Source organism: Barbus barbus (assembly GCF_936440315.1).
Source record: "Barbus barbus genome assembly, chromosome: 2".
In the NCBI taxonomy this organism is placed as follows: domain Eukaryota; kingdom Metazoa; phylum Chordata; class Actinopteri; order Cypriniformes; family Cyprinidae; genus Barbus; species Barbus barbus.
The window spans coordinates 1,768,486-1,840,574 of NC_136730.1; positions in this window are offsets into that span (position 1 = coordinate 1,768,486).

Sequence of the window (72,089 nt, forward strand, 5' to 3'; positions counted from 1 at the left end):
GGATTTCAAGAAATATAATTACTTTGACCCGTGATAGGCGATGCTGAACGGCTAACATTCCAATGCCGACCGGTAGCATGATCATGTTGTCAGACTGATAAAAAGCTATTTATGTAATACACCACACCATAAAAGTATAAATAAATGCTTACCTGCTCAACAAAAAGTCAGCCATGTCAGCGTCGGTTTTAAGTCCAAGGTTTCTCTGAAGCTTCCTCCAACGGGCAATGGTGGACCCTATATTGATTCGGCTTTGAGTCCAGCGTTCTTCACATTTTTTTTTAATCTCTGCTCTTTCCTCAATTGACTTTCTCTTTCTTCCAACCTTGACTGTTGGGGCGAGCAGGGGCCGCTTGCTTACATTGGTCAATTTCTCTGCGGGTGTACACCCAATAGAGTGAATGGATTTTTTTCATTCTTTTTTCTCTTCATATTATTAGGATTGTATTGTAGAACCATAACCAGCATCTAAACGAGGTTATTAATAATGAACAATCTTTGAAATCGTAGACCATAGCTTTAATCAGGAGTTTATGGAAGCTTGCTTCTGGTTTTCTTTTTTCTTTTATTGTTTAAAGGTAATTGTGACCTTTTTTCTTAAAATTTGGACTGTGTTTTTCACAATTCTGAGAAAACCATCAGAATTGTGAGATGTTGCAAAATTGTGAGTTTACAGCTTGAAAAACTGAGAGATAAAAAGTTGCAGTTACCTTTTTTATTTTGTGGCATAAACAGAAAAAAAAAAAAAAAAAAAAAAAGAATTGCAAGATTTTAACTCAGAATTCAGCGAAACAAAGTCTAAATTAACAGATAAAATGTCACAATGTACTTTTTGGTGTCATTTCATTTTAAGAGCCCCATCATGTGGACATGAAATACTGATATATATATATATATATATATATATATATATATATATATATATATATACATATTTTTTTTAAAATTGGAACTCAGATTTCAAAAGAGAATTGTGAGATATAAGCTTGTAATTGCAAGTTTATATCTCACAATTCAGACTTTTCTCCTCAGAATTGTGAGAAACAAAGTGAATTGTGACATGTTCTCTAACAATCTTTATTACAACTTTGAAAAATAATTTTTACAGTGGTTATGTTTTGCAAATATGTTCAATGTTCTGACCACATCTGACTCCTTTCAGACATGAGCGGAAGTGAAAAGTTCAAGTACATCCAAATGAGCATGAAGTGGCGTGAAGCTCAGCTTTACTGCAGGACGCTCTACACAGATCTGGCCACCATTACAGACGACACAGAGAACACGGCCCTCACAAATATAATTCCTGCAAATAATGTCCTGGATGCCTGGATCGGCCTCTCCAAGAACCTGTGGCTGTGGTCCGACCAGACCAATGTTTCGTGGTCCTCTGTGACATGGGAGTCTGGACAGCCGGATAACGTGAATGGAAATGAAGAGTGTGCGAGTGCTGGGACTGAAGGACAGATGGCTGATGTCACATGCTCGTCTCTACTGCCTTTCTACTGCAAAACCCGTGAGCTCTGGTGTTTCTCCTCCACTGCACTCTTAAAGATAAAGCTTCCAGAGGGGGGTTATGTACCGAAGCCGTAGAAGAAATATTTTGGGTTCCCCAAAGAATCCTTAAGAGAACAGGACCATTGTTTTCTTAGTATGAAGAGCAATTAAACTCTAAAGAACTTTTTCCACTATAAAAGAGCCTTTTGTGGTTCTATGGATGTTAAAGGTTCTTCATGGAACCATCAACACGAATAAAGAAGCTTTATTTTTGAGAGTGAAGTCTGAGCAGATCAAATGCATTCAGCAGCCTAATAAATAATCTGCATTCTATATGATTTATGCGTAACACTTTACAATTAGTTGTCATTTATTAACATTGGTTAATGTTTTACACTATTTATTAATCTTCGTTAATGTTAGTTCTATTGTAAAGTGTTACCGATTTATTGATTCCAATTTAACACGTATGTGTTTGTTTCTCAAAGCTGACGTGAAAAAGCAGCTTGTGAGAGTGGCAGTGAAATCATCTGGATATCTGGACGAATCTGCAGTGATGAAGGCCATAGAAAAGAAGGTGACGCTGTGTGTCATTTTAATATCATTAATACGGATATAGAAGTATATTTACAACGCCTCCAGGCAGCTATTTCGAGTATCCAAGACCAAGTTCTATCTAAATGAATAGGAGAATCCTAAAATCTCAAAAACTGCCTGCTGAACTCACAATTAAATTACATATTTCAAATCAGCAACAAAAGTTGAAATGAACTGCTCCATGAATGTTGTTCCTTACACTCAAATAGGTTTATATAAATATACTGTATATATATATATGATACAACAGGGCTAAAGGCACACTTTAAAAAAATTGCTATTCACTGCGCATAAAATGTATAATTGCATAAAAATATATATGTTGTATTGAACATTAATGGAGCAACAGATTTTGTGTGAAAATAAATCATTCAAGTTGTTGATTTTGTTTAAAAATCTTATAAATGTATGAGGTGGCAAGAGGGGCCTTTTACCCCACACACGGTATTGATACAAATACTTCAGCTAAAATCTTTTTTTAATAAATACATTATTTATTAAAAAACTAAGCTAATACTTGTTCAAACCAATCACTTTAGCAAAGTTTGTACTATTTTCTGCTTATTTTGAAAAAATATGCTGTCATTAAAATATATTAATATTTAAAATATATTTTTAAAATACAGAAACAAAATAATTTTAATAAGTAAAGATTCTGAAATTATTGAAAGAGATCCAATAATAATTGAATATATATTTACAGTAGTAACAACAAATTATATTTTTATTACATGATTTGATTAATATCATGTTTTTAAATATGATGGTTTCATTTTAAACATGGTGATTATTTCTAATATGGACACCCAACATAATACATGATATTTACCATCTGAATCTAACCATGTCATGTCAACAAATGGAGAAGTCAGCCATCTATTAATTATCATGTTAGCAGTTGGCATGAAATCAAAATGGACTTTATTTACTTTACTAATGCACATTGCTAGTTTTGATGTTAACAATTAATCCGTGCAAGTTAATCCGCTGAAAAAAAATGTTTGTTTTGGTAATCTTTAATCTAAATCTGAAAATTTTGAAACATTTATTGAAATACTGAAATAAATTTCACCCAGACTTTAATTATTGTGCGCCTTTATCCCCAACAGCAGGGGCACATTTTACCCCAAATACCATACTTTTACATATTCTTTAATTATTTAAAAACTATTGCTTTAATTATCTTAAACAAAATAGAAAATCATAAAGAAGACCTTTGTCTCAAAATGTATGCATTAATTTTTGTGATTATCATTTGCTACTTACAGTGCCTTGCAAAAGTATTCACACCCATTAATTATTATTATTTTTTTTTTCATGTTTTATGTTGCTGCCTTATGTTTAACTGCTTTAAGTTACTTTTTTTCCCCCACATCGATCTACACTCGATACACCATAATGGTAAAGCAAAAAAAAACTGGTTTTTAACATCTTTGGAAATTTATAAAAAATAAAAAACTAAAATGATTCCATTGCATAAGTATTTATACCCTTATTTGGGACAGTTGGAATTTAGCACAGGAGCATTCATATTGCTTGTAGGTGTTACTAGACTTTGAGTGAAGGTAACCTGTGGCAAATTAAATTGAATGGGTATGGTTTGGAAAGGCACACACACCTTAATAAAAGGTCTAACAGCTGATAATGCATATCAGAGCAAAAAACAAGCCCTGGGGTCAAAAGAACAGTCTGTAGAGCTCAGAAACAGGTTTGCATCAAGCCACACATCTGGGGAAGAGTTCAGAAAAAAATCTGCTGCATTGAAGGTTTACAGAATAATGTAGTCTCTGTTACCCTTAATGGAAGAAGTTTGAAACAACCAAGACTCTTCCTAGAGCTGGCCAAACTGATCAACTGATGGAGAAGGGCTCTGGTTAGAGTGGTGACCAAGAAGCTGATGGTCACTCTAGTTGAGCTCCATGATCATATATGCAGATGGGAGAAATCTACAGAAGGACAAACATCACTGCAACACTCCACCGATCTGGGCTTTATGGCAATATGGCCAAACTCAATCCTCTCCTCAGTGAAGACACATGAAAACACACTTGGAAAAAGCACCTAAAGGACCCTCAGACTCCGAGAAACAAGATTCTCCGGTCTGATGAACCTCACTTCTAAGCATCATGTTTGAAGGAATCCAGGGATTGCTCATCACCTGCAGAGTACCATCCCAAAAGTAAAGTGTGCTGGTAGCAGATTCATGCTGTTGGGCTGTTTTTCAGCGGCAGTGACCAAGGGACTAGTCAGAGTAGAAGAAATAGCTCAATGCTCAATGCACCAAACTATTCAGATAGCCTTAATGAAAACCCAGTCCAGCGCATTCAGGACCTCAGACGGGCAAAAGGTTCACCTTCCAACAGGACAGTGACCCTAAGCACACAGCAAATGTGCATCTGCCCCCATCCAACCTGACGGAGCTTGAGAGGTGAAGAGGTGAGGAGAAGAATAGCAGATAATTGCCAAATGCTGATGAGCAAAGCTTGTCGCATCAAACAAAAAAGACTTGAGGCTGTAAAGGTGCTTCAGCTAAGTATTGAGTTAAGGGTATGAACACTTATGCAATGTACTTATTCCAGGTTTATTTTTAATAAATTTACGAAGTTGTGAAAATTCTGTCAGTATGGTGTATGGAGTGTAGATTGATGTGGGAAAAAAAGTAATTTAAAGCAGTTTAACAAGGCAGCAACAAAGTTTGAAAAAAAAATGAAGGGGTATGAATACTTTCGCAAGCCACTGTAAATTTACAACATAAAACAAATTCAATCACTGCACGCAATCGTGTCAAAAATCAGATTAATATACACGTGCATCTTGAAAATCTGATGTTTTGGAAAGTGCTAAGCCATGTTTTTGTGCCATCTAGTGGTTTAGATGAAAAAATATCAAAGGCGCCTTTTACCTGGGGCAGTCGTAGACTAATGGATAGAGAGTCAGACTTGTAACCTGAAGGTTGCGGGTTCAGGTCCGGCAGGGATTGTAGGCGGGGGGAGTGAATGTCCAGCGCTCTCTCCACCCTCAATACCACGACTGAGGTGAGACCCTTGAGCAAGGCACTGAACCCCCAACTGCTCCCCGGGCGCCACAGCATTGGCTGCCCACTGCTCCGGGTGTGTGTTCACAGTGTGTTTGTTCACTTCTCACTGCTGTGTGTGTGTGTGTGTGTGTGTGTGTGTGTGTGTGTGCGCGCAATTGGATGGGTTAAATGCAGAGCACAAATTCCAAGTATGGGACAATACTTGGCCACACGTCACATCCTTCCCTTTTCCTACCCCGGGGCGCCTTTTTTTTGTACCACATATATATATATATATATATATATATATATATATATATATATATATATATATATATATATATACTGACCACTATTGTTTTTGCCCCCATTTTTTATGAGCTGAACTCAAAGATCTAAGACTTTTTCTATGTACACAAAAGGTCTGTTTCTCTCAAATATTATTCACAAAGTTAGTGAGCACTTCTCCTTTGCCGAGATAATCCATCCACCTCACAGGTGTGGCATATCAAGATGCTGATTAGACAGCATGATTATTGAACAGGTCTGCTTTAGGCTGGCCACAATAAAAGGCCACTCTAAAATGTGCAGTTTTATCACACAGCACAATGCCACAGATGTCACAAGTTTTGAGGGAGCGTGTAATTGGCATGCTGACTGCAGGAATGTCCACCAGAGCTGTTGCACATGAATTGAATGTTCATTTCTCTACCATAAGCCGTCTCCAAAGGCATTTCAGAGAATTTGGCAGTACATCCAACCGGCCTCATAACCGCAGACCACGTGTAACCACACCAGCCCAGGACCTCCACATCCAGCATCTTCACCTCCAAGATCGTCTGAGACCAGCCACCCGGACAGCTGCTGCAACAATCAGTTTGTATAACCAACGAATTTCTGCACAAACTGTCAGAAACCGTCTCAGGGAAGCTTATCTGCATGCTCGTCGTCCTCATCGGGGTCTCGACCTGACTGTAGTTCGTCATTGTAACCGACTTGAGTGGGCAAATGCTCACATTTGATGGCGTCGGGCACTTTGGAGAGGTGTTCCCTTCACGGATGAATCCCGGTTTTCACTGTACAGGGCAGATGGCAGACAGTGTGTATGGTGTCGTGTGGGTGAGCGGTTTGCTGATGTCAACGTTGTGGATCGCGTGGCCCATGGTGGCGGTGGAGTTATGGTATGGGCAGGCGTATGTTATGGACAACGAACACAAGTGCATTTTATTGATGGCATTTTGAATGCACAGAGATCCTGAGGCCCATTGTTGTGCCATTCATCCACGACCATCCCCTCATGTTGCAGCATGATAATGTACGGCCCCATGTTGCAAGGATTTGTACACAATTCCTGGAAGCTGAAAACATCCCAGTTCTTGCCTGGCCAGCATACTCACCGGACATGTCACCCATTGAGCATGTTTGGGATGCTCTGGATCGGCGTATACGACAGCGTGTTCCAGTTCAAAGTCAAAAGTCAAAGTCAAAGTCTGCTTTATTGTCAATTCTTCCACATGTACGGCACATAAATACAGAGAATTGAAATTGCGTAACTCTCAGACCCTTGGAGCATACAATTAACATTAAACACTGACAGTAGACATAAAAATACAGATAAATAGAGTTTAAATATATGTACATACAAGCTATACAGATATACAAAAGAGGACATTGTAGAAAAAAAAGAGATAGATAAAATGGCATAAGGCACATGACACATACAGTGCAAACCAGTTAAATAAACAAAACTGTGCAGATATATGTTGGCTTATCTGAAGGACATCACTGGACCTTCTCATACAGCACCCGTACAATCAGTACTGGAGCTCCTCAGGGTTCTGTCATGACAACTCTCGGAGGGATTGGCATGGTAATGTACATGACAATGTCAATGTATTTGGTCTATGCGGAATAGATCTGCTATGCTGCTGCTGCTGCTGTGGCAGAGCAAGTACCAGGACTTGCTACTGCCAATACATTCACGACATGCTGATGTGAGCATGTAAGAAATACTGCTGCTGCAAATATAACATACATGAAATAACCCCACACAAATCACAGGGCACAGCCATATCACCCTGTAGCCCAAGACTGGTTGCCCACTGAAGCTAAGCAGGGTTGAGCCTGGTCAGTACCTGGATGGGAGACCTCCTGGGAAAACTAGGTTGCTGTTGGAAGAGGTGTTAGTGAGGCCAGCAGGGGGTGCTCACCCTGCGGTCTGTGTGGGTCCTAACGCCCCGGTATAGTGACGGGACACTATACTGTCAAAAAGCACCGTCTTTCGGATTAGACGTTAAACCGAGGTCCTGACTCTCTGTGGTCATTAAAAATCCCAGGATGTGTTTCGAAAAGAGTAGAGGTGTGACCTCGGCATCCTGGCCAAATTTCCCCATTGGCCTCTGACCATCATGGCCTCCTAATCATCCCCTTACACTGATTGGCTTCATCACTCTGTCTCCTCTCCACCAGTAGCTGGTGTGTGGTGGGTGTTCTGGCGCACTATGGCTGCCGTCGCATCATCCAGGTGGATGCTGCACACTGGTGGTGGACGAGGAGACACCACCCCTCACAATGTAGAGCGCTTTGAGTGCTTAGAAAAAAAAAAAGCAGAAAAGCGCTATATAAATGTAATTCATTATTATTATTATTATTATTATTATTATTACAGTGCTACTTGAAAGTTTGTGAACTTGCAGAATCTGTGAAAATGTGAGTAATTTTAACTAAATAAGAGAGATCATACACAGTGCATGTTATTTTTTATTTAGCACTGTCCTGATTAAGATATTTTAGATAAAAGATGATTGCATTTAGTCCACAAGAAAAAAAAATTGCTGAAATTATTAAAATAACCCCATTCTTAATACTGTGTGTGGTTACCTAGATGATCCACGACAAGTATTTTTGTTTTGTGATGGTTGTTCATGAGTCCCTTGTTTGTTCTGAACAGTTAAACTGAGAACTGTTCTTCAAACAAATCCTCCATATCCTGCAGATTCTTCAGTTTTCCAGCATCTTTTGCTTATTTGAACCCTTTCCAGCAGTGACTGTATGATTTTGAGATCCATCTTTTCACACTTAGGACAACTGAGGGACTCAAACACAACTATTACAAAAGGTTCAAACATTCACTGATGCTCCAGAAGGAAACACGATGCATTAAGAGCAGGGGGGGTGGGGTGAAAACTTTTAGAATTTGAAGATCAAGGTAAATTGTACTTAATTTGTCTTCCGGGAAACATGCAAGTATCTTCTGTTGCTTCTGAAGGGCAGTACTAATAGTGGGCAGTCGTGGCCTAATGGATAGAGAGTTAGACTTGTAACCTGAAGGTCGTGGGTTCGAGTCTCAGGTCCGGCAGGGATTGTAGGTGGGGGAGTGAATAACCAACACTCTCTCCACCCTCAATACCACGACTGAGGTGAGACCCTTGAGCAAGGCACTGAACCCCCAACTGCTCCCTGGGTGCCACAGCAATGGTTGCCCACTGCTCCGGGTGTATGTTCGCTACTGTGTGTACACTTGGATGGGTTAAATGCAGAGCACAAATTATGTGTATGGGTCACCATACTTGGCCAAACGTCCCTTAAATAAAAAAAAATATATATATATTTCTACAAAATAAAAATGTGGACATCTTCATTCTGTTCAAAAGTTTTCACCCACCAGCTATTAATGCATCATGTTTCTACAGGTCTGTATGTGTATTCAGAGCCAGTAAGCAACGTACTTTCATAATAATAAAATCTATATATACACACACAGTATATATAAATTCAGTTAATGTTTATTTAATTTTTTTTTTAGCTTTCATTAACTGACATCTGAATGTCAGAAGATTGGTCTCATTCACTAATCACCAATGAAATATTGTCTCCAGATGAATCAGATGCTCTCAGATCAGGGAATGAACACTGGATTCAACATAACATGGCAAATCCAACCTGATGGCAAGATCTTCCACCAGACAACCAACACAGAAAAGACGTCCACTGCATGTGAAGAGTTTGATCCAGTGAAACAACACTCTGAAATCAATAATAACTTATAAAAATAAACAGATGTTTATGAATCTTTGGAGGTATTTATGATAAATTTGTTTAACGTCATCATATTTATTTAACACAGTTTGTAGAGTGATATTGTTAACGATTCAATATTCACATATTGTTATAATGTATAATTCATTTAGAAAAAAAATAGTCCAATATTGTGTTCCTCTAGGTACTAAATAATTTAGTGTTTATTATTAACATTTGTATAAGAAATTATGATCCGCACTCACAAGAACAATCTTATTTTTTCGCTTTATTTAACGCACATCACCAACGTTTCGGCTTCCCTTATGAAAAATAAGTTTTCAAGTGTGCTATTAGTATATTCTTTTAAACTAAAAATAGGAAAGTATACTTTTAGTCGACTCTTTATGTACTTCTCAGAAATGGTCTTTCTGTACTTCTCCGAAATATACTTAAAATGACATTTAAGTATACTTGACTTATACTTTCTATATAAACTCACTGACTATATAAATTCAAAATATATTTTGTGCTCCTAGAATCTGTGTTTTCATTGTTGTATGGTAGGGGGCGCTAGTATAAATCTACTGTACAGAATTTCCAAAAAAACACAAGTGAAGAAGCAAAAGAAACAACAGATACTTCCAGGTGTAATCTAACACGATCATCAGACATAAAACATCATCAAAACCATGTAACATTATGGAATAAAATGTCGACCAATGAAGAGGTAATAACGACTGTCAAGCTTTGGGGTGTTGATCGACATCTACATTTTGATTATCATTCTGAATCTAATTCATAGTCTTTTTTCAGCTTTTTGTTCAAAATGTTGTTTATTTCTTTATGCTTTATGGAATTTACCCACATTCAAGTGTTTAAAAAAAGAATGCATGAAGCTAGAATAAAATGTTTTTGTTTACAAGCAAAATATCTTTTGATGTTTTGTATGTTCAGATATTCATATGACAAAATATATACAAATTAATACCTAAACAGGGACATAGTAGAATACTTAAAGTATGATGTAAAGTTCACTTAAAGAAAACTTACGAGCATACTTGCAGTATAATACTACTGAACTAGTAGTTTACTGAGACTATACTTCAAAGTGTACTAAAAATGCTACAAGTATTTAATTAGTAAACTATCAGTATATCTATAAGTTCACTTTTAGTATAGTTGCAGTACAAGCTAAAAACATTGATGTAAACTAGTTATGTACTCAAAGTTTACTACTGTCTGTTTAATACTTAAAGTATTCTTAAAAGTATACTTTTATATATTAGAAAGTGGGCCAATTTAGTCCCAAGGAGTATTGAAATAGTACACTTATGAGTATACTACTAGTACACTGATATCTGTATACTTACTACATAAAGTATACTTACTACATAAAATATACTTGAATTTTACTTAAGTATACGTAATAAAATAAACTTGAAGTATACTACTTTTTAGTAAGGGCTCCCTTCACCCACTTTTCAAATCACCAATTATGTTGACATCATCACTCATTAGCCAATGTTGAATCACCAGAATCATTAAAACATTTCCTTTTAAATACTAGACAATTTTCATGTATATATATATATATATATATATATACACAAAACATCACATCCACTAGTATATGACATTACACATCCGTGACTAAAGCAAGAATTATCTAGGATTATTAATTTATCACAAGCCTACAGTTTAAATAAACGATCATAATTAAAAACATCAGAAATGCATCGTCATAGGCAATCATTGTTTTCACACTGTAAATACTCCAGATTTAAAGATGAGTTCGACCAATTTTAGTACATTAAAGGAAAACAGAAAGTTCTAGATCTTCATTCATGCCATTTGGCGTCAGTGATATAAGTTCATGAATCCAAAAGGCTTCTCGTTTCAATAGTTCTTTATTTATATTACCTCCTCTACATGACAAAAAACCTCTTCTATTCCTATACATTCCAATTCCTTGATGTTGTGTCCCATTTCACTAAAATGTCTTGCTACTGAAGAGGTTATATCTTGTTGTCGTATACTCTATTTATGTTCATTAGTTTCAATTGACGCAATAATTTTCCCATAGATATCTTTTGACAGGGACATTTTAACATATAGATCACATTACGAGTTGAACAGGTAAGATGATGTAACATTTCTGTGTTACTGGACTCATAAACTCTTTACACTTCACCAAATTCCGTTTCTGCATGGGAAACAGCCTTGTATATATGCAGTCTTTTTTCTCCTTACTACATCTGAATTTACCATCATAACTGATAGGTTTCATGATCTTTTAAAAGTGAATAATGGGCGATATTTCAATTTATAATTTAAAGATTCATCAGATGATAATATGTGCCGATATTTATAAATGTTTGATTTTATTGTATTACTGTGCTCATTGTATGTCAATGAACAATTTACTGAAAAATGTCTTTGTTTTTTATTGGGTTTATTTATTTTCAAAATATCATGTCTATTCAATTTGTTAACCTTATCCAATGCATTATTTAACCAACTTTGTGGATACGAAATCGTTGAAATAGCAGTTTTACCTGTTCCTCGAATTTACATTCAGTACTACAGTTACATTTTAATCTATTGTTGGATTACAAATTTATAAAATGATAAATCTAGGTTCCAATGTAATAGTATATAAACTGAAACATTATAATAATAATAATAATAATGCATTTTATTTAATGGCGCCTTTCAAAACACCCAAGGTCACCTCACAAAATGAAAAATACAGATCACAGCATAAAACAAAAACACACAACAAACTCTGTACATATACAAGTAAAATGCAGTAGAGACTCAGTAATACAGATCATAAAAAAGCCTGTATAAAGAGATATGTTTTAAGACGTGTTTTAAAAGTCAGCAAGCAATTGCTATTGCGAATATCATTGGGAAGGGAATTCCATAGGCGGGGGGCAGCATAGCTAAAAGATCTGGCACCCATGGTAGTTAGTCGAATCCGAGGTACCACAAGAGAAATTGAAGATGAGGATCTAAGAGCACGTGAAGGGGTGTAGACATGAAGAAGTTGATTGAGGTATTGAGGTGCAAGATTATGAAGTGCCTTGTAAGTAAGTAGCAAGATCTTAAACTGTACTCGATACTTTACTGGAAGCCAGTGCAACTGCTGAAGAACTGGAGAAATGTGCTCATTAAAAGGTGTTCTAGAAAGAAGACGAGCTGCAGAGTTCTGAACCAACTGGAGCTTATGTAACAATTTAGCAGGAACACCAGTGAAAAGGGCATTGCAATAGTCTATACGTGAAGTAACTAACGCATTAACAAGAACTGCTGTATTATTGGTAGAAAGAAAGGGACGGAGACGGTTAATATTACGCAGGTGGAAGTATGCAGTCCGCGTGACACTATTAATTTGAGTTTCAAAGGATAGTGTGCTATCCATGACAACACCCAAACTTTTAACCTGTGAAGAAGGAAGTATTGTATTATTGTCAATGGACAAAGAAAAACAATTAGATTTAGACAAAACAGATCTAGTGCCAATAAGTAGGGCCTCAGTTTTGTTGCCATTTAGCTTCAAAAAATTAGCTGAAAGCCAATGTTTAATTTCAACTAAACAGCTAGATATAGATGGTGGTGGAAAAGAACCAGTGGGTTTGGCAGACAGGTAAAGTTGGGTGTCATCCGCATAACAATGAAAAAGAACACCATGTTTCCTCAAAATGTAACCAAGAGGAAGTATATAAATAATAAAAAGAAGCGGGCCCAAAACAGAACCCTGGGGAACCCCAGTGGTAACTGTTGATGTTCTTGATCTAAAATATTTTAATTGAATACACTGAGTACGTCCAGAAAGATACGACCTAAACCAAGACAGTGGAATACCAGTGATCCCAATAGAAACCAGTCTGTCGAGAAGTATCTCATGTGAGACAGTATCAAAAGCAGCAGTCAAATCAAGAAGGACAAGTATGGTTAAAAGCCCAGAGTCAGCTGCCAACAACAGATCATTAGTTATTCTAACAAGAGCAGTCTCAGTGCTATGGTGAGGACGAAAGCCAGATTGAAATTGTTCATACAGATTATTATTAGAGAGATGTTCTTGAATTTGAATTGCAACACACTTTTCTATTATCTTAGATATAAACGGTAAATTAGAAATTGGACGGAAATTATCAAAGTTTAACGGATCAGCCCCAGACTTCTTAAGTATAGGAGTAATAATAGCATATTTAAAGAATAACGGTACAGAACCAGAGACAAGTGAAGCATGGGCAATTTTAGTAATCAATGGCAACAAGGATTGCCATTGATTACTAAAAACATTACATTGAAACATTGTCTTTTACATTTTGAGGTAAAGATGATGACATTCTAAGAAGATCAAATCAGGCAGCCCAGGGGTCTGATACATTAACCTTTTGTCTTTATGTACTTCCTGACCATTTGACAGGGTCCCAAGTTAAAGGTGAATGCTAAAGCTCAGGCACAGCTGTGCCTTTGTCTCTGATAATGTGAAGGTATGGGCGATTCTGTCAGGCTGATTGGATTAGCACCTATGCATTTGAATAACACTGTTATGCTGATGAGGTCAGGGCTGGGGAAATTCTGGTAATGGGCTGATTCCTGTACTGCATTTGCATGCTTTGTTTAGATTGTCTCCACCTCTATGCATCCCTCCCCCTTGAAAGGTATAAACTCTACTGTGCTGAGCTACAGTCAGACTTGGACGACTGCAGCGACGCACAGCGAGTTCTCAATAATGAGTAACTGCTGCTTGAAAGATATCCCAACGTCTCCTGGTCTCTGCTTCGACGAGGAAAAACTTTCCTACATTATGTAACTGACTGATCAGTAAACTACGTTTTAAAGGAGCTGGATGATAACTGTCAATAGATAATATTGTGTTTTTATCCATTGGTTTTCAAAATACTGTTGCATGCGCAACTTTTTTCCATTGTAGACTTAATCGATTTAATTTTTGAATTAATGAATGACACAAATTAATCTAATTCCTGTTCAGAACCTGACCAAATCATAAAACAATCATCTATATATTGCATCCAAACTTTAATATTTGACTGAAATGGATAGTTATTGTAGACATGATCTTTTTCAAATTTACCCATAAATAAATTGCCATAATTTGGTGCTATTGCCAATCGCTGTACCTTGCACTTGCAAATACAAATCTCTCTCAAATAAAAAATAGTTCTCGGTTAAGACCATTGTAAGGTCCACTATGTATTGTGATGGTACTCTGCTGTCATCATCTTTATAGCAAAAAAAATAGCCCATCCAAACCTGTCTCATGAGGTATATTTGTGTAGAGTGAAGTGACATTGAGTGTTACATCATGTATGTGCACACCGTATGTGACATCATGGAAAAATATCCCCAGGTCTTTGGAAAACCCCAAAGCTGATGAAATAGTTATCCATGCAGGTTCAAATGACATCCCTAAACAGCAATCTGATGTTCTAAAACAGGATTTTCTTTCAATTCTACATCAGTCAAATTGCATATATCAGGCCCCATTCCCACAATCGGATGGGGATGTGGCCGCTTCAGTAGGCTGCTGGCACTTAATACTTGGCTGGCCTCTACATGTGCTGCTTGAGGCGTGCACTTAACGGACAACTTCAAATCACTACAGAGTGATTTGGGAGAGAAGGGCTTTTTTCAAAGCGGACGGGTTTCATACAAAAATCTTTGGGACTCGAATGCTCATTTCCAGTCTACAGCATTTCTCAACCACCTTTGACAGTCTTAAATCTGGCAGAACAAATGAATAGTATGCATGGGCTTTTAAACAGGCTACCTGGATCTTCTCCATCTCCCACCACACATACAGGGGTCCCTCAAAGTGTGACTGACATGTAGGTAACCGTGCTGCTTTTCAGAATATTCCTGTTATTTCCAATACTTGGTGCCATGGTCAAAAAAGACAAAAAAGGTTCTTAAATACAAGTAATCTAATCAGGATGAATTGTACAAATAATTATGTCACAGCACAGTCTCTTAAAGTTGCTATTCTAAGTGTAAGGTCATTAACAAATAAGTCTTTTGTAATTAGCCAAATTATTGAAAACCATAAGATAGACATCATCTTCTTGACAGAAACATGGCTTGATAGTAATCATAATTTTGTCCTAAATTAAACATCTCCACCAGGTTTTAGATATTTCAGTGTTCCTTGACTTAATAAGAAGGTTGGTGGGGCTGTCTGCTTGTTCCACAATACTTTGTGCTGTCAACATATTTATCTGGGAGACTTTGAAACATGAATACCTTGCAGTGCATCTGAAGAGTGAACAGTCTGTTATTTTATTAGTTCTATATCATCCTCCTAGATTGAACAAAGGCTTTCTTGATCATTTTGTTGAACTGCTTTCTAGGATTTTAACGGATTGTGAATATGTCTTAATCACTGGTGATTTTAATATTCATATGGCCTTACTCAGCATGTAACTGGCCCCACACACAAACATGGTCACACACTCAACCTGATAATCTCATGTGGCCTAACTGTCAGCCACCCTCATTGCCACCCCGATTGTTGATTTTGCCATATCTGACCATTATTGTGTTTTTTGTGAGATTTCAGTATGTACCAAAACTGTGAGTGATAAGAGAACTGTCTATAAGCGCTATCTCTATGCTGATTCTGCCAAGACCTTAAGCACTTATTCTGAGAATTGTAGTCTTGGGCTGTACAAACGTATTGACTCTGTTGCACCTTTAAAAACAAAGACTGTCTCTGGAACAACTAAAACTCCATGTCATCTCATTAGAAATAATGAGTTAGACTGGACAGACTGAACATTGTGTCGGTTTCATACGGATTACTTTATCACAGAACATTTGTTTTCGACAACACTTACTTCAGTTGAAAGCAGACACTTCAGGCTTTCTATAGAGATAACTATCATGTTTCTGTGTTGAGTATTTGCTGAGTTATACTTCATTTTAATGACGCGTTACTATAAACAGATCGCGGAGACGGAGAAGACAGAGAGTACACCCTGTTTGTTTTCTTTTTTCCCCAAAACCACAAAGTTTTGTTGTAATCGTGAGTGTACTCAAAAAAAAGTAGACACTTAACAGTTTCGATTGATGTATAACACTTATTTGTGTGACCAAAATCAACAGAGTATTTTTAGTGTCTTTTGCACTTATTTTAAAAAAAACGAGTTTGTATCGCCGGCGATACAGCCGACCCCAATGGGTTAAAAGATGGACTAATGAAACAGAGTGGGTTTTACAAGCCTGTTTCTCTCTCACTGATTGGAGTGTTTTCGAAGCTGCTGCAAACGATTTGGATGAGCTTACAGAGACTGTAACATCTTATATCAGTTTCTGTGAGGATATGTGCATTCCTACCAGGATTCATCTAACTTACAACAATGACAAACCGTGGTTCACTGCAAAACTCACACAGCTCCATCAGGCCAAAGAAGATGCTTACAGAAAGGGAGATATAGTCTTGTATAAACAGGCCAAATACACACTGGAAAAGGAGATCAGAGTAGCAAAGAAGAATTATTCTGGCAAGCTAAGAAACAAATTACCTTCCAGAGATTCTGCTTCAGTGTGGAAAGGTATGAAAGATATTACCAGTTACAAGACACCATCCCCCAGCACTCTGGAGAATCAAAAACTGGCAGACGATCTGAATGAGTTCTACTGCATGTTTGAAAAAACACCCCACACCAGCCCTGAACACCTCTCCACACAACTATTAACACCCCCAGCTACCCCCCTCTCCCCCACACCTGCAATTCAGATCAATGAAGATGACGTGCACCAGGTCTTCAGAAAGAACAAAAGAAGGAAAGCACCAGGCCCAGACGGTGTGCCTAAAAACCTGTGCTGACCAGCTGGCCCCCATCTTCACACAGATCTTCAACAGATCACTGGAGCTTTGCGAAGTCCCCTCATGCTTCAAACGCTCCACCATCATCCCCATCCCAAAGAAACCCAAAATTACTGGACTTAATGACTACAGAGCTGTGGCTTTAACGTTGGTGGCCATGAAATCATTTGAAAGACTGGTTTTGGCTTATCTGAAGGCCTCCACTGGACCCTTACTGGAACCCCTGCAGTTTGCCTACAGAGCAAACAGGTCTGTGGATGATGCAGTCAACATGGGACTGCACTTCATCCTGCAGCATCTGGACAGACCAGGGACTTATGTGAGGATCCTGTTTGTAGACTTCAGCTCCGCTTTTAACACCATCATCATGGACACCCTTCAGAATAAACTGACACAGCTCTCTGTCCTCACCTCCATCTGTCAGTGGATCACCAGCTTCCTGACAGACAGGCAGCATCTAGTGAGGCATGGAATTCTAATCCAGCACCCGCACCATCAGCACTGGAGCGCCTCAAGGCTGTGTTCTCTCCCCACTGATCTTCTCCCTCTACACGAATGACTGCACATCTAAAGACCCCTATGTCAAGCTCCTGAAGTTTACAGATGACACTACACTGATCGGCCTCATCCAGGACAGTGACAAGTCTGCTTACAGACAGGAGGTTAAAGAGCTGTCTTAACAACCTGGAGCTCAATACGCTCAAAACTGTGGAGATGATCGTGGACTTCAGGAGAACAGCACTGTGACTGCAGTGGAGTCATTCAGATTCCTGGGCACCACAGTTTATCAGGACCTGAAGTGGGACAATCACATTGAGTCCATTGTGAAAAAGGCCCAACAGAGGTTGTACTTCCTTCATCAGCTGAGGAAGTTCAACCTGCCACAGGAGCTGCTGAAACAGTTCTACTCCGCCATCATTGAATCCGTCCTCTTCACAACTGTCTGGTTCAGCTCAGCTGCAAAATCTGACCTCAGAAGACTACAGAGGGTAGTCCGGACTGCTGAGCGAATCATTGGTACAACCCTCCCCACTCTCCAAGAAATGTACTTATCCAGAGTGAGCAAAAGGGTTGGCAAAATCACACCCCTCACATCCAGCACACTCCCTCTTTGAACTGTTACTATCTGGTCAACGCTACAGAGCTCTGAGCACCAGAATGACCATACACGGGAACAGTTTCTTCCCTCACGCAATCCATCTCATGAACACTTTACATTAAATGTGGCCTAATGGATAGAGAGTTGAACTGGTAACCCGAATTTCATGGGTTCGAGTCTCAGGTCCGGCAGGGATTGTAGGTGGGGGGAGTGAATAACCAACACTCACTCCACCCTCAATACAAAGTCTGAATGGCAAGGCAAAGGGTAAATCCAGGAAACACGAGCAAGAATCAAAACACTAGAAAACACACAAGTGGGCTCCGTAGAGTAGCTATCGCTAGGAGAGTGATATACGCTATACAATACTCAGCAATGACAGAGAGGAAATCCAAGGCTTATAAAGCATGTGTGATTGTGTGATCAGCTGTGTAATCAGAGCAATGTGGGATTGGTGACAGCTGTGTGTCGTCAGTGCAATGGATGATGGGAATTGTAGTCCAATGGTGAAGTGCAACAGTGCTGTAGTGTAAGAGTACATGCGGTGAGTGGGTGACCTCTGGTGGTGAGTGAACGGAAGTTCATCGACCGGATTTGTGACAATCTTACTGGAGTATATTTATTTAACAAATTAGAAAGGTATATAGGGGCAGTTCCATGAAGACATTTAAAAAAGAATAAAAGGATCTTGAATTCAATTCTAAATGATACAGGCAGCCAGTGAAGGGATTTAAGTGTTGGAGTAATATGATTTCTAATTTTACCACAAGTTAACATTCGTGCAGATGCATTCTGAACTGTTAGTGTTTAACAGTTCTTAATACAGGTTTAGCAGATTTAAGTTTCTGTCTGTAATTCGATATGATATGAATAAATCCTAACGCTGCTCATGGGATAGAGTGATATGCATCTTTTATCGCTATGTAACAGTGATCCAATATATTACTGTCTCTGGTGGGACATGTGATGTGCTGTCTGCATTTTGGTAGTTAACGGGAGAGATTTGCTTTATTAAAGTCTCCGAGAATGATTTAAACAGAGTCCAGGTGTTTTTGTTCTGTGTCTGTGACCAGATCAGCGAGTTTCTGTAAAGCTGATCTTGCGTTCGCTTGTTGTGGAATGTAGACACTCACGAGAATGAACGAAAAAAATCTCCCGTGGCGAACAGAAAGGCTTGCAGTTAATGAAGAGTGTTTCTAGATCAGAACAGCACATCTTCTTTAACACAGTTACTTCTGTACACCACCTCTCATTGATGCAAAAGCACGTCCCGCCGCCACGCGATTTCCCCGTTGATTCTGCGTCGCGATCTGCTCTGATCAGCTGGAAGTTAGGCAGATGTAGCAAGCTGTCCGGTATGGCATCATTCAGCCAGGTTTCTGTGAAACACAAAGCAGAAGAGTTTGAAAAATCCCTGGTGGTGATGGCGCAGTGGATAAGACACATGCCTTTGGTGTGAGAGACCCGGGTTCGAATCCACTGTGAGACACCAATGTGTCCCTGAGCAAGACACTTAACCCCTAGTTGCTCCAGAGGCGTGCGACCTCTGACATTTAGCATCAGCTAAATGAATACATGTAATGTAAATGTAAATGTAATGTTTGACCGGGAGAGCAGGAGTTTTTCCATTTTGTTGGGTAGAGAGCGGAGCTTCGCTAGATGGAGGCTAGGCAATGCCGTTCTAAATCCGCGCTGACGAAGCTTCCCCTGTCTGCGCATCCTGAAGCGTTTGACCAGAGCTATGGCTCCGCCAACTACAATGTTCAGCAAAACGTCCGAATAATCAAGATCCAGTAAAATATTTTATGGTGTGGTCTGCCAAATAGGAATTCCTATTCCTATCTATAGGAATTGTTTACTTAATATAAAGTGTAACACTTTCTTTACCAAAAAGTGTTGTCATTCCTGTTACACATTTGTACTTTCATTACCAAATAGTGTTGTTACCAATGTCCTGTTACACATTTGTACTTTCATTACCGAAAAGTGTTGTTACCAATGTCCTGTTACACATTTGTACTTACACATACCATTTCAGTGGATTGTTACTTATGTGTAGTTACACAGACATTACAGCTGTAGATACTATGTGCCAATGTGTAATTACACTGTATTTATATACTATGTACACATCTAGTTAATATGCAAGTACACAGTACACATTAGGGCCACTTAATATAAAGTCGGACCGAAAAACCAAAGCATATATTTCTGATGTGCAGCAAAATATAATTGAGCTTCACAAATGAGTGAAGTGGCTTTAAGAAAAGCGATAGAGCAGTAAAAATTCCCATTTCCACCATCAGGGCAATAATAAAGAATTTCCAATCAACATAAAATGTTACAAAACTGCCTGGAAGAGCACGTGTGTCTACATCGTCCTAATGCATAGTGAGGAGGAGAGGTTGGGTGGTTAAAGACCCTCCAAGGACCACAGCTGGAGAATTGCAGAAAATAGCTGAGTCTCGGGGTCAGAAAACCTTAAACAAAATTGTCAAACAGCATCTACATCACCACATGTTGTTTGGGAGGGTTTCAAGATTCTCCTGGCTCATCCAAAAACAAAGTCCAGCATATTCAGTTATCAGACACAACTGGAACTTCAAATGGGACTGGCTTCCATGGTCAGATGAAACTAAAAAAATTGCTTTTTAGCAGCAAATTCTCAAGATGGGTTTGGTGAAATATGCTGCTGTATTTTTTATGTTGTGGGCCTATATTTCTGCTGGAGGTCCTGGACATCTTGTTTAGACACATTGCATCATGGATTCTATCAAATACCAACAGATAAAAAATCGATGAGTGACTGACTCTGTTAGAAATCTTATAATGGGCCATGTTTGGATCTTCCAACCGGACAATAATCCAAACACAAACCTCAAAAACAACACAAAAATGGGTCACCGGGAACAAAACCAAGCTTCTGCTATGGCCATTCCAGTCCTCTGAACCGGAACCCTGTAGAAAATGAGTGAGGTGAACTGAAGAGAAGAAGCACCATCATGGAGCTGGGAATCTAAAGGGCCTGGAGTGATTCTGGATGAAGGAATGGTCTCTGATCTTTTGTCAGGTGTTCTCTAACCTCATCAGGCATTATAGGAGAAAATTTAGAGCTGTTAAACTGGTAAATTGAGGTTTCAAAAAGCACCGAATAAAAGGCTGTCGTTAATTGTAGCCAATGTGTATTAGAGAAAAATATTTATTTCATAATGATATTTGCCCCCATTTTAAATTCTTATTATCCAATGAAAGGTTAGATTTTTGTGATTTTTTTTATTTTATTTTATAAAATATCAAAAGGAGTAACAATGCAGATTAATTTTCACAGCCTTCTTTGATCATATATACCAAGGGTGCCAATATTTCTGACCACAGCTGTATAACAATAACAACTTACATATTTGAGTCACATGTAAGCACAGCATTTTCCATTTACACTGATAATACCTAAATTCTACAACCTTAATAAAATCCCTTAATGATCACCAGGCTTTGTTTGTGTATCTCCAGTGCTACCATCAGTAAAGCAATAGTTCATCAAAAAATGAACATTTTCTGGAAATGTGCTCACTCTCAGGCCATCCAAGACGTAGTTGAGAGTTGTTTCTTCATCAGATTTGGAGAAATATAGAGCTGCATCAGTTGCTCGCCAAAGGATCAGAAAAGTGAATCACAATCTAATTCAGTATATTGCAATAGTCTTTTCACATCTACCCTTTAACTAAAGAGGATGAAATTACAGATTACACTTCAACCACAGTCGAGTCATTTAGGGTTACTTGCAAGAAAAATTTCCATCAGAATAGCAATTTCTAAATGGCTTCAGCTGACAGATGGTGTAGTTAGAACATCTGACTGACCATATTAACCAGTCAAATTAACCTTGATCACTTGGCAAAAACATTTTAAACCAGCCTAAAGAGGTTCATTGCTCTTCTAACCTGGACATGCAGGTCTGGTTTGATTGGTGTAGAGGGTTTTTTGTTCAGTCATTCCTCTTCTGGTAAATGTGTTTGGTTTAAATATTTTTGTCCAGGGGTCACCAAACTTGGTCTTGGAGGGCTGGTGTTCTGCAGAGTTTAGCTCCAACTTGCCTCAATACACCTGCCTGGACGTTTCAAGTATACCAAGTAAGACCTTGATTAGCTGGTTCAGGTGTGTTTGATTAGTGTTGGAGTTAAACTCTGCAGGACCAAGGACCCCATAGGACCAAGTTTGTTGTCATGGGTTGTCGAGGAATGAGGACAACAAATGAAGATTCATACTTCCAAATAGACTTTACTGAGAATACCAAGGCAATATAATACCAAATAATCACTGACCATGGAGAGAACAGAATGAGAATTATAAATACACACATGGTAAATGAGGGAACAGGAACAGCTGGACAAGGATGAACTAATCAGAAACCATGGTAACTAATGAGAGGTCATAACCTACATGATAGGAACAAAACAAGCTGCACACAATTGTAACATAAGGCTTGTTCGAGATGAACTACTCTAGCCTGCCACCGGCTGGCGAGAGTAGCCGCTTGCAGTCGGGGCGGAATTAAAAGTGGAGCCGTCAAGTCGGACACGTTCTGGTCCCGTTAGTGACGCTCACAGAGTGTTTGCATGCTCTTATCACAGATAAAGTGAATTAAAAGCAATATTTGTCAAATACACAGAAACGTGTTCATGAGCAACAGAAATACTTTTTATATGCTGCTTAATACAGCGCAATCTGTTCAAGAATAAAGTTCAGCATAAACAGGCTACTAAATACCAATAATGTGTGGGTGTATATGCTTTTATTAGTGTTTTTGATCAAAATGACTCAAGATAACAGATCGACTACACTAAAAAAGCTTTACTGTTATAAAACACAGATTGTGAGCTTTATTGGAAACTAATTGTTAGAATAAACACACCTCGAGCTTGTCATCACAGAATCTGACCAATCTCGCAGCCGATTTTGAGCAACTGCAGCGCCTGACCTCGGCGGCTGGTCTCAATTTGGTCTTGCGGTACTTTGATGGCACATGTGATCGTTAAGTGGCTGCAGCGCCGATCAAAGTCAGACAAATATTCTAACCAGAATGCATTGCTTTTGTCAGGCGGCAGTTGATCTTTGTGGCGCCGCATGAAGTCGAACAAGCCTATTCACTGCATGGTTCAAGTGACCCAATTCCGATCTTTTTCCTCCCATGTGGCACAGATCGGATGTGGCCCACGACCGTGTAAGCAGGAAAAAATCACATGGATTCCGATATTCTCAGATCGGTTTCAGGCCTCATTCATATGTGGCAATAAATCAGATATGAATCGGTTACGTGCATTTGCGCCTGCCGTGTATGTGGTCAGATCGGATATTCCCCTGAAAAGTGAGTGTTTTAAAACATTTCTCAGTACAGACATACCAGTAACAAATGAAATATCTCTAGTTGAGTAGCAGAGTATTAATGTTGTTAGTTTGTGTTAAATAAAAGGCAGTCTGACGCTGAAATGTTGCTTTTGAAATCATGCTGAGTGCTGGTTGCACAGACGAGTGCTTCAGTCCCGTTCATTCTATTGAAACCACAAAATAAAATGCACACAAACATGTCCCTGCCTTTGATATACAATCACTGATGAACGCATTCAGTTTCCATTACTAAAAAACAAAGACGATGTGACATGCTTAACAATATCTACCACCTGAGTATTATTCTACTCGCAAGCTCTCAGCGGAGCTGAAGATCATCACTGGCTCAACAAGATGATCAACAAGATTGATCAACAAGAATTTGTTCTAGGCTATATAATTATTTTATAGATGTAACTATTACAATAAAAACTTTCTATATGAATTCCATGTCAATAAATTAAACACAATGTGCTATTCAAATTGCACACATCAGATACAGGTCACTTTTCACAGAAATGTAAGCACGTCATCCAAAATAATTGCATATACAGTATATTACAAAATCGGAATTGGTCATCAAGACCTGCAGTGTAAATGCAGCCTTGGTGACCGCTGTTTCAGTGTGTTTAAACCTCACGCCCAATCATCTGCAAGCTCTCATTCAGATCCGCTTCCATCTCAACATCCAAGATATTTTTAACTTCAAACCAGTGAAAAAGTGCATCTCCTGTTGTCTCCCACATCAGAATCCAGTCACATATTTGTTTAGAGCTGTTTTGCCTTGTAAACGCTGCTTGATCTGCGCAGATTTCTCTCCTGATTCAGACCAGAACACTTTTTCACTGGAGGAAGCATTATTATGGATTATGGACTCATATTTATTTTGTCTTCTCCAGATGTTAACTGATGGACTGGAGTGGTGTGGATTATTGTGATGTTTTTATCAGCTGTTTGGACTCTCATTCTGACGGCACCCATTCACTGCAGAGCATCCATTGCTGAGACACTGATGCAGAGACACATTTATACAAACCTGATGAAGAAACACACTCATATCTTCATCTTGTACAGTATGAGGGTGAGAACATTTCCAGCAAATAATCATTTTTGTGTGAACAATTCCTTTACATTTTATTATAATTGTGTCTTATTTTGTGTGCCTATGCAGGACACTCTTTCAAAATATATATATATATATTTTTTTTTCCTGGTTAAATACAGGTTAATAAACATACATTTGTGTTAAAAAAAAAAAAAACAATGTCATGCTCTGTGATGCTATTTGAATGAAGAGCCTTAAAATGTAAATCAGTCTCAGCATCTTACGTACAGTACTAGACAAAAGATTTTGCATAACCTAATGTATAAAGAGCTGGGTATATAGTAAAAGACAAGCTTGTTGAGAGAAGACACTTGAATACTGTCGAGAGGATAAAGCTTCATTTGCTCCACATCAGGTAAATTGGTTTTTTTTGTGATTTCTATGGCTGTAAAAAAATCCACTTCAATTTTATAACATACTATACTTAAATATTTATATAATCAAATTGGTTGTACAACTGTTTTCTTCTAGTATTGAACTGACTTAAAAAATCAAGTCAGCTCTTATAACATGAATTTGAAATTTGGTTAAATTCATTTGATTAGTTAACGTAATGGAAACACATCTTGTCGTCATTTTTTACAGAGTACCTGACCATTAAAAATACTTGTGTTGCTAAAACTGGTGAAGCTATTCAAAATCATGTCATATTCTTGTCATTTGTTTCTTTCAGTGAACAAACCTGTGAAGATAACATGAACCAGAACAACATTCAACTCGTTGTTTTTTTCGGTGAGTGTTAGTGAAAGAAAGTGATGTCAGATCAGAAGTTTAGATCAACTTAACACTAATGATTTTCCTGCAGCAGGAATCCTGTCAAAGGCTTTAGGTGACCCGTACCGATTTGTCCTGATCGAAGAGCCAAAGACCTGGGCAGAAGCGCAATCGTACTGCAGAGAGACATACACGGATCTGGCAACAGTTCAGAGCGATGAAGACAGAGCCAAACTAAAGGAGGCAGCAAACACTGTGAACTTTACATCCGACGCCTGGATCGGCTTCTACTATGAGTACCTCACTTGGCATTGGTCATATCAACAGACGCCACTCAGCTATACGAAGTGGGAATCCTGGGAGCCAGACTTGAACCACAAACAAGAGGCCTGTGTGACTGTGAATAAATATGGACGATGGGGTGACAATTACTGTACTGATCTAAAATACTTCTTTTGCCTAACTGGTAAGAAATCACACAACACTTTTGTTCAGCTTTGATCTGGATCTTAAAGGGTTTAATGTTCATTGATCTCCTTGGTTTTCCATAATCACTGTAATGCTGACAGCCAGAACATTTTTTTTTCAAGCAATGTCTGACATGGAAAGTGATATTTATGATTGTGTATATTACTTTTCATTGCACTCAAAAAATCTTTAAAATGCACCCAGACTTGTGATCTCAGGCAGAAAATGGTTATGTAAACCAAGAGCAATGTGAATTACTGACTTTTGTATGTTCAAAAAAAAAATCAAATCTACTTTTGCTACATTTTGACTTCAGAAATGATCAACAGCCCCCCCCCCCCAATTTTTGTCACAATTCAGCAAAATAATAACTTAAAAATGGCTATTATAAACGATATGAAGATATGAAAAACTATACTTAATGCTATACTATACTGCTATAATTATATTTTTTTAAATGAATAAAATGTGAAAACAAAATATGAAAAAATCAACAAAATTGAAAATATTTACAAAAACTAGAATAGTATATCAGTGACACTAAATGAACACTCTACAAAACCTTTTCTAAGCCCTTTTTGTTTTAGTTAATGAGTTTGTTTTATATGAATAAACACTCTTGTAGTGAATCTTATAAATTAGTACAATTAATTTTGTAAGGCACTTCACATTTTCAAGCATGTTTCTCTGTCCTGACCACAAATCTCCTCCTTGCAGACAAACAGGACAAACTTCAGGACAAGTTTAAGTACACTGAAAAGAGCATGAACTGGCGTAATGCTCAAATCCACTGCAGATCACACGAAATAGACCTGGCCACCATTACAGACGACACAGAGAATGCGTTCTTCGCAAAAGTGCTTTCTGAAAAGCACGACTGGGATGCCTGGATCGGCCTGTCCAAGAACCTGACGCAGTGGCTGTGGTCAGACCAGACCGATGTGTCGTGGTCCTCTATAAAATGGAATCACAGTCAGCCCAATAACACAGCTGTTAAAGGCTGTGCGAGAGCTGATACTGAAGGACTGATGGATGCAGACACCTGCTCGGCTCCACTGCCTTTCTACTGCCGCGAAAACACAAAGATACAGAACGTGAGAGTCGCAGTCAAATCAGACGGACATCTGGACGAAACCGCAGTGATGGAGGCCATAGAGAAGAAGGTGAGATGATGACGCTGGATCATTCATATACTATTATAATTTTTGCTTTCTTATGTTTATAGATTCAGTTTTTATTTTTATTTTTATATAATAAATAGAAGTACTGCCTTAGAAACTAACTGAAATATGTTTTTTTATATAATGCATTTAATTTAATGCACTGCAATAAATAAATACATTTAAATAATAATAATAATAACAATAATACAATTTCTTCCTCAGTGTCCTCGTCTTGTTTTCCATTAAAAATATCTAAACATCCTTAAACCAGGATCCATTTACCTGGAAAACATGACTTACAATTTGAAGGCTTGTTTTCTGAAAAATGTACCAAAGAAAATATATATGCCTATGGACTCAAAGAAAAAGAAAAACAAACAAACAACAAAAAAAAAAACGTTTCACTTTGAGTTTTATTTTTCTGACCTCACTGGCAGATTTTTATTTTTATTTTTTTGCCTTGTATTATGCAAAAGCACATTAAATTTAGGCATGTTTTTTTCTGTTCTTGTGCGATTTAAATGCATCTTGATGTAACAATGTTCAGATTTTTGTTGTAAAAACAAGACAATAATACTGATGAACAAAAATATTTGTAATAGTTTTAGTTAACTGAAGTCTGAATGGTCGTTCACTAATCACTGATGTAATCTGGTCTCTAGATGAAGCAGATCTTGTTGGAAGATAACATATACAGCATAAGATGGAGCTTTCAAACGGATGGGAAGATCTTCCAGCAGCAGAACACACAAGAAGACAAAGACAACACACAAGAGACGCCAATAGCATGTGAGGATGTTGGTCCAATGTAATAACCTGTCCAAACATTTGTGAATCTTTACGGTACAGAAACTTATCATAAATCAGATGTTATCTTTAACACCATCACATAAGTAATAGAGTTAATGCACTGCTTCTGTTAATGATTCGATGCTTTAAATACTGTACAGACACTTATGAACATGAATCTGAAGATCCTATGTAAAAGTACAGTAAAAATGCTTTTCAAATGTTACTTTAGCATTTTTTCCAATGAAAATTGAGCTATATTTAGTGCTCATACATGCATTGATTTTAATCTATAAATCTATCATTTATTTATAAAATGAATAATACTCAAAATAATAATAATAATAATAATAATAATAGTCTAGTCTTGTGCTCCTCTAAGTATTTAGTGATTTTGAAATATGAACATATAAAAATAATAAACAGAGATAATGATTTAGATGGTAATGAACAGGATATCTACAATGCCTGTTTGTATCAGTGCATTGAACAAAAGCTTATTATTATTATTAATTATTATTATTTTTTATCCTCCAACTGCTTCTATGTTTAGAGATGTTTGTCAAACATTTAGGGAGTGATAAACACTAGGGTATCTTAGAAACTGATAAAATAATTATGGATATTAGATGAATTACTCATGATTTATTTCAGTTTGGCATTTGTTCATATATCAGAGAAAATGTGTCCTGTCAAACTCAAAGACTGCTTACATCTAATAAGTAAAACAATCTTTTATTGATCAGCAATAATATAATCTGCAATTTTTGCAATCTTTTAAAATTTGTTTTGAAATTTATTAATTTTATTTAGAAATGTATTTTATAGAGCCACGATGCGTTTTACTTTCTCATGTATTTATTTATTCTTAATTTATGATTTAATCATTTTATTGATCCATATAATCATTTAACCATTTATATACTCATTTCATTACCTGCGTTTACATGGACCCTAATAATACGATCATAATAGGACTAGAAGCACAATCAGAATAAAAAAAGTCACATGTAACCACATCATTTGGATTGAATTGGCCAGATCCGGTTCAAATTTTGATCGGATTGTAAGGGGTGGTTTATTTCTTTTGTAATCCAAGCGAGAGAACATGTAAAAACTAGAAAACACTGCGCATGTGCAGTGATTGTAAAAATAGCGTTATGGCGCACGGAACGAGCTGCTCTTCGGTGAATAAAGAGGTAAATGAGTGTCCGGTTATTCTAAAACGCTGCTTTCACTCAGCGTCTGTGAAGTAGAGAAGCACAACGTCCCACCAGTCCTTGTTTAAGACTCTCATCCACAGACGACTGGTTTTGGCCATGGGAAGGGTCACTTTTACTGCTTTCTAAAGTAAGCAGCACTGCACAATAATTAATGTGCTGATCGTCGCCTAATTTGGACCCGAAAGATAAATATCAAGTGTGCTTTTTAAAACCATGCCCGACAACAGTGGGAATCTCTGTATATTCATGCAGTGTGCGCATGTCAACAGATTGAATCGAATCAGAAGCTTGTGACATATAAACGCTCACATCAACCTGATCACTTTATTTAGCATTCTTGTAAACACTACGTTCAGATTCGTCAACCAGAATGAAATAATTCAGATGGAAGCAAAAAGTGTCCATGTAAACGTAGCTTTTGATTCATTCAAGGATTAGTCATTTATTTCATTCTTCTATTGTTGTGTAGTCTTATGATCGTGTGTGGTTTCATGGTATATTTGCCTTCATGACTAAGAGATCAGAGACTCTCTCCATTTCAAGGACGTTGTTGTGAAACAGTCATTTTCCATTTCTGTGGTTTGTGCTATAATAACATTTGTTAGATTTGTGCTGGTCACATGAAGTCTGAGCATTGAAACATATACAGTACTACTATATACTAAGACATACTGAGATTATTCAATAAACTATGCTCATTTTATCATCACTTTGTCTACTGCTTCTGCTCATCTCTGGCTTTCTCAATCAACTTTTTGGCTGATTGGTTACTGTTACGGTTTTTCTTTTTTTTCCCCCAATTGCTAACACGCATTGTTCAATACTGCAGCCACATTTCCAAAACTGTTCATACAGTCTGCATTACCAATATTAATCTTCACTCAGACTAACAAAACTCTTCATACAGGTCTCAAAATAAGCCTGTGTCATCATAACACTGGGAACAATTCTCATTAAAAAAAACATATATTTTATTCATAACACATTCATCTAAAACATACTAAAATCAGGGAGCATTACATAAACTATGAACTTTTATCTTTGAAGTTTGAATGATTTGTCACATAAGTATTTCATCATAGGATAAGAATAACATCTTTTCATTTTACTGTCTTACAACACAAAGAATGAAGGAGAAATCAGCATTTCTTTACATACCAAAAACAAAAACCCATCAACACTAAAATGTACACAAACAAAATTTACTTGTGGAAAAAACAACCACAAAATAAATATAAAAAGTTGAGAAAAATATTCATAAAACATTATAAATAAATAAATAATAATAATAATAATAAAAAATCATCATCAGTCTAGTATAATGAGGTGCTGTGTGTGCAGTAGTGTAGTCCCAGCTGCTGCAGGAGTCTTTCTGTTTGTATGTTCTCTCTGTGTTGATGTTGGATTCCTCTGGGGTTCTCCCACAATCCAGGGACATACAGGACCAGTCAACTGGAGACTGTAAGCAAGTGCGAATATGAATATGTGTGTTTGTCATCCCAGTGATGGACTGGCCATCTGTCCGGAGGGTTTTCCTGCCTATGACACAGGAAAGGCTCCAGCCTCATGACCCTACATAGGAAAAGCGCTAGGGAAAATGTATGGAACAGATGGATGGATGGATGTACTGTAAGGCCCTCTCTCTGCCACTCTTTTTCCCCCACCAATGTGTGTTCGTTGATCCATGTTTACAAACAAAATAATTTCAAAGCCATCCATTTATCAAAAAATAACCAAAAATAAACAAAGAAAGAAAGAAAGAAAGAAGACTAAAAATAGGACATCTGGTTTGCCTTTCAGAAGAAATTAAAATTTTTATTTGTCACATACATATACATACATAGTACGACATGTAGTGAAATGTATTGTACGACTGTCCAACAAATTGTCCAATAAAATTAAGAAAAACCTCAAGTTTACAAAAATACAAATAGAAAAAGTACAGTAAACATATATACAGAAATAAACTAGCAATACAATAAAATAACAAATAGATATGAGAATAAAAAATAGATATGAAGAATAAAAATAGAATATGATTCTATATAGATTCTATAAAAAGTGTATGTCAGTGATAAAGTGTCTGTGTGCTGTGCAGTGCAGTAAAGTGTATAAGTGAGTAAAAGGAATACTAAAGACAAAGACAAATGGTATGTAAGTCCCACTCATTTATCCTTACGTAACCTCCTACAAATTAGTGCAGATTGTATTTGAAAATGTGCAAAGTGGAAGTGTGGGGTGATGTGATTAGAGTGGAGAGTGGTTTAGACTCCGAATGGCCTGCAGGAAGAAGCTCCTCCTCATTCTCTCTGTGTTCGCCTTCATGGAGCGGAAGCGTCTCCCTGAACGCAGCAGAGAAAAGAGTCCATTGTTGGGATGGCTGAGGTCCTTCACTATCTTCCTGGCCACCGCTTGCTGTAGATCTCCTGCAGGTCAGGGAGCTCGGTGTGAATGGTACGTTCCGCTGAACGCACCACCCTCTGGAGGGCTCGTCTGTCCTGCATAGTGCAGTTCCCGAACCAGGAAGTGATGCTGCCCGTCAGGACGCTCTCGATGGTGCAGGTGTAAGAAGTCTTAAGCACCCGAGAGGGAAGTCTAAAGTCCTTTAAGCGTCTCAGATGGTACAGACGCTGCCTGGCCTTCTTCACCAGGGTGCTGGTATGACAGGACCAAGTCAAGTCCTGCGTGATGTGAACACCCAGGTATCTGAAGCTGTCCACTCTCTCCACTGGAGTCCCGTTGATCGTGATCGGCTGGTATGACCGCTCCTGGTTCGTACTGAAGTCCACTATCAGCTCCTTAGTTTTGCTGATGTTCAGGTGTAGACTATTCACCTGGCACCAACTCTCCAGGTTCTTAATCTCCTGTATGTAGGCCGTCTCGTCGTTGTCTGAGATCAGGCCCAACACAACAGTGTCATCAGCAAACTTGATGATGGTGGTGGAGTTGGAAGTGGCCACACAGTCATAAGTGTACAGTGAGTACAGCAGGGGGCTCAGAACACAACCTTGAGGGGCTCCAGTGCTTAGGGTGATGGAGGATGAGGTGTGTTTACCCATCCGTACGGCTTGCTGTCTGTCCTTCAGAAAGCTGGAGATCCATTGGCACAAGTATGTGCTGAGACCAAGGACCTCCAACTTGGAGGTGAGTGTGGAGGGAATTATGGTGTTAAACGCTGAACTGTAGTCCACAAACAGCATTTTTACATAATTCCCTTTTCTGCAGTCCAGGTGACTTGTTGTGGTGTGGAGGAGGTGTGAGATGGCATCCTCCGTGGAGCGGTTATGCCTGTATGCAAACTGTAGTGGATCCAGTGTGTCTGGTAGTGATGCAATGATGAAGTCTCTGACCAGTCTCTCAAAGCACTTCATCACCACTGATGTGAGGGCTACAGGGCGATAGTCGTTTAGGCAGGTGGGCTGCGGTTTCTTGGGGACAGGAACAATGGTGGACTGCTTAAAGCATGAGGGGACTATGGACTGTTCCAGGGAGAGGTTGAAGATCTCGGTGAACACCGGTGCTAGCTGGTCAGCGCAGGCCTTCAGAACCCGACCTGTGATGCCATCTGGTCCTGCTGCCTTCCTGATGTTCACTCTCCTGAATGCCCTCCTCACGTCATGCTCCGTGATGGTGAACACGTTGTCCTCACCGGCTTCCTCAGCGTGCATGCAGTTAGCACTGCTAGCGCCGCTAGCGTGATTAGCTGCAGCCTCGAATCGAGCATAAAAAGTGTTCAGCTCGTCAGCCAGAGAAGCGTCCGCATTCCCCGATCTGGAGCTTGGGGTTTTATAGTCCGTGATGGTTCTAAGTCCCTGCCACAGGCTCCTAGAGCCGCCATGTTGGAATTGCGACTCTAGTTTCCTCCCGTAGCGCTGCTTCGCCTCCTTCACCAATCTGCTCACGCTGTAAGATGCAGCCTTGTAGTCATTCCAAATGCGACTAAATTGCATTTAGTCGCATTTGGAATAATTATTATTCAATTTCATAATAAATATTATGCTAATATTTTATATTTCAATATAAATATAATTGTATATATAATATAATTGTCATCGTTCTGATTTGAATGTTTGTTAGCATTTGACAAATGTGCTGAACATGTATAGTGTTTTGCCAGTTGTGGAGTATGTATGACAAAAATGTTTGTGTATTTTGAAAAATGTGATCATTGCATGCATTTTGTCTGAAAGCAATGAAAAATGATTCACAGTAACAACTTATTTACATCAAGTATTATTGTGTAAGTGAAGCCTAAACTGAACCACATCCGGCACGAGAGCAGCTAGTTCAGCTACATACAGTAACAGATGGGTTTATCTGGTTCATTTAGACCAGGGGTGGGCAATTCATTTTCCCAAGGGGCCACATGAGAAACTTGGGCTGTTGCAGAGGGCCGTGAGACGTGTCTATGGGGAGGGGGTGGAGTCTTTTTTTGCCAGGAATATAGCCATTTCCGGAATCGTATGCCTGATGAAAAAATGTATTTAAAACACGTTCAGATTTTAGAAAATGCAGTTAATATTTGCATCATTAATTAATTCTCTTATCCACCAGCGACCCACCCGCAAATAATCAGAATGCATTTTTTTATTACTCGACCCGCGGATTATCCACAGCACCCCCGGATATAACCACCATCCGCACATCACTACTGCGCAGATATCAACAGCATCACTGGGTCGTAGGTTGCCAAGTTGAGGGGACAAATGGATTGAAATTGGTATGTGTCGACTGTGTGAGAAGTGTGCGTTTCATACAAGATATGACAACTGGACAACCTTGGAATATGTTGACATAATTATTCATATAATGAGGTTTGGGCCATACAAAGTACGCGAGTTTTACCGGAGGCAAACAGAGCAAACGTATAAAATACGCCCAGTGGCATTTTTTTTCATACAGAAAGATTAAAGATACGGGAGAAATACGGGAAAATGTTTAAAGGGGATGATAGCGGGATAGAATGGTAAAATACAGGAGGATCCCGGGAAAAACGGGAGAGTTGACAGGTAACCTATGCTCCAGAGTACTGGACACGCCGTTAGAGAGAAATGCAACCCTCATACAGATTACAATCAGGAAATATTTGTTTTTGAATTGGTTCATTTAAAAGTAGACATTTTAAACTTTCTATAGATATAGCGTATTTTACATGTCTGTGTTTTACATGTCCTGTATGCTACTGAGTTTCGGTTCATTTTTCTGATGCGCTCCAGCTTCAGAGACGGCAGAAAACATGTCCTGCTTTCATCATTTTACAAAAGCAACATTTTGTTGTTTCTATGAGTTTACAGAAATAAAATCAGTTTCAAACAGATTTTAAGTTGCTTCATTATCAGGAAACAAAGCTGTTGCCTTGAAAATAAAAGCAGTGCGGTTGTATTGCGTACACCTATTTTGCGACTGACTTTTAATTCACAAATGACCTCATGCCGGATGTGGCCCGGGGGCCATTCAATGCCCAGGTCTGATTTAGACCATTAAGCCTCTATAAAGCTCTAAATCTTAAACTTTTATGCCAATAGTGAATCATCTGCAGATTTGCATTAACCAAATTAGTTTAGTTGGCTTTTTATCATGCTCATCCATCTGTGAATCTGATCAGAGAGAATTTCCATGTCTTTAGCTTTTGCCTAATGGGCTTCAGATCAAGGAGATCCATCAATGTCATCAGGTAATGAAAGGCTTTGCATGAAGGCTGGGTTATTACAGAAGGATTCATGTGATATACACCCAAGAACAAATTACTACTGACAGTTACTTCTTTTCAACTCTCTATATATACACTCCCCTCCAAAAGTATTGGGACAGTGAGGCCAATTCCTTTATTTTTGCTGTAGACTGAAGACATTTGGGTTTGACTTCAAAAGATAAATATCAGACAAGGGATTTACATTCCGGCTTTTATTTCCAGGTTTTTACATCTGGATCTGAGACACAACTTAGAAGATATCACCTTTTGTTTGAACCCACCCATTTTTCATATGAGCAAAAGTATTGGAACATGATGTGTATTTTGTTGCCCAGGTGTGTCCTATCACAATGATTATTCAAACAATAATTAGCACTGAATAGCTACGCTGTTCAGTTTGTTGTACTGTGAAAGAAACCACGAGAGCTGGTTGAAGACAACTCGTTCGAGTGTTTTCCCTATGAATGGAAGGAGAGAGACAGGTCTGTAGTTATCTAAAAGAGAAGTGTTTAATGTAGGTTTTTTGATCAGTGGTGTTACCTGAGCCTGCTTGAATGCTGTGGGGAAGATGCCTGTGAGGAGAGATGTGTTAATAATGTGTGTGAGTGCCGGTAAGAGTGTGGGAGAGATTGTTTGGAGAAGGTGTGAGGGGATCGGGTCGAGAGGACATGTTGTAGGATGGCTGGAGAGGAGAAGTTTGGATACCTCTGCCTCGGTGAGGGGACAGAAGGAGAAGACGGGAGTTAGAGCAGTGGATGCGGTTGATCGGAGGTCCTGTGGAGTTGAGAACTGGTTACTGATTGTTCTAGTTTTGTCTGTGAAAAAAGAGACAAAGTCATCAGCGGTTATCAAAGTGGTGGGAGGTGGAGGAAGGGGACAGAGGAGATAATTAAATGTTCTGAACAGATTACGCATGTCTGGAGCGCTGATGATCTTGGTGTGGAAATGTGAGGATTTGGCAGTGTGGACTTCAGCAGAGAAAGATGAAAGCAAAGACTGATACCTACTCAGGTCCGACGGATCGTTTGATTTGCGCCATTTTCTCTCTGCCACTCTGAGTTTGGTTCGATTCTCACGAAGAACATCGGATAACCAGGGGTTAGAAGGAGCAGCTCGTGCTGGCCTGGAGGAGAGAGGACAGATGTCATCTAGACAAGAGGTTAAGATAGAGCATAAAGTGTCAGTGGCTGCATTTACATCCAGAGAAGAGAAATGGGTAGGCGAGGGAAGAGAGGAGGATACTACAGAGGAAAGAAGGGAGGGTGAAAGGGAGCGTAGGTTGCGTCTGAAAGTAACCGGTAAGGGAGATGGTGGGACCTGGGTAGCAAAATGTAAAGTAAATGTAATGAAGAAATGGTCAGAGATATGTAGTGGTTGTACCAGAATGTTATCTGTAGAACAATTAAGTCGAGTTGGTTGCCTGATTTGTGCGTGCTAGTAGTGGTGAGGCGTTTGAGATCAAATGAAGCTAAGAGTGACTGGAAGTCTGTAGCATAAGGCCTGTCTAGGTGAATGTTGAAATCGTCGAAGACTAAGAGTGGAGTGCCATCCTCCATGAAAGAGGACAGCAGTCCGTCCAGCTCATCTAGGAAGGTTGGTGGTATTTGGCCCGGTGGACGATAGATTACCACAATCTGGAGTCTTATAGGAGCTGTCACAGTAACGGCATGCGATTCAAATGAGTTGAGATTGCCTAGGGGAGAGTGGGTAGAGTATTTCCAAATGTTAGAAATGAGCAAACCAGTGCCCCCACCCCGGCCAACTTGCCTAGGGGTGTGAGAGAAAGAGAAATTGTGAGAGAGAGTAGCTGGGGTTGCCGTGTCTTCTGGACGAATCCAGGTCTCAGTCAAGCCCAGGATGCTGAGTGTGGAATGTAAGGAAAACACAGAAATGAAGTCGGCTTTGTTGACAGCTGACTGGCAATTCCAAAGACCTACAGAGAAAGAAAGAGGTACAGTGGAAGATGTAGAGATAGTGCGTGTATTATTAGAGCGGGGTAGAGAGAGAACCGGAATGGTTTGGAAACACATGATAGAGGATAGGAAAGCATAAGGGAAGATTAAAACGATACTTAAGTGTGTGCTCGGTGTCGTTGCTCAGTCCAAGTCGCGCAGGAGAAAGTCGTCTTTACCCTCGTTGGTCTTCACACGAGGAGGCTGAACGCTGCGAGCTGTCGTCCGTCTCTTCTGGTGACTAATCGGCTTTCCCAAACTTAGAGCAGCGACCGAGCAGTTTAAATACTTTCACAGTCGCTGTTGCCGGCTTCTGATCAGCCCAGCCAATAAGGTAGGACTGCTAATAGCTCAAGACGAAACTAACACTTTGCACAAACACACAGGCTCGTTCTCAACCGAGGCGCAAATTATTCTAATTACCAGTAAGTGCAATCAACAGAAAAACCAACGAAAATGCAGAGTAGAAATAGGTAGGAAACGAACTATTCCTTCCTAGTAGCAAGTAAATAATTTAAACAACAGAACTGCGACCAAGTTATTCAAAACACTTATGCGAGCTGTCCTGGTAAGAACTCTAGCCGCTGCATTTTGGACTATTTGTAGCTTGTTTATTGAAGATGCAGGACAACCAGCTAGCAGTGCATTACAATAGTCCAGTCTAGAGGTCATGAATGCATGAACTAGTTTTTCAGCATCAGAAACAGGTAGCATGTTTCGAAGCTTGGCAATGTTTCTAAGATGGAAGAATGCTGTTTGTGTAACATGGGAAATATGATTTTTAAAGGACAAGTTGCTGTCTAATATTATAACACCCAGATTTTTGACTTTAGAGGATGTGACGGTGCATCCGTCTAGTTGCAAATTGTAATCCAAAAGATTCTGTGTATTGTTTTTTGGTCCAATAAGTAATATCTCTGTCTTATCTGAATTTAATAGGAGGAAATAATTGGTCATCCAATCTTTTAAATTTTTTACACAATCTATTACCTTAGATAGTTTAGAAGTTTCATCTGGTTTTGTTGAGAAATATAGTCGAGTATAACTTATAGTTCAGCATAACAATGAAAACTAATCCCGTATTTTCTAATAATATTACCAAGAGGCAGCATGTATATTGAAAATAAAAGAGGACCTAGGACTGATCCTTGTGGTACTCCATACTTTACTTGTGATAATTGTGATGACTCTCCATTTAAATTAACAAAGTGGTAGCGATCGGACAGGTATGATTTAAACCACCTTAAAGCCTTCCCTTGAATACCAGTATGGTTTTGTAGTCGATCTATGAGTATATCATGGTCTATAGTGTCGAACGCAGCACTAAGGTCAAGTAATACTAGCAATGAGATGTAGTCATTTGTAATTTTAACAAGTGCAGTTTCTGTACTATGGTGAGGCCTGAAACCTGACTGAAATCTCCAGACTTAAACCCTATAGAGCATGCCTTTTACCTGCTAAAGAGGAGACTGAAGTGGGTAACCCCCCAAAACAAACAACAACTGAAAGAGGCTGCGCTTAAAGCCTGGAAAAGCATCACAAAAGAAGAATGAAAAAGTTTGGTGATGTCAATGGGTCACAGGCTTGATGCAGTTATTGAAAGCAAAGGATTTGCAACTAAATATTAAGTCTTTTTCACTTTAATCTATGTTAATTCTATCTGTTACAATAATTTTGGTCACATGAAAAATGTGTGGGTTCAAACAAAAAGGTGATATCTTCTAAGTTGTGTATCAGATCCAGATGTAAATGCCTGGAAATAAAAGCCGGCATGAAAATCTCGTCTGATATTCATCTTTTGATCTCGAACCCAAATGTTTTCAGTCTACAGCAAAAATAAAGGAACTGGCCTCACTGTCCCAATACTTTTGGAGGGGAGTGTATACAGTTCTAGAAGTGCCAGTGCATTTTTTAATTTTTATTTTTTATATCTAATAGTTACACTTTATTTCGATAGTCCACTTTAGACATTAACTATAAGTAACTTTGCAACTACATGTCAACTAATTCTCATTAATTTGCAACTACGTGTCTACTAACTCTGAGTAGACTGTTAGGTTAGGTTTAGTGTTAGTAGAACATATACTTGCATAGTTTCTCATAGTCAGTATGTTGTATGTTGTGGACCCATCAAAATAAAGTGTTAGAAGATATTAAGCAGACAGTCTACTGATACTCTAATGACTGCTAGTTGACATGGAGTTGCAAAGTTACTTACTGCTAGTAGAATGTCTAAAGTGGACTATCAAAATAAAGTGTTACCTATTAAATAAGTACTTTTTAATTTTCAAAATTCACAATGTAGGCCATGTATAGTGCCACGATCAATCAATAATTAAATAAACGTTTTCAATACAAATAACCACAAGTAAAGCTGCGATACCAAACAGGATCACTGGGAGACACCAAAGACCACTAAACCTTGTGATGAGCTAGTAGCTGTCACCCAAAATGTCCATATGAGGGCAATGTGTTTTAGAACGTTGCTGATTCGTGTAGAGAGGAATAAAAACGGAAGTGTATGTACACCTGAGAGTAGAGTGTGGTGAGCAGCACTCATGGCCTTGCTACTCTGAGCTGGTCAGATGTCGTCTGATTGTGGAAGCTACTGATAAGAGTTTTGGATTAACTACCTTGAATCTTAGTAGTCAAGTCACCTTTATTTATATAGGGCTTTTAACAATACAGATTGTGTCAAAGCACTTAACAGTATCAAATTGGAGGATAGTGTCAGTAATGTATAATGATAATAAGATTAAACACTCAATTTTCAGTTAAAGGCATTTCATTGAGTTCAGAGATGTCATTGTCTAGCTCAGTTTAGTTTAAATAGTATCGTGAAATCAAATTGACGATAATCGCTAGAAATTAAGGGTCCACAACTGAGTAACCCTGTGACTGTGAGAGCTGATCCTAACACCTTCTGATGTAATAACAGGTTAAAGCTGACAACAGCTACAGAATTGTTCTAAACCTCCTGATTCATAAACGGCGGCTGAATCTTCATGACTGACGCTATGGGATGAACAAGTATTTCACTGCTTATTTTCTTTCTGTGTGGGTAGCTGCATACTATGCTTCTAAATGCTTTAAAGACAGATGTCGTTTAGAAAAATTAATCAAGCACTATCCGAATCTTGACTATTTTAATTGAATCAGAATTAGATGGAACTGAACTAGTGGAAAATGATAAGAACTGTATTTTTTGTCCTTCAAAAGTAACAAAGTTCACTGAATCTTTGAATTTGTTTTTGGATGTTAGCAGTGAGCTTTCCAACTATTTGAAATTAATCTTTAAATGTTTATACTGTTTGAATTGAAACATTGAACATCTGAAGTGCTAGAACTGAGATACCGATAGTTGGAACTGTTTGCAATGCATCATTGAACGTTTGAACTGTTTTAATTGAATCATTGCCTGTGTCCCAATACATATACTATCTATCCTAAATTCTATGTGATAGTAATTTTCAATTCTGTTTAGGGCAGATATTGTGGATAGTATGCACATTGAGACGCAGGGTTTGATTTTGAACTGTTTGAAATGAATCCCTGAACTCTTTGAATTGAATCATTGAATGTGTGAACTGTTTGAATTCAATCATTGTGATCAAACTGTTGAATTAATCATTGAGCTCTGGTTAAATTTGAAGTATTGATGTGAATGGGTGAAAATAACTGAATATAATTCCTTAAAGGTCAGGAGCCTTATTTCTTGTAAAATTTGTGAAAGGTTTGTGAATTATTTTGTGTGTGTGTGTATGCATTAAGAAAGGAGGGCAAATTGAAATAATACCCCAAAGCAAGTTACAGTAAACAGGTGTATTCTTGTTTGTTTATTGTTGTCTCTGACCCAAAACGGTTCATAAGGTTTATTTATTTATTTTTGAATCTATGAGAATCCTATGTAGAACTGACTTTACATTATTTTTTTATAAGTTATTTAGAAGTTGGCATCCCAACACCAATCAGTCCTCTACAACCTCTTGCCTTGACCTGACTGGATCTATTCAGAATCGCTAAACCTCTTACCATCGCATTACACCTCAGCCAGCCAGCGTCCAGTATAAAACACTCTTTGGTGCATGTTTAGTTTGACCTATAATCTGGTGTTTAATTAGTCATGTGTTTGTTACATCAGTAAGAGATAAAGAGTGGGGTCACTTTAAGAGTTGGGAACGAATAATGACGTTGACGCTAGAAGGTTTTCATGCAGTTCAGTGATGTGAATGTTCAGTGACGCAGTTCAGTGAAGTTGAGGAGAACAATAAAAAGTCAAATAAGTTCCAGTACGAGTCCTCTTTACAGATGTAACAATTGGTGACGAGGATGGCTGAAGAATTCCCCACGTTTTTGTTAACTCCCCCGAGCCCTTTTTTGCCCCATCCTGGCGAGCCGATGGTTCCATGGGAGCAGTGGAAAACGTCGTTTGAAACTTACCTGTTAGCAATGGGCCTTGATGGCGTCCCGACGAAGCGGAAAATGGCCATACTCCTTCACTGTCTTGGTGCCGAAGGACAGCATGTGTTTTGCACACTCAGAGATGTGGACGAATACGCCGCGGCGATTACATTGTTAGATCGACACTTTCAAGAAAAAACAGAGTCTCCTGCTAAAACGACTGCAGTTCCGGTAGCGCAGACAGCGCGCTGGTGAGTCGATTGCCCAATATGTTGCTGACTTGAGAGGACTGGCAAAACCGTGCTGTTTTGGCGAATTATCAGATGAGATGATACTAGATCAGCTAATTGAGAAAACATTCTAGCGTCAACGTCATTATTCGTTCCCAACTCTTAAAGTGACAGTGCTCTTTATCTCTTACTGATGTAACAAACACATGACTAATTAAACACCAGATTATAAGTCAAACTAAACATGCAACACTCTTGCTTTTGAGCCAAATACACAATGAAAAGAATAATTTACTGGCATCTGAACATGAACCACTACATCTTCACAAGGCCAAAATCCCGGCCTCACGTGTCTGGGCTGCGAGCATGCTGAGATGCCATTTGTTGATGGTTTATGCTCTCGTTATAATAGCGTAATCACGGTGATGCTGCGATCACAACTCGCCTTCCTCTTGATGGCTTGAGTCCCTTCTGCCACTACTCAGGACCATTCCCCTTCGACAGGGGGTTTGAGTGCCATATCATCTCTCCTAGTGTGCTCCTCAGCTGACGGAACCTGGATTGAGCAGTGGAGGAGTCTGATGCCAGGCTGAGTACTTGTGTTTGCATGCCCATCTGGTCAGTCCCTGTACTAAGTTCGGTTATCATCTCTGTTGGTAAACTAATGTATTTCCCTTGAAAGAACTACTTCTGTCCAGTCTCTGCACTGATAGTCCTTCCATGCCTCCTAAGGTAGGACCTACCACAGAAAGATTCTCTCCACGTTACCCACAGTAGTTACCACTACAGAGGACGTGATCTCTGTGTTGTCCTGATCTGCACAGACTTTGACCATTCGTGTCCATATGGCAGAAATGTTCAGTAAAAATCATGCAGTTAATGTCATGCAATCAAACAGACGGTGAGCACACATTAGCAGCAATGATTATATGTTGCATTAAAAGTTATAGCAAAATTAGGTAGTTTTGTATGTGGTTTCAGGGTTGGCATAATCTGAGGTCCTCTGGGGGGTTGGCATCATCATCTTTTTTCAGGTGTTTGGTCATCTCAGATTTTTGTAAGCGCTGGATCCAGACCTATGCTTATGTAATTCCTAGTTATCTCAGGATGCCAATCCCATGGCAGAAACAGAGAAGCAAATAGAGAACAATTAGCGTAGCTGCTGTTCCAACCAAGCAATAGAGGATGTAAAGTAAAGTAAGTCGTGGCGTATTGTCAAGTATTGTCATACTCGAAATTGGTGCTCTGCGTTTAACCCATCCAAGTGCACACACACAGCAGTGAGTAGTGAACAAATGCACACACACACACACACACACACACCCGGAGCAGTGGGCAGCCATTTATGCTGCGGCGCCCGGGGAGCAGTTGGGGGTTCGGTGCCTTGCTCAAGGGCACCTCAGTCGTGGTATTGAGGGTGGAGAGAGCGCTGGACATTCACTCCCCCCACCTACAATCCCTGCCGGCCGGGGACTCGAACCCGCAACCTTTCGATTACGAGTCCAATTCTCTAACCATTAGGCCACGACTTCCCCATGTGTTTCTAAGATGGAAGTATGCTGTTTTTGTAACATGGGGAAATATGACGCATGTACATATATAAACCTTGTTCCCAGAAGGATGGAGTGGAGATGTTAGAAATTAACCGATAACCCTCGGAAAAACACATGCATCATTTTCAATGTACACGGTAAGAATAAGCTAATTTTTGTGCAAAAAGTGCACAATAAAGTGATCATAAAGCACTGTAAATTAGCTGGCATTTACTCTCGTTCATGCACACACCCACAACAGTCAAAAATGTGTTATTCATTGATACATACTGTATGATAAACTGATAGCAAAAATAAAATAATAATATAACAATTAACAACAATAATGCGCTTACCTTTGTCTGGTGCTTTATCTTCAGACAGAACTACAGCACATATTTCACGAAGTACACATTTTAGAACATAATGCAGAACTTTGCAGAGTCAAAACTGTTCAAGTCCAGCAGCTGTCAATGCTAAGTATATCAAAGTAGAGTCTGTAAAAGATTTTCTGATGCAGAACAGCATCATATAGTCCCATATGCAATTTTGATTTTTATTAAATCATTCAACTGTTCTCTTATTTCAGTTACAATTGCATTTAGAAGTCATCTATTAATTTCTCACTACGTGTAAACCACGTTGTGAGATTTGAATCACTCTTAGACTCTTTATCGTGTAACAATTATATTTAGATCACTTTGCCATCGCAAAATGAATGAATGAATATATAGCTGCACATTTAAATCTTGGCCTTTATAGCGCCAAAACCCCCTCACTCACGAGTCATCACATCTCCCCAGCATAAAAGATGGTAAATTGATTGAAAATAACATAACATTACTAAAGATAAGAGCGAAGTAGTAACGCCCAATGCGTCATTCTCTGGTCCAAGCCGATCAAAAGAAGCCCAATTGGGCGGCAACCCCCCCCCAATCTGGCAACACTGAACCCGCAACGTACAGCACAAGTAAATAATTTACAGTGTATTTTTTTGTAATTATAATATACCCGCAAGCCGTTCTATTCGCCGCGGGGGATTTGTTCGTTCATTCTCGTGAGTGTCTACATTCCACCGCAAGCGCACGTGAGTACACCTTTACAGAAACTCGCTGATCAGATCACAGACACAGAACAACAACACCCAGACTCTGTTTTAATCATTCTCAGGGACTTTAATAAAGGAAATCTCTCCCGCGAACTGCCAAAATACAGACAGCATATCACATGTCCGACCAGAGAGAGTAATATATTGGATCACTGTTACACAACAATAAAGGATGCATATCACTCTGTCCCACGAGCTGCTTTAGGACTCTCTGATCACAGTTTGGTTCATCTTATTCCCACCTACAGGCAGAAACTTAAATCTGCAAAGCCTGTATTAAGATCTGTTAAAATATGGACTAATGAAACAGCGGGATTTGCAAGCCTGTTTCTCTCTCACTGATTGGACTGTTTGTGAAGCTGCTGCCACCAATCTGGAAGAGCTCACAGAGACTGTAACATCTTATATCAGTTTCTGTGAGGATATGTGCATTCCTTCCAGGACTCATTTAAACTAAGACAATGAAAAACCATGGTACACTGCAAAACTCACACAGCTCCATCAGGCCAAAGAAGATGCTTACAGAAAGGGGGATAAAGTCTTGTACAAACAGGCCAAATACACATTAGAAAAGGAGATCAGAGTGGCAAAGAGGAATTATTCTGACAAGCTAAGGAACAAATTCACTTCCAGTGATTTTGCTTCAATGTGGAAAGGTATGAAATATATCACCAGTTACATTTTATTGCAGGTTTGAAAAATCACCCCACACCCACTCTGAACACATCTCCACACAACCATTAACACCTTCAGCAATCCCCCTCTCCCCCACACCTACAATTCAGATAAGTGAAGATGACCTGTGCCAGGTCTTCAGAAACAACAAAAGATGGAAAGCACCAGCCTGCCTAAAAATCTGTGCAGACCAGTTGGCCCCCATCTTCACACAGATCTTCAACAGATCACTGGAGCTGTGCGAAGTCCCCTCATGCTTCAAACGCTCCACCATTATCCCCGTCCCAAAGAAACCCAAAATTACTGGACTTAATAACTACAGACTTGTGGCTCTAACATCTGTATTTGAAAGACTGGTTTTGGCTTATCTGAAGGACATTACTGGACACTTACTGGACCCCCTGCAGTTTGCCTACAGAGCAAACAGGTCTGTGGATGATGCTGTCAATATGGGACTGCACTTCATCCTGCAGCATCTGGACAGACCAGGGACTTATGTGAGGATCCTGTTTGTGGATTTCAGCTCCGCTTTTAACACCATCATCACGGACACCCTTCAGAATAAACTGACACAGCTCTCCATCCCCACCTCCGTCTGCCAGTGGATCAACAGCTTCCTGACAGACAGACAGCAGTTAGTAAAGCTTGATAAATTCACATCCAACATCCACACCATCAGCACTGGAGCTCCTCAGGGCTGCGTTCTCTCTCCACTGCCCTTCTCCCTCTACACCAATCCAATAACTGTACATCTAAAGACCCCTCTGTCAACAATAACCCAGTGTGTTTTATATGTGTAGGCTATAAAAAAGGTGGTATGTTAGGTCATACATACCACGTAATATTAGAATAGGTACCGCTTACTTTCAAAATACTAACAGTAGAAATAATTTGTGGTTTTACAGGTTATTACCCCGAACTTAGCATATTAGTTTAATATTGTGAAAATTATTCATAAATTATTTTTTTCACTCAAAAAATAAGGTACCTACTCTCAGATAAATGAGGCTTATGATTAATCAGAAGCAACTAGAAACACAAAAGCAGTCCTAAATGAAAGAAAACAAGTTGACAAAAAGATTGAATCAATATTTGGTGATTAATGACAGATTTATAAACAATTGTTTGGAGTCCGGTCATTTTTGACCGGGAACACAACGGGCGTGACCGGAGTCCGAACACAACCAGAGGGTTAATACAAGAAGTTTTATTTATAGCAAATGTAAAAGCCCTTTCACACCAAAATAGTGTACTGAATAAACCTCAGGCTGAAGGAAAAGTAAATTCATGTCTGTACAGTAGAACACAGGAGAAGAAGGTTCAACACTCTTCAGCAATAAAAAAACAATGACGCTCAATTGTTAGTTTATCTAAAGTAATTTTTGCTTATTAGTATGGTTGAACTGGATCATTAAAGGTCAGCAGCAGAAGGACATTGGTTAATAAAATGGCATTAGATACGTTTGTTTTATTTAACATTTAATTATTGCAGGTTTGCGTCATATTCTGAGTTTGCATTTCACTGTTTTAATTCATTTTGATGAATACTAAATCTGTTGTTTTGCGAGTGCGATGAATTACTGTACATTCACATTTAGTCTAGAACTACAGTAACAGCATGTTCACACAGCGCAATGTCAGTCAGTAAATGGGAAAAAGTAACTGGCATTACTTTTTTGAAAAAGTAACTAAAATATTTTCTTGTAAATTAAAAAGTAATCCGTTACTTTACTAGTTACTTGAAAAAGGAATATTATTACGTAACTTGCGTTACTTGTAATGCGTTACTCCCAACACTGGTAATTAGGGCTGTAGTATTAGTACGTTTTTCTATCGTCTCGGACTTGTCTTGGACTCGTTGGTATTTGGACTCGGACTTGTCTCGGACTTGGTCATTGGACTCGCCAAATGTTCTAGTTGGTCTCGACTGAGTCCAGCTATATATGCTTTTTTTTTCTCTTTCAAAACAAAACCATTAATCTGGCTCGCTTGTTCGGAAAATGGGTAATGTAACTGGTTTAATTTACAATCCATCTAGAATGGGCATTGCCATTGGTCGGCTGGGAAATGCACTGCTGCGTCATATGCCTGGCTCCAAGTGTGCGCGCTGAGCAAAGGCATAATTAATTTTTATTTTGGCCACAGACACAATGTCGGCGAGTTGCATAATACAGTTTGGTTTTACAAAGTTCGTTGGAGTTTTCCCTCTCTTCCACCTGACTTTCCTTTGCTTTTATATAGCTTATAAATGCCTGCACGCATTTTACTTTCACCGCATATCAGTGCACATGATTAACCGCTCTCTTGTGATGCTCTCTGTGCCATTCACACAGAATGTGCTTTTGTGTTGACAAAGACACGATGCGGGCAGAGGAATAGGAAAAAATGCAAGAAGATTGGAGTTAAACATCTTTTAATAATTAGAGCGCCTCGTTTTTAGGCACGAGACACTGCAAGAGACTCAAGCACAACAGTCAAACACGTCTATGTTTACACAGAAAAAACAATGGAAAAGCAGCATAATCAAATAAAAAACCTGTGAAGAACTGCTACTGTATGTCTGATATTTCATGTTTGCATCAGGGTGACAGGCTGAAAACTTCAGTCATTTTGAATTTGAATTACTTGAGAATTTTTAAAGCATTTTTCTTGTATTATTTCTGAACATATAATATGCATAAGAAAAGTTTGTACAAGATGTAGTTGTAGTTCATGCATCTTTTCTGCAAAGATATTTAGTGATTTGTTTAACATTTACATCATGATGACGACTTCATATGTGTGGTGCACTTAGCATATATTTTCTTTAACTAGAGGTGTAATAAAAAAAAAGTTGCTTGAATCATGTTGTAGTTATATTTTCAAGTTGACTAGTTAAAATTGTACAAAATCAAGAATTGGTCAAATATTCTATGAAAATCATTTTTTTTTATTTTTGCCACATGGTCCAGCCTAGAAACAAATACAAAAAAACCTTCCAATTTTTAATTTCTTTATTTTTTTTCAATCTTTAACTGTCTGTTCTCTAACTGAAATAAATAATTTTTATTTCTACTATTAAAAATGGCCTCAGCTTAACACCTGTAATACTGTCTATATCCCCTTATCCCCGGGGGATATGTATTGCACCTATATTATATGGCCTAAGGTAAACAGCAAACAAATGCCACACACAGACACACAGAGCTGACAGTGTTTATATGCTACACAGCCTTGCTTGGGAGGGTTACATTGTACTATGGTTTCTTTAGGACAGGGGTCTTAGAACTTGGTCCTGGAGGGCTGGTGTCCTGCAGAATTCAGCTCCAACCCTTATCAAACACACCTGAAACAGCTAATCTAAGCGGACTAGAAACTTTCAGGCAGGTGTGTTGAGGCAAGTTGGAGCTAAACTCTGCAGGACACCGGCCCTCCAGGACTGAGCTTGGACACCCTGCTTTAGAACAAGTAACAAGTTCAAGAATGGGAACATGTTGATTTATTTTTTAGACTTATGTTGCTTGTTCTTTGTAATATTTTCCATTGGCAGCCCAGAATGTGATTGTTACACTTTAATAAAAATGCTGAAAATGTGAAGTTGCACTTCAATTTATGTGACTTTAGTGAAATTGCTAAACCTAAAGTAAATAAAATAGCCTAATTTGATCATACAGTGTTGCTGCACATGCTTTTAGATCATTACAAATAATAATGCAAAATGATTATCTTAGAATAGAAGATATGCTGTCTCTCGTGTCACATAAATGATCAATAGTTAAGTATGTGGTTTTGAAGAAGATGCTTTTATTTTCTTTCTCTGTTTTGATGGTCTCATTTGGACTTGGACTTGACTTGGACTCGAACCTCTTGGACTTGACTTGGACTCGAACCTCTTTGGACTCGGTCTTGACTCAGACTCGATAGTCCTGGTCTTGGACTTGTCTTGGACTCGACAAAGGTGGACTTGACTACAGCCCTACTGGTAATAAGTAACCCATTGGTGCTGGGTTAGGAATGTGGAGGATATGAAAGAGAGCATGCAGCAAGTCACATGACTTCAAACACGTACGGTTCTGTGTGCAACAAACTCCATGTCTGTGGTGCTGAAGATGAGACCGTGTGGAAAATAGGAGAAAACTAATTGAAGCGCCAACGAGGGTTAACGTTGAAACTGTTTGGAGTCTGTTCATTTAAAACTGGAGAAGTGAATGTAGTGAGTGCAAACTGGAAACAGCTGGAATTCTACGCTTGAGATGATCAAGTCGGTGTTTGCGGCGCTCATGAAAGGTATATGTCAAAAATCCAAGAAAACTAATTGAAGTGAAGAGAGAGATTTTTTTTAAAAACTGACTGGAATGTGTCATTTTAAAACTGGAGGGTTTTGTCTGAGTATGTTCTCTCAACATTGAGCGGTGACTGATGAGCGGTAAAGCCAGGAACTGAACTAGTCAAAATAATGCTTGAGGACATGGATCAAAAAGGTCAAATCAAAGACGTAAAATCCTGTCAGTTCGCTATAATACAGTTTAATCTTGACTTTCAGTGTTGATTACACGCTTTCAGCCTGTGTTTATTGGCTTGATGGTTTGGCCATAATAGTTCAACCACGTCATTGGGTGAAAAACATGAACAAATTTAACAAAATCTTAAATTTGTTCTTAAACAAGCTTTTCAAAATAATTAGTTTTAACTGTATAAGCTTTTTTTCTGAACTGTAATAAATTTATATTTTATTATCTGTTGCTTGTGTTGTTACTGTTGTCATATTGTGTGTGATTTTAATTTAAAAACCCATTTTGGGGTAATTTAACCCAGCAGTAGGCCTATAGTAAATTTCAAACAATATTTGAATTAAATAAAACAGCCCACCATGTTTATTGATGTATCACCTGATATATAATGTAGGGTATGTACAGTATGTATGACCTACTGTATAAACAATCATTTCAGAGCAATTTGTTGTAGCCACTTACCCTGTAACTACATGGAACAAGGGAGGAACAAGCTGAACAAGTTACTAAATGATTCAGTTTTCTAAATGTAATTAAATAACAAAAATAAAAATACTGACAAATAGGTCAGTTAATTGTTCTCTGTATGTTTGAATGCTTGGTGCCTTACTGTTTTTAACCTACTATTTATTTGATTTACTCATATCCAAGATGCTTATGATTTTTACATTTCACTGCTCTTTGCATTCTGTATATGACAAACAAAATATATAAATTAAATTAATTATATATATATATATATATATATATATAAATAAACTTGATTCTTTTGCAACCAAACAGTTAAAAAACACCAGCATAATGTCTAAGAATAATATCCTGAATTACCTCAATTAGAAAATGACCAATAATTCAGGAAGTAAATCATAGTGCTGCCATCTGGTGCTCAAAAATATGAAACACACATGACCTCTACATTATTTGGCAATACATTAGTTTTCTATTCATTTTGAACACTTTTTCAGTGCATTCTGTTAAAACTAATGCATAACTGGATGTAGAAGTGGAACATGAGCACAAATGTAATAAATGAAAAAAATCACAACAGGTTCAGTTACAATGACATTTACTGAAATTAAAAGAACAATAATTTGCTTAACTAATGATTAATTATAATAGATCCATAGATCAATTATATTTTAGAATGGTTAAGTCAGACACCAAACAATCACAATAAATTAATCTAACAAACCAAAAACATTGTGATTGTGACTGAAATTCATCTAGCTAAAGAAACAGTGAATTTTCATTGATTCAGAAGACAAATCTAAATTGAGTATCCTTTGGATACTCAATTTAGTTAACATTTAGTTATTAACCTTTAGTTAACATTAAGTTAAATTTTAAAAGTTGTCATGGATCTCATATCAATAGTGTTTGGCTGTAAAGAGTCCACTAAAGGTGAGCGTAGTGAGAAGCCAAGTGCAGTTTATTTACAAACATGAAATCCAAACAGACGAAGACTTGACATGAAACAGATATGGCATGGCATGGCGTGGCATGAACAGACTAGACTCACCGGCAGCAGGTTACAACATCAATACACGTCAAGAACCAAAGGCAATAACAGGCTCCTTATAACAATCAATGAGTGTCACATAACAAGAACAAACCAATGGGAAACAAGACACATGACTAGGACAACCAATAAGAACATGACACATTGAACAAGGGAACCAATAGCAAGGAGGTATGAGGGAAGGGGAAGCATGACACAAACAGGAACCATAACTAAACTTCAAAATTAAAGGCATGAAAACAAGAACAAGACACAGAACCCAAAGCAGACATTACATGGCCCCTCCCCCTCCTCTAATGGTGGCTCTGGATGCCCTAACCACACATAACAAAACACTTTAAGTCCTGGAGGATGGTGGAGCGGAGGCAGAACAGAATGAGTCCAGGGGGCGGGATGGAGGGTCAAGCCCGTGAAGGGGAACAGGTCCTGGAGCGTGGAGCAAAGGTGGACCTGGAGCATGGGAAAATGGCGGAGCAGGCAGAGCAGGCAATTCATGGGCGGCCTCCATGGCCGTGACAGGACAGACAGTGAGCTCATGAACAGCCTCCATGGCCATGACATGACAGACACGGAGTTCAAAATTGGGAGCCACCACCTCGGGAGGCACTGGAGCAGATTCATGAACAGGAGATGCCTCTGGAGTAGACTCGTGGACAGGAGAGGCCTCAGGAGTGCAGTGTGCAGCCTACATGCTCAAAATCGCGACCACCATTACGGGCAGTGCAGCAGACAGTGGGATGCCTGCTGGGCTTGAGAGCGAAGAGACCACTGGGATGTCAGCCACTCGCACTGACATCAGTGGTGGGTCTAACACTAGTTATCAGTCTTTTCCGTCTTGGCCCAAGCTCCGCATTTGCAGGAGCTTGACGTTAGCAACTCCTGACTTGAAGGTTGGGATGTGAGAAAGTTTTGATGTGGCAGGTACTGTAGGATGGCTGTGTTTCTCTTCAGCAACCACCGGAGTAAATGGTGAACCAGCCAGCAACAAAGCAAAGTCTTTTCAAGAATCCAGTGTTGGTGATGGAGTGGCATTAAACGTGAAATGTCCTTAATCCACACCAACAAATATCCTTCAAGAAGCCTTCTTTAAAATCTACTTGATAGTAAAGATCACAAAAGTCAGCCACATATTCCTCAATGGAGGGATTACCTTGATGGAGGCGAACGAGATGAACTGCGGGTACATTTTGAGGGTCGTGTATTCTATAAAGAGTCCACTGGAGTGAGCGTATTGAGAACCCAAGTGCAGTTTATTTACAAACATTAAATCCAAACAGACGAAGACTTGACTTGCCTTGACATGACATGAAACAGACTTGGCATGGCATGAACAGACTAGACTCACCAACAGCGGGTTACAACATCAATACACGACAAGAACCAAAGGCAATGACAAGGCTACTTATAACAAACAATAAGTGTCACATGACAAGAACAAACCAATGGGAAACAAGACACATGACTAGGACAACCAATAAGAACATGACACATTGAACAAGGGGAAGTGAAAGAAAGTTGCACAGATCCCCCAAAACCCGAATAGGGCCAAGGTGCAGAACAAAAAAAAATAAATATTATAGTAAAGGAACAAACGTAATGTCTGCACACTGAATTGATTGCTCCATAAAAAAAAAAAACCTTTATTGCTACGTTTCGACTATCGGGTCTTCATCAGGCACAGATAACAAACTGAGGTACAACACTTAACTCCTTAGAAGTAACAGGTGAGCATGCCAATTAAACCCGTTTAATCACTGTGTGGTTGTGAACCTACTCCCACACGACAAGATAGAGAAAAGAGAGAGAGAATAGAAGGAAGAAAAAACAAGTTTATGGAATGTTGCTTCCTGAGACTTTCCTCCAGACTGGAAGCTCCATCACTGAATGAGTTAGCAAGGATTTTTGCATGATGTGAGAAGCAGGTGCCGAACTTCTCATCATTATACAAATATGTTCTGACATGTGAAAATGAGGCTGAAAACCTTTTCAGTAAACAAGCCTTCTTATGCACTACTTCAGTCTGTTTAGACTAAGAAAAAAATATTTAATTTAAATAATATTAAAATAAAAAAATAAATTTAATTAAAATACTACATTTAATGCAAATTCTAAGACAGATGAGGTGTGCTTTTCAATTTTCATTAAACGCTCAAATGCCAAAAACACATTTATTCACTTCAGAAGACTAAAGATTATACAGAAGCATTCAGTTCAGTGTTTGATTACTATTAAATTGCATAAGCTTATTAATTGCTTACTAATAATTTATATAAAACTGTCATAATCTCTACTATACATCATTATATCACAAATAGCAGCAGGGTTGGACTGGGGTTAAAATTCGGCCCTGGACAAATCTGGCCTATCCGGCCCACGAGTTCCTCTTGAATTATTTACTGGGTTATAGGGCCTTAAACTGGAGTAAATACATGAATAAATAAAACAGGACAGAAACAAATAATGATAGATATTACTGAATTCTTAATAATGAACTTAATGCATTTTTGTCACATAGAAAGGAACTTGACAGTAAAGCAATGATTTTGAGCTAAAATGCAGAAAGGCTACTGCTATTAAATTATGTCATCATTTCCTCACTCTAATGCGGTTCCAAACCTGTATGACTTACTTTCTTCTGTGGAACACAAAAGAATATAACTTGTAGAATATTATCAAACCACTTTGGTTACCCTTGATTTCTATTGTATTCTACTTTTTGTGTACTGTACAGAAATGTATTGAAATTTTGAATGACATGATGGTGAGTAAATGACCATTTTAATTTTGGGGTGAACTATCCCTTTAAGAACTTTAACCTTAGTAAATACCGAACACCTAATTTATATAAGACACTATTTAAACATTTAAAAAGAAAGAAGCTATTAAAAGCTATTCTGTTAAATTATCCTTTGCTCTAATGAAATTTAATATAGTTCATAAAATCCAGAATTTAACTGACTCTATTAGTAAGATGGTGGTCCCAACAAGTAAAACCATGCTCCTCATTACCATATGGTTTTTAAAATAATAACAAACTATGGAATTTGTCATTTAAAAAAGAAAAAAAGTAGAAACTACAAAAACAACTTCTCCAATTCCCCAATATTTAATATAATAACATCAGCCAAAACACAATAGGCTATTTGTACAGTGTTAATGTCTGCAAATGACTAGGTGCTGAATTGACAAGTAATGAATCAGCGTTTTTTTTGACAGTTTACATAGTCGTGGCTGTTTTCAGCCAGCATCACTACAGAACCTTTAATGTTCTCATATCACACAACTGTATAACAATTTTGTGTCACATCTGAATGGATCAAGCGACTTGTGCCGTTTACCATTTTACATTCGGAAGCGCAGCGCATGTTCTTCAGCACCGTGTGACTGACCTGCTGTGCTTATAAGCGCTGCTGGCGGAGGCATTGCGCAGTGCCCTTCACACTTTTGAAGTATTTGCTTTTTGCAGTTTCGCATGAGCTGTAATTTGAAAATGTACGCAATTCCTAATGTTTATTTGCATGAGCTGTTTTCATAAAGTTTGCATGTGATAAGCATACAAATATAAACATTCAACAAAAATAATAAACTCACCAACCTGTGTAACAACAAAAATAATAAACTCACCAGCCTGTGTAACACAAATATGGAATTTAAAAAAAAACTAACTTGTACAAACAGAATTGTGTTTCGAAAGTTAGTTAAAGGAAAACAAGCAGGTTGAAATGAGGTGTGAACACTGACAATAAAAGGTGAGATAAAGGTGAGATGAGGACAGCTGATGCTTTGCATGCAGTTAAAGAGAATATTAAAGCTCAGGAAAACTCAAAACCGTGAGAGGAGAAAAGAAGAGGAGAAGATCACTAAGGTTTGTGTTGTTGTTTTTTGTATTTGCAACTCATTTTAACCCTCCTGTTGTGTTCAAAATCTGGGTTAGACTTCTGTGTTTGGGGTCAATCGGCATTGGTTCCATTCAATATGCCAAAAAAAAAAAAAAAAAAAAAAATTGCATATGAAGACTAAAGATTCAGGTAAAAGCAGAAAACCCCTATTGTAGCTTGTCAGAGAGTACAAAATAAAAAAATGTGACGAAAATAAACAAATGTGACAAATTTAATTAGATAAAGAAACACTGAATATTCCTTAGATGATTCAGAAGACGAATCTCAATTTCAAGGAAACTTTGCGTCTTACATTTCATAAGTTTTCATGCAGTTCATATTTTAGTGCTTGACACGTTTTTTACCTGACAAATCAAGTGTTGATGTTTGTCAAATTGCATGAAAACCAATGAGGGTCAATGGGGGAATCTGTAGGACCCCAAAACAACCATTCTTTTGTACAGCCTTTCCAAAAACACGTGTGTTGAAACTTTGCTTGCACATTCATGACCCTAAATGAGAAATATTCACCAAATTTCAAGAATAATTAAATCATTGAACCAGTATTTTGAGCAGTTTGAAAATCAAATGCAAAGCCAATTGACCCGCGACACAACAAGAGGGTTTTAAAAACAGTCCAAAATATTATCAATAATAAATAATGCATTTTGGTCATATTAAGAAACCATAACATTGTTGTTGCAGAATCCTGATGCATGCGCAATTATGGAGCACAAACTATTTACACTCCTCATTTTGATCGGTGGGTTCTCTTTAATGCATGCATTTACTGCATTTGTCCATTATTTGACAGAGTATGTTTTATTAATACTACTATTGGGTGTCTTTTCTAGGTTTTTCCACCTCACCGGTCCTTCAGCAGTCAATAAACATGTACTACTTTGTGTCAGAGTTAAAAACGTTCGCCGAAGCCCAGTTGTACTGCAGAGCGACATACACAGATCTGGCGATTATTGAAAACACAGACGATCTGAAAACACTTCAGACCGATCAGGTCACATACACAGGCGCGTGGATTGGGCTGATGGAAACCGATCTTTTTCACTGGCACTGGGCTCTGGCAGACAGATGCTTTTATAAAGACGGAGAGATAAAATACAGAAACTGGGCACAATTCGAGCCAGACGACGGAGCGTTTCAAGACTGCGTCATCATGACTTACAAAGGAGAGTTTCAAAACATCAACTGCCTCAATCTCTTCAACTTCATTTGTTATGATGGTGAGTGATACATAAAAATAACATTATGATTTTTTCAGCCTCAATCATGATCCACGATCTTATCACGATGTTGGTTTTAAGAACATTTTTCAAGTTACTGAGTAGTACAGCTAAAATCATTTCTTTATTTAAAAATATAGCCTTACAACAGGTTATTGTTAAACTTTTTTTTTAAATGCAGAAATAAAATGCATGTATTGGATGAAAGTAAATAAAGAGCTTAAATGTAAAGAGTAAAAAAAAAAATAAAGCTATATAGATTTTTCTTCAAAAGCTAAAACTAATAAAAATTTAAAATAAAATTGCATGACAAAATTGCAATAACAGACTACAATTAAAATGAATTTTAATTCAAAATATTCATAAAACCATAATAAACTACACACACAAAAAAAAGTCATTACTTAAAATGAACTAAATGAAAAAATATTTTAAAAACTTAAACTAGTTGCTAAAGCAGCATTTATGATTTGTTTAAAGCTGAAGTAAAAAATAAACTAAAACTAAAAAGTAAACTACATAGACTCATTAAAAGATGTACAGAAGAGACAAATTACTTAATTTTTAATTTAAACAGAAAATATTCAAAATATTAACAAAACTATAATAATATATCAACAAGACTAAAATGAGACTGATGTAAATAATAGTTTTAGTATGTTTTACCTGTTACGTGTATGGTGCTGTAGTAAGGAGCGCATGACGAGGAGTAGGAAAAAAATGAGTATTTTTATTTAACATCAACACACCTAACCATTTGCAAACTAACTTAACATTAATCCAAGACAAAGACAGAAGGAGAAATGAGGGCTTATAAAGAACAGGAAACAAAGGAGCAACCAAGATAATTAATACAACACAGGTGATGAGAATGATTGATTAACTAAACTAGGACAGGAACTAATGAGGACAACCGGAAACAGAACCAAATAAGGGCAAAACGGAACTAAATGGAAACCAGACTGTGACATTACCTTTATTATTTTTTAATTAGTTTTTCACATTCTTTGTTTTAAATTTAATGTTAAAGTTAAAGTTTTAGTAACTGTTCATTTTTGTGAGGTTTTCCTTTTTCTTTTTTGAATATGAATCAATATTGTTAACTAGCTGAAATAAAATGAAGTTGTTATATTTTATTTCAGTTAAAGTTTATTTCACAATCTAATATTTTTTGTTTCAGTTAACTTAACCCTGGTACGTGTCACAGTGTCTACTGACCTGCATCTTTTGCTCCTCTATTTTGCTGGTCTATAGTGAACAGTTTCGAGCAGCGATACGTCTACATCAGCTTTCACTACACATGGAGAGAAGCTCAGCGGTACTGCAGACAGTATCACACCGATCTGGTCAGCGTGAGGAACCTGGACGAGAACAATCAGATCATGGAGCTGATTCCCACGCTGGGATCCGCATACATCGGCCTGTTCAAAGATGACTTCGCCTGGTCCGACGGCAGCATGTCGTCCTACAGAAACTGGGATTTGTTTCAGCCAGACTTTTTTGGAAGATGCATTGCATTGACGGACAACAAATTTTGGAAAACGGAGCTCTGCGGAGCGCTGAAACCATTTTTCTGCTATCGGAGTGAGTGTTTGTCATTTACAAACGCAATGTGTGCTGAGTGGACACTAATTATTATTAGTAATAATAGTAATAGTATCATGTGCAATGTCAGAAATGTTATGTGTCTTGATTTAATTGATGATCATGATCAGTAATTGCGAGTGAATTTCACAAATAATTACAAAGAAACAGAAGTAAAAATTTTGTAGTAGAAAAATAAATAGTGATTTCTTGCAAAACAATCTTTTTTGTTTACTACTTCAAATAATCATTCTAATACCCCCCCCCCCCCCCCCCCCCCACCCACCCACCCCCTAATTTATCTCTTTTGAATATTTCCAGTCAATACTAAAGGCTGTAATGTTTTGTTCCGATGCAGCTCATGTGAAGAGACAGATCCTGAGACTGGAGGTGAAATCTGCTCTGAATGTCAATGATCCAGATATGCTGACATCCATCTTAGCAGACGTGAGTCGCTTTAGTTCCGTCATAACACAAACCAGCTTAATTATGCAAACTTCGGAACAGTAGTGTATCAAACCGTGTGTGTTTTGGTCTTCAGATCCAGCTGAGACTGCAGAAACTGGGAGTGACAAACGTCATCAATATGGAATGGAGAGCAGCAGCGAACGGGATGGTTTTTCAGAAGAATGAGAGTAAAATGAGTGTAGAGCAGAAGAAATGAGCTTCTGCAGTAATGATGCACTGATACTCACAAAACGGATGTTCATCACACCTCCACGATACCTCCATTAGATTAACCCTAACCCTCACAGACATCAACACTACAGACAGAAAACCAACATGTAACCAGAAAAACTAAACACTCCTGCTCAACGCATGTACTTACTATTAAACCACTATTAAACCATCTGAAACGATACTTACCCAATACTAAAATTGACTTCATAAGTCTATAATGTGTTTTGATTCCTGATGTTTTAGTGCTCAGATATATATATATATATATATATATATATATATATTGTTGTATTTATATGTGAATATTTAGAAAAAAATATTATTTTACTTAATAATATAGTAATGTCATGTTCTTGTGTTCAGATTTGTGTTATTTTACCATCATATACATATATATATATATATATATATATATATATATATATATATATATATATAATATATAGTTTTTTTTACAATATTTTTTCTTAATGTTTTTGTTTCTGCTTTCACATCAATTTTATTTAAAGTTCTGGTATTTTTGTTGTGTTTGTCATTTTTATTCTTTAAAAAACAGAAAAAAAAACATTTGAACTGTATTTATCTATTATGTATGGGTTTTGATTTATTCAGTATATCAGTTAGGTATTTTAGTACTTCTAGTTAAGTCAAACAAGAATGAGAAATATGGTTTGGGCAGCTAGCAGAAATAAATTGAATTTTTTTAAATATTTTATTTTATTCCAGTTAACAGTTTTTCAACCCACAATAATAATTTTGAGGTAAAAAAAAAAATAAAAATGATGGGTGGTTGAAAAAAAAATTGCTTTGATATCCATTGCATACTCAGAATAATGTCAGTTTTTAAAGGTCATCTTCTGCAGAGGTCTGATGAGTACTCAAGAGGGAGCTGGGTCTAAACTTTTGCTGGTTGAGCTCGACTATGTAAAGCAGTTCTCAGTCCTGTTCTTCATCAGCTGGTTAAGATGTATTTGAATATGGTTGGAGCTCAAGTTTCAGGAAAGCAGATCTTCAGGAGCAGGAAATCATCTGATCATTCTGAGCTCCTGCTACCTTCAGCTTCCAGCATGTTGTTCAGACAACAGTCTTCATTTGTGGAAAAGAATTGTAAGCTGGGATTCAAATATTCGTCATTATGCAAATACGCACACTATGGAAATCTGTGGCATCCCACATTACAATGCACTCAACCTGACTTTCCATTTCCAGTTCAAGATTCAAGATTTTTATTCGTCACATACACAATTATACAGAGTATAACCAGCAGTGAAATGTAGGTCAGGTCCGCTCCAAGGACAGTGCAATTATAAATAATATAAATTTTAAGAAAAAGAAAAGTAGATAAAAAAATAAAAGAATAAAATAAAATAAAAGATAAAAAAATATAAATATAAATGTGCAGGTCAGTATGTTGTTGACATAAATAGTAATATAACAGGACTGTGCAAAAGAATGTGCAAAAAAGTTGTACAGGGTATTTAAATAGCAGCAATATGAGATAGAGAAAAATTATGAATAGCTTATAGATATATTGATATTTACATGGAGTCAAGAGATGTTATGACACATGTTATGATGGCCTGGGGGAAGAAGCTCCTCCTAAGTCTCTCAGTTTTTGCCATCAGGCTACAGAAGCGCTTACCAGATGGAAGCAAATTGAATAGATGGTTACCAGGGTGATTTGAGTCCTTGATGATTTTCGTCAGTGAGAAGGACTGTGTAAACCACAAGTTATTTCAATAATTTCTTGATCTCCTTATCTCACTATTTCATCAGACTGTCAATGCCAAAAATAACCATATTTATATCTGAGAAGGTAACTACATGACACACACTGTATTAAAGGGATAGTTCAACCAAAAATGAAAACTAGTTTTTAATTTACTCATCCTTGTTGAGAGCCACATGTATTAATTTTGTGTTGCCTGATATGCTTTTTTTTGTTTTGTTTTTTATTTTTTACTTAAGACAGGCAGCCATTGACTTGCATTTTATGAATCACCAAGGAGCATGTTTTCAGCTACGAATCTTACTGTTCTACTGACAAAAAAAGAGTCACCTACATCTTGGATAGCCCGATGATGAGTAAATAAACAGCAAATTTTCATTTTTGGGTGAACTGTCCCTTTAAACATGCAAGATGATGAGGCTATCATGTGATTACATTAATTCTTGCACACTACATTCTCTATTTTGGTAACACTATATATTAAGGTGTCCTTGTTATACGTTACATGTAAAGGTACTTACTATTATGATAACAAGCTCTCTACTAATAAATTATGCATAATGGCATGCAAATAATCCTAAACCAAACCCTAATCCTAACCCTAACCAAACAGTAAGTACATGTAGTTTATTACCTTTACTCAGTACTTAAATGTATAATTACACTGTAACAAGGACACCTTAAAATAAAGTGTAACCTCTATTTTTTTAAGCAGTAGTTTCTGCAAACACATCAAATAACCCAGCCAACTGTGACGAATTTCCATCCTGACCTTCACAAGGACACTTTATTCAAAGACAAGAAGCAAATAATCTCTAATCAAGCCAAACCAGACGAGTTAGGGAAATGTCAATCCAAATAATCTAGTCAATCCAAAACATGCTTATTAAACTACATTTTTCTGATAAAGAGCATTATCTGTTATGATGTTTTCCTGATTTGATTAAACACAAATCTATAGCTACACATCATGTACCTATCATCTTAACATATTTAAATAGACTAAAATTACAGAAGATTTCTGTAGCTCAGTCATTAGAATATATCTGCTGAAGATTTGAATCTTCACTGGCCTCACGATTCGATTATGACTTGGAGGGTAACAATGTCAGCATCTTTCCTCCTGTAGTTTGTCTCCGTGCGTCTAGAGGTCCCCTGTGTTCTCCTTTGCCTTAGTTCTTCTTCGTGTGGCCTTGTTATCGTTATCCAGCTCACCTGTGTCTTGTTTTCCCCCAGTGTATTTAAGTGGTGTATCTTTCCCTTGTTTCCCCACTCGGTTTTTGAGTCTTCGCCCTGTGTTTCCTGCCTGGACGCGCTAAGCCTCTCTTGCTACCCCAAGTAAGGTATCCTGAGTTCCTGACTTTGATTGTATTTGCTATCTGACTTTGTGTTCTCCCCTCGTGGAGTTTTTATTTTCTCTTTTGGTTTTCCATCATTTTTGATGTTGTAATTCTTCAGTCCGAGAAGAACTTTTGTTGAGTTATCCTTGCAAAGATTTTTTTATTAAATCTTTGTTTCCTGGAGTAATGCCTTAAGTGTTTCATTTGGGTCCAACTCCACCACTTCCGTGGCTCAGTGGTAGATCTCTCAACCATCACACCAGAGACCTGAGTTCAAGCCCGGGCCGTGACAGAAAAACTGAGTCACACATGGACCCAGAAACAATCACCTCCAAGGACCTGTTGGCAGTGATTGCCCAACACGAGTCATCATTCCAGCGCCATGAAGCCGTTCTCAGCCATCAGGAGGAGCTAATGACCAAACACTCTCAACTCCTGTCCGATGTGATGGATTTGGCTCCAAGATTGCTTACATAATTACCCTTCTTTCAGACAAGGCGCTCTCCTAGGCCTCCGCGGTGTGGCAATCCCAAGATGCCTGTTGTGAGTCCTACGTGGCCTTTAAAGAAGAGTTCAAGCGAGTATTTGATCATCCAGTCAGTGGTCGGGAAGCATCCAAGCGCCTGCTTACTCCCGCAGCACAGCAGATTTCGCTATCGAGTTTCGGACCATCGTGGCAGGAAGTGGATGGAACAATGAGGCGTTGATGGTCTGCTTTCAGGGAGGGCTGTCCGAGCCCCTTCAAGATGAGTTAGCCATCCGAGAATCAGCTACGGTGCTCTTGGGAAATGCTTATCCCCACCCGGCTACAGGAGGGCCGTGATGGGGAAAATTGGAGCTCCTCCTACTAACGCCGTTCTAGCGGTTCCAGCCACTCTGTCCTGGGAAGGCCACCAGCATCTGGTCCAGGCCATGATCGATTCCAGTGCCGCAGGTAACTTCCTGGATCTATCCTTGGCTAAGGAACTTGGTATCCCTACCCAACTTCTTCCTCATCCCCAGGCAGTTACGGCGTTGGATGGTAGACCTCTGGAACTGGGCAGAATAACAGAGGCCACTCAGTCCCTGCAACTTACCATCCATCAACACCAGCAGGAGGAGACCTTGTACTCTCCCGAGTACCCTGTTATCCTGAGCCACCCCTGGCTACACAAACATAATCCCCGGATTGACTGGTCCGCCGGCACCATTCAGAGTTGGGATTCCACTTGCCATCTCACCTGCCTGAGTCACTCAGCCCCTAGTTCCGAGTTTCAAGAGTCTGTCGACCTGTCTCGAGTCCCCAGTTCCTATCATGAGTTCAAAGCTGTGTTCAGCAAGTCCCGGGCCACCTCCTTACCACCTCACCGCCCCTACGACTGTGCCATTGAGCTACTCCCTGGCTCTTGCCCTCCCAGGGGTCGGATCTTCTCCTTGTCTTCCCCCGAGTGCACAGCAATGGATACCTACATTAAGGAATCCGTAGCAGCTGGCATAATCCGCACCTCTACATCCCCGGCTGGGGCAGGCTTCTTCTTTGTGGGGAAGAAAGACGGGGGTCTTAGGCCATGTATTGATTACCAGGTCCTCAACAAGATCACGGTTCGGAATCTATATCCCCTTCCTCTCATGGCCACTGCTTTCGAGCTACTACAAGTGGCTTCCATTTTTACTAAACTGGATCTACGCAACGCTTACCATCTCGTGCGGATCCGACAGGGGGACGAATGGAAGACGGCCTTCAACACCTCCACGGGCCACTATGATTATCTGGTGATGCCGTTCGGCCTCACCAATGTTCCTGCCGTTCGGACTCACCAATGCTCCTGCTGTGTTCCAAGTACTGATAAATGATGTTCTTCGGGACATGCTTAATCAGTTCGTCTTTGTATATCTTGACGACATTCTCATTTTCTCGGGGTCATTGAAGGAGCACGAGGGGCACGTCAGCAGGGTCCTTCAGCGACTCCTTGACAATCATCTCTACGTGAAGCCCGAGAAATGTGAGTTTCATGTTACCCGGGCTCAGTTTCTCGGGTTCATCATCACTCCTGGCCACATGGAGATGGACCCTAAGAAGGTTGAGGCTGTCCTAAACTGGCCTATTCCCACCACAGTTAAGGAGGTTCAACGTTTCATTGGCTTTGCGAACTTCTATAGGAGGTTCATTACTAACTTCAGCTCTGTGGTGGCCCCCTTGACGGCACTGACCAAGGGAGGAGGAATCAAGATTCACTGGGGTCCGGCGGCAGCAAGGTTCTTCGAGTAGCTCAAGCGCCGCTTCACGTCTGCTCCCATTCTCTCGATCCCTGACCCAGAAAGACCCTTCGTGGTGGAGGTGGACGCCTCGGAGGTGGGCGTAGGAGCCATCCTGTCACAAAGGGGTGAGGATGGAAAAGTACACCCTTGCGCCTTCATGTCTTGTCGCCTTTCGGATGCGGAGCGCAACTACCATGTGGGGGATCGAGAGTTGCTCGTAGTTAAACTCGCCTTGGAGGAGTGGCGCCATTGGCTTGAAGGGGCTCAGCACCATTTCCAGGTTCTCACGGACCACAAGAACCTGGAATATCTCCAGCAGGCTAAGCGGCTGAACCCTCGGCAGGCCGATGGTCCTTGTTTTTTAATCAATTCCAGTTTCTCCTGTCTTACAGACCCGGCACCAAAAATTTCAAGCCGGATGCCCTGTCCCGAGCCTACTCTCCCGAGACACAGGAAAAGCCTTTGGCATTAGTCATCCCGAGGTCTAGGATTGTCGCGCCCCTTCAGTGGGAACTGGAAAGGGTGGTACGAGAGGCTCAAGCCCAAGAGCCAGACCCAGGAGGTGGTCCAGCGGGACACCTATACATTCCTCGATCAGCCCGTGCCCGGGTCTTGCAGTGGGGTCATGAGTCTCCCTTGACATGCCACCCGGGAATTACCCGCACTCTTGACTTCCTCCAGCGGCGGTTTTGGTGGCCGTCCATCAAGGAGGACGTTAAGATCTTTGTGGAGGCCTGCTCCGTGTGCAGCCAGGGAAAGACTACACGTCGGCGACCTCAGGGACTGCTCCATCCCTTACCCGTTCCCCGTAGGCCATGGTCGCACCTTTCTCTTGACTTTGTCACGGGACTCCCACCATCCCAAGGCAACACTGTCATCCTGGTGGTTGTGGACCGGTTTTCTAAGGCCGCACGGTTCATTCCCCTGCCCAAATTGACTTCGGCCAAAGAGACAGCAGAGCTCCTCATGAACCATGTCTTCCGGGTGTTTGGAATTCCCCTGGATATGGTCTCCGACCGGGGGCCCCAGTTCTCGTCCCGGTTCTGGGGGGCCTTCTGCAAACTGGTTGGGGCCACAGCCAGCCTATCGTCTGGGTTCCATCCTGAGTCTAATGGCCAGACGGAACGGGTTAACCAGGATCTGGAGACCACTCTGCGGTGTATGGCAGCCAATAACCCCACCTCTTGGGCTACCTACATCATATGGGCAGAATATGCCCACAACACCCTCCAGTCATCGGCCACTGGGCTATCCCCCTTTGAATGCCAGTTCGGGTATACCCCCCCATTGTTCCCTGAGGAAGAGTCACAGGTTGACATTCCTTCGGTCCGGCGTTTTGTCCAACGCTGTCGGCAGACCTGGAGAAAAGTTAGACGTGCCCTTCTTCAGACTTCCCAGAGATACCAACGTCAGGCTAATCGCCGCCGTCGGACGGCGCCTAATTTCCGAGCTGGTCAAAGAGTCTGGTTAGCCACCAAGAACCTGCCCTTCGGCTTGAATCTAGGAAGCTCTCCCAGAAATACATTGGGCCTTTTCGCATAGCAAGGAAGGTTAACCCTGTTTCCTACCGTTTGTTTCTTCCCCGTTCACTTAGAATTAACCCTACGTTTCATGTCTCATTGCTAAAACCTGTCTTGTCTTCTCCTTTTGCCCTCCCTCGCAGACCCCCTCCACCTCCCAGGACCATTGATGGCCACCCAGCCTACACAGTCCGCCGGATACTGGACTTCCGGAGGGTCCAGAACTCACTGCAGTATCTGCTGGACTGGGAGGGTTACGGGCCGGAAGAGCGCTCCGGGGTTCCAGCCAAAGACATCCTGGACCCAAGTTTGATCCGGGAGTTTCGCACCCGGAGGCCAAGGTGTTCTGGAAGGAACGTCAGGAGTCGTTCCTAGAGGAGGGGGTCCTGTCAGCATCTTTCCTCCTGTAGTTTGTCTCCGTGCCTCTAGAGGTCCCCTGTGTTCTCCTTTGCCTTAGTTCTTCTTCGTGTGGCCTTCTTAGCGTTATCCAGCCCACCTGTGTCTTGTTTTCCCCCAGTGTGTTTAAGTGGTGTATCTTTCCCTTGTTTCCCCACTCGGTTTTTGAGTCTTCGCCCTGTGTTTCCTGCCTGGTTGCGCTAAGCCTCTCTTGCTACCCCAAGTAAGGTATCCTGAGTTCCTGACTTTGATTGTATTTGCTATCTGACTTTGTGTTCTCCCCTCGTGGAGTTTTTATTTTCTCTTTTGGGTTTCCATCGTTTTTTATGTTGTAATTCCTCAATCCGAGAAGAACTTTTGTTGAGTTATCCTTGCAAAGATTTTTTTATTAAATCTTTGTTTCCTGGAGTAATGCCTTAAGTGTTTCATTTGGGTCCAACTCCACCACTTCCGTGGCTCAGTGGTAGATCTCTCAACCAGCAATGTAAACATTATTTTCCATAAAAAAGTAACACAGTTAGTTAGTAATTGTAATTACTTATTGTATTGCATTACATTTAAAATTGACTTTCTCCATCTCCAACAAAGAAACAGCACAAGCTGACGTTTATGTATATTTTACTCCAATTAATTGTCTTTATTAAATTAATTTAAATAAACTTTTTACAGCTTAGCTTGAAGCTGTTTTTTCTTGAATGGCTTTTTCATTGTTACCAACTATGTCTATAATTTTAAAAATGATCAAATATAACATCTCTTTATATAAAACACTATTATTTTGTTGTTTATCTACTCTAAATTTCCAGGAGAAGGGCTAAGCACACACCTACTAACATTTGCATAGGAAAATCAAGTTCAAGTTCAAGTTGAGCTTTATTGTCATTCCGCTACATGTGGGGACATGCAGTGGAACGAAATGTCGTGTCTCGCAGGACCACGGTGCTACATAAATACAGACATTACAACAATGAAGTAAAAAAACACTATAAACCTATACACTACTAACAGATTTAACTATAAGTATACTATATATAAGTATTTACCCTATACAAACTAAAAGGATAAAAAATACAACTATACGAATGCTTCACATAAATATTACCCTATACAAACTAAAAAATAGAAGATAAAAAATACAAACAATACGAATGCTTCACAAATACTGTACATGTGCAAAGAGAGACATTTGAGTCAGCAGCTGGTTGGGGAACAGTGCAGGATGATTTGTAGTGCATGAGCATGTAAACATACATATATTGCTGAGTTTTTTGTGAGATTGTGCACAAGCAGCAGTGTGTGTAAGTGTCCATAGTGCACATAGTGTAAAGTGTAAGTGTCCATAGTGCACATAGTGTAGAGTGTGAGTGTCCATAGTGCACATAGAGGAGAGTGTCCATAGTGTAAAGAAAAATAAGAATAAAATAAATAAAAAAATAATTAAAGTTCCATACAGTTTTTCTTTGGTGTGATAAGGTTTGGGGTGGGGGGTGGTCCATGTTCAGGAGGTAGGGGTTTGCATGGGGTTTCAGAGGGGGGCGGGGTGGTTTGAGTTCAGGGCTCTCACAGCCTGGGGGAAAAAGCTGTTGAGCAGTCTGGTGGAGCGGGCTCTGATGCTCCGGTACCGTCTTCCTGATGGTAGGAGCTGGAAGAGACTGTGGGAGGGATGGGTGGAGTCCTTCACGATGCTGTTGGTTTTGCTGGAGCATCGTGTAAGGAAGATGTCCAGGATGGAGGGGAGAGGGGCACCGATGATCTTTGCAGCTGTGTTCACTGTCCGCTGGAGGGTCTTGCGGTCAGCAGCACTGCAGTTCCCGTACCAGACAGTGATGCAGCTGGTCAGCACACTCTCAATGGTGCCTCTGTAGAATGTGGTGAGGATGGGTGGAGGGAGACTTGCTCTTTTCAGCCGGCGGAGAAAGTGTAGGCGCTGTTGTGCCTTTTTGGAGAGTGACATGGTGTTGGTGGTCCAGGTGAGATCCTCTGTGATGTGCACCCCCAGGAATTTAGTGCTGCTGACTCTCTCCACAGTCGAGCTGTCGATGGTCAGTGGGGGGTGGTCAACGGAGTTTCTCCTGAAGTCCATCACAACCTCCTTTGTCTTCTCCACATTGAGGGACAGATTGTTTGTGCCACACCATTCAGCCAGCTGTGCCACTTCCTCTCTGTAGTGCGTTTCATCGTTGTTGCTGATGAGACCTACCACTGTTGTGTCATCAGCAAACTTGATGATGTGGTTGGAGCTGAACTTGGCAGTGCAGTCGTGGGTCAGCAGTGTGAAGAGCAGCGGGCTGAGCACACAGCCTTGTGGGGCACCTGTGCTCAGTGTTGTAGTGCTCGAGGTGTTGTTGCCGACACGGACTGACTGAGGTCTTCCAGTTAGAAAGTCCAGGATCCAGTTACAGAGGGAATTGTTAAGGCCCAGCAGGTTTAGCTTATTTATGAGCTGTTGTGGGATTATTGTGTTGAATGCCGAGCTGAAGTCAATGAACAGCATTCTAACATAGGAGTCTTTATTTTCTAGGTGGGTAAGAGCCAGGTGGAGGGTGGAGGAAATTGCATCGTCCGTAGAGCGGTTTGGACGGTATGCAAACTGGAGCGGGTCGAGTGTGTTGGGGAGGCTGGTTTTGATGTTATGCATGACTAGCCTCTCAAAGCACTTCATCATGATTGGAGTCAGTGCTATGGGACGGTAGTCATTGAGACAGGACACAGGTGATTTCTTTGGTATGATTGTTGTGGATTTGAAACACGTGGGGGCGACTGCCTGACTCAGCGAGGTGTTGAAGATATCGGTTAGGACATCTGTCAGCTGTGCAGCACAGTCTCTCAGAACACGGCCAGGTATGTTGTCAGGACCCGCAGCCTTGCGTGGGTTAATCCTAGATAGGGTCTTCCTTACGTCGGCTGGAGACAGACAGAGCGCCCGGTCGTTGGGAGGTGTGGGCAGTTTTTGTGCAGGTGTGTCATTCTGCATTTCAAACCGTGAGTAAAAGTGGTTGAGTGCATCGGGGAGGGATGTGTCCTCATCACAGGCCTGTGGCGGGGGCTTGTAGTCAGTGATGGTCTGAATGGCTTGCCACAGGCTCCGTGTGTCTCTGCTGTCTGTGAAGTGGTTGTTGATTTGTTGGGCATATGACCGTTTTGCTTTTTTGATGCCACAGGACAGATTGGCTCTTGCTGTTTTGAGGGCTGCTTTATCTCCTGATCTGAATGCTTCATCTCTGGTCTTTAGCAGCCCACGAACCTCTGCTGTCATCCATGGCTTCTGGTTTGCACGTGTGGTGATGGTCTTGGTGACTGTCACATCATCAGTGCACTTTTTGATGTAAGCAGTCACAGTTTCAGTGTACTCATTCAGGTCTGTGTGGTTGTTGTAGGTGGCTGCCTCTTTAAACATATTCCAGTCTGTGTCCTGGAAGCAGTCCTGCAGTGCTGAGGTGGCATTGTCTGGCCATACTGTGATCTGCTTTTCAACCGGTTTGGTGAGTTTGAGAAGTGGTCTATATGCTGGGATTAGCATAACAGTGATGTGGTCGGAGTACCCGAGGTGGGGGCGGGGTTCAGCCTTGTAAGAGTTCTTAACTGTTGTGTAAACAAAGTCCAGTGTGTTGTTTCCCCTTGTTGCAAAGTTCACATGTTGGTAGAACTTTGGCAAAACTGTCTTTAAGTTTGCGTGGTTGAAGTCACCGGCTATGATGAAAAAGCCGTCGGGGTTATTTGTTTGTTGTTCACTGATGGCGCTATACAGTTCACGAAGCGCGTCCTTAGCGTTTGCACACGGGGGGATGTAAACCGCGACGATAACAATGGCCGTGAACTCCCGCGGCAGATAGAACGGCCGACACTTCACAACCATAAACTCCACCAGCGATGAACAGTGTTTTGATAATACCGCAGCATTGTTACACCAGTCTTTGTTGATATAAACACACAAGCCACCTCCGCGTGTCTTACCAGACAGTGATGAATCTCTGTCCGCTCGGAAGTGGGATAGCCCGTGCAGTTGAATGGCGGAGTCCGGGATGTTGTCGTTTAGCCATGTTTCGGTGAAAACAAACACGCAACAGTCCCTTGCCTCATGCTGTGTAGATCGACCGAGTTGAATTAAGTCCAGTTTGTTTTCCAGAGAGCGGACGTTTGAGAGCATGAGTGTTGGAAGAGCCGGTCTTGAGGGGTTAGCTCTTAGCCTAGCTCGTATACCTCCGCGCTTACCGCGCTTCCGTCCTCTCTCACACCGCTTGCGACGCTGCCTTGTGCGGGTAGCGTGAGTAGGCGAGGCCGCGGTCTCGAGGTCCGGCTCCAGCAGTAAACAAAGGCCTCGTAGCTTCTCAGTAGCCGCCGGCGAGAGTTGGTGTACATAAGCGTTGCTGATATCCAAAAGACTTTGGCGATCATAGATGAATTCTGGGGTGATTTCCTTAAGAGTTAGCGGTAAACTGACACTATTTGGAGACGAACAGACGACATTAAACGACATAAAAGCACCGTCTTTGGGACCCGGAGCAGCCGCAGCGATCGATCGCGCCGCCATCTTGGGTTACTCATATTTGAGTACTCGTTACTCAAAATAACTGCTGAAAAATCAAAAGATGTTACATTTTGCATGATCTGAAAACATACTCTACTAATCACAAACATATAATACATTTACACAAATACAGCTGACCTGAAGAAACAAGAAACGCATTTATAATGTTTTGCATATCAAAACACATCATTAAAAATATTTATCTGACCAAATATGCATGAATGAACCGATCAAATGTAAATGTTTCCCTTGAATGTAAAATGCATAGATGTAAATGCCAAGTTAATTTTAGAGGTTGATTTTTAAAAGGAGAATGGATTTTCTGAATAAAAAAAAAACATCTGTAAATATTTCTACATGAAGTACAGTGAGTGCCCTAAGATGATCCACCAAAACACACCTGAAGAAGGAACCGCAAATAAACAATACAGGACACGCTTTGCATATCTAACTGTAAAATTCCCTTCTTAACACAATGAAACCATTTAAAGCGCTCAAGATTTGGAACCATTCTGAAACATGAAAGGTAGGCCAGTGTTTCATCAGTTCACTCTCAGCACAGTTCAACAGGTGGTATTTCATTCATAAGGGATGAACGGCTGAGTACTAATTATGCTGTACTTTAATATCACAATGTAACAAAATCATAATAATTTCGTAATGGAAATTATATTAGCATATTTCTTCATTTTATGTATGTTTTGTTAATCTACTGTTATGATTTGCCTGTTGTTATTGTAGTCAGACTTGCCATTTTACTACATTATTTTCTTACATTTTCATAATTTGGCTGCACGGCAAAAAAAAAAAAAAAAAAGCCTGGATGTTATCCAAACTGAAAATATACACAAATATATACGTTTAACCTAAAATATATATTTTTTTTTTCAGTGACAAAAACCAAGGTGATGGACCGAATTTTGCCTTTTCTGTTCTTTCTTTCAGGTAAGACATTAAAATAAAATTATTCAAAACATTAAAATATGTAAAAACATTACAACTGAAATTAAACCTGATTTGCATATTCTTACATACAAGAGTATTAAAACAAAATGTAATAAATCTTTGTAGGCACGAGTGAGACAAGGAGAACTAAGATCAATGTAATCAAGTCAATAATCAATGTATATTTATGCAAGCATCTACAATGGATAACCAAAGAACTATGACTTGTAAACAAATAAATAATTAAAAATCTGTCCAAAAAAAGGTCTGCCATCGGCTAATTATTCTGAAGATTGATCTAGTAACAAACAAACTCATGTGAACAATAATATAATATGCTTTCGTTTAAAAGAAAACACTTTAATAGAAAAATAACAAGCTTTTAAAATAACTTGTAATACAACTCCTAACTGGACTGAAAAAAAATTATATTATTGAAATATTATTGAGACAATGTATAACGCACTTATTATTTTGTAATTTTCATTACTTATGATGCTTATTAATAACAACAACAACAGTAATATTAATGCAGATGAGCATTTTAACCAGCAGAGGACATCAATGCACTTTGATTGTTGAAGAACAATATTAAAATCATTCCTTATTTAATCTCATGCAAACTATATTTAAATCTATAGGTTCTCGATCATTTGACCAATGCTTTACGACAGAAATGCTATAGAGACTGTAAATTCTTTATCAAAAGCAGCAAATTTATAGTCACTTGACAAGCTCTTGTCTCTTGTAGCAACTATTCTCTTGTAGGACTGCTTTTTTTGTCTTAACCAAGGTTAATTTTATGTAATAAAATTAGGTGTCAAATGGGGTTGTGCCAATAGTATTGTGTATTGATGATAAAGATATCGCTTGTTGCTGACACCTTTGATGATAGCAATATTATTATTATTATTTTTATTATTATTATTATCATCAGACTAGTAATGCCATCTTTTACATTTTAGGGCTTATTTGTTCAGTAGTATTTCTTTATCCGCTTTTGTACAGTGTTGTACGTTATAACCAATCACACATCATTCTATTGATGTTACGAATGCAGTAGCAAATCAGAGGCGTTCAGATGAGGCATCACTGAAACAGCAGAGATTTGTTGTTGAGTGCACATGCTCACTGACTGATTTCAGCTCTCTCTCAAATTCACTCATCATAAACAACAAAGTGCAGATGTGCTTGCAATATAAGTGTAAGAAATGTATTTATCAACGAGTACATAGCTTCAGTGGTTATAATGGGAGTGTTTTTTTTTTTAAAGTGCATGTTTTCACACTAGTCAGTGATGCTGTTCTTTGATAATGTAAATGATCTTTGCTAATTTTCTGAAGCTAGTTTTTGAATAACTGAAGAAATGTAATCATTATAATTAGTAACTTACAATATTTCTATTAAATTGTTATGTTAAATACAAATTCAGTCATATTAAAAACATTAGGCCACTTTTAGCCTTATGCTTACGTTCAC